The 72,089-nt window shown below is 44.5% G+C and overlaps 1 long non-coding RNA gene across 1 annotated transcript; it reads right to left on the bottom strand.

The window, feature by feature from the left end:
• Positions 1–22,904: 22,904 nt before the first annotated feature.
• Positions 22,905–53,459, bottom strand: LOC132888595 (uncharacterized). The gene is made up of 2 exons (XR_009654955.1): positions 53,026–53,459; positions 22,905–23,057 (listed from the first exon to the last, which is right to left on the bottom strand). It is a non-coding gene; the product is annotated as an uncharacterized LOC132888595 (long non-coding RNA).
• Positions 53,460–72,089: the final 18,630 nt, after the last annotated feature.

Here is a 72,089-nt window from a genome sequence, read left to right as displayed (position 1 = left end):
CAGTTTTAATATGTGCAGAAAGTGGTTTGGCATTTGTGGCAGTGAGGGCGTGGTCAAGCGCCGGTCTGTGACAGGAGGGCGGAGTCAGGGAAGGTAAGTGGCAGAATCACTACACCTGAGAGCAATTAACCTGTGTTTGTGTGTCTTCCCAGTGACCGCGCCCTATATCAGGAGGGAGAGCAAGAGCGGGAGGGGCTCATCCCTAAATCAGACGCCGGTTGTGTGTGTGTGTCTGTGTTAGTCACTGGATATTGTTAGACTGAAAAGTGTGGCAATAAAGCCTAGTTGTAAACCTGATCCCTGTCCTGCCGTCCTCTGTTGTTCCGGTGTGCGCCCCACGCACTGGAGGACGGCCCGGCGGAGGTCCACGTAGGCCAGCCGGCGGTCGGCGGGGAGCTGTAGTGCGGCCAGCTGTGCCTCTCCCGTTAGCAGGGGGAGGAGGCGCGCCGCGCGCTGCTCCATCGGCCACCCCGAGGCTTCGGCGACCTGTTCAAACAACGTGAGGAATGCCTCGGGGTCGTCCTGCGGGCCCATCTTGGTGACAGTGAGGGGAGACAGGCCCGCGGCCGGAGCGCTGGTGGACCCCGCTGACGCGAGGAGATGCCGGAACGCCTTGCGATCTTCCTGCTGGGCCAGCACCAGGGCTTCGAAGCGCCGCTCTTGTTCCTTTCGGAGTGTGACGAGCACCTGGTGCTGGCTTTGCTGAGCCATGGCGAGGGCGTGGACCAGGTCGGCGAACGGGGAGGATTCCATGGGGCTGCTGGGTTGGTGCTCCACTTTCCCGGGTTTCAGCACCACTTTGGTATGTTCCCTATGTGTGGGTGGAGCACAGAGGATGGCAGGACAGGGATCAGGTTTACAACTAGGCTTTATTGCCACACTTTTCAGTCTAACAATATCCAGTGACTAACACAGACACACACACACAACCGGCATCTGGTTTAGGGATGAGCCCCTCCCGCTCTCGCTCTCCCTCCTGATATAGGGCGCGGTCACTGGGAAGACACACAAACACAGGTTAATTGCTCTCAGGTGTAGTGATTCTGCCACTTACCTTCCCTGACTCCGCCCTCCTGTCACAGACCGGCGCTTGACCACGCCCCCGCTGCCACAGCATTGTTTTGCTGAAAGAAGGAAGGCCTTCCCTGAAAAAGATTTTGTCTGGATGGCAGCATATTGCTCTGAAACGTGTACATATCATTCAGCATTAACAATGCCTTCCCAGGTGTACAAGCTACCCACGTCATGTGCACTAATGCACCCTCATACCATCACAGATGCTGGTTTTTGAACTGTGCACTGATAACAAGCTGGATGATCCCTCTCCTCTTTAGCCTGGAAGATGTGGTGTTCATGATTTCTAAAAAGAATTTCTGCTTTTGATTCATCAGACCTTGGGACAATTTTCCACTTCACCTTAGTCCATTGTGAAAGAACTCAGGCCCAGAGAAGGTGGTGGTGTTTCTGGATATTGTTTATATATGGTTTTAACTTGCATTCATGGATGCAGTAATGAACTGTTTTCACAGACAATGGTTTTCTGAAGTGTTCCTGAGCCCATACAATGATTTCACTACAAACACGTGTCTGCTTTTAATGCAGTGTTGCCTGAGGCCCTAAAGATCACAGGCATCCAGTGTCAGTTTTCAGCCTTGTCTCTTGCATACAGAGATTTCTGCAGGTTCTCTGAATCTTTTACTGATATTATGTACCAAAGAGGATGTGATCCCCAAATTCTTTGCTACTTTACATTGAGGAGAATTATTCTTAAATTGTTATACTGTTTGCCCACACAGTATTTCACAGAGTGGTGAACCACTTCCCCATCTTTGCTTCTGAGAGACTCAGCCTCTCTGGGATGCTCTTTTTATACCGAATCATGTTAATGACCTGTTGCCAATTAACCAAATTAGCTTTTTTAGCATTACACAACTTTATTCTTTTACTACCCCTGTCCCAACTTTTCTGAAACATGTTGCTGACATCAAATTAAAAATGAGCATATATTTTTCAAAAAACAATAAAATTTCTCAGTTTCAACATTTGATATAACAATAATAATAATAATAATAATAATAATAATAAGTTACATTTATATAGCACCTTTCAAAAAACCCAAGGACACTTTACAATTATAGACAAGGAAAGAAAAAATAAATAAAAATATAATAAAAAGTAAAAAGTCCACCAAGTAGGGGTCAGGATGTAATTCCCGTGGTGTAGCAGCCACAGTCCCACCAAAAGGTGCACGAAAACAAGTCCCACATCTCCAGCACTGCTGCCGTGACGCCGTCAGCAACATCGCTCGAACACCACGCTGTGGATCCACAAAGCGAGCAGAGAAGCTCTGCCACGCAGAGCGCTGGTGTGTCCCAAACCGCCTGTACAGCCGCTGTGACACCACCGAGTAACATCGCTCGGAACATCACGCCAAGCGTTAAAGCACAGAGCGCTGGACAACCACGATGTAAATTGAGCAACAGGCTCACTGCAGTCCACAGCTGGGAGCGCAGGCATCACCCACAGCGAACCAAGGCCTGGAGGGAACCAACACCCCAAACTGGGTCCGGAGCTACACCACAATTGGCGGACAAAACACTCAAACAAACACCAAACTACACAAACACACAGGAAAGAAAAAAAAATAGAAAAAGAAATAAAATAAGAGCTCCGGTGAGAAGTGGCAGCCAGAACGCGCACGACGTACTCTCAACCGGAAACGAAAAAAAAATGTCCTTGATATGTTGTCCTTGTACTATTTTCAATGAAATGTAGGGTTTCCGTGGTTTGCAAATCTTCACATTCTGATTTTATTTTTGTTTTACACAGTGTTCCAATTGCAAAATAATAATAATAATAATAATAATAATAATAATAATAATAATAATAATATCATCAAATAACAAGAGTGTGATTGCTTGCTCAATCAATAATTAGTTAAAAGTATAACCATGCCTTTCCTTTTTGTACTCTCAGGGATTTCTGCTCAAATTTTTTTTTTATGTCTGATGTCATTAAAGCAAAGTTGACATATTTGTCATATACTCTTGAAATATTTTTTTAATGAAATATTCTGAGTACATATCACAGGTCTGCTCATCCTGACTGAAAAACACTGAATATTATTTCATGTAGTGATTAATGTGCTGGCATTTCACATTGGTAAATGGTACTGACTACCACCAATTCTTAATATGAATGAACAGTTCTACAGAATGAAAGCTGGGAATACAAATTCTCCTCCAACACCATACCAACAGTTAAAAAAATGGCTTTCTTAAATACAGCCTTATTATCAAAATATTAGACTTGGGATAATGTTCAAATGTAAATATTAAACAAGGTAAATCAGAGTCTCATGCCAAGCCCTTTTGTTCAGAAGCACTGAAAAAGCAGTCACTCTGAAACAATGAGAAAAATTAGTATGCAGCAATCCTGGAGTGCTGTGTCGCCTCACAGTGACAAATGCTCCCCTCCTGCTGTGAGGGTTAGTGCAGGCGATCCTTCTCACACACTGGCAGCATGGCACACTACTCTGTAAACAGAATAACTCATATTAACAATGTCACATTGTCATTGTCACAAAGATGTTTCAGAGAAAAGTATAAATTCCAGGTATAAATTTAAAATGCATAAATGTATCTGTAACAATCAAGCCAGTAGTTTTTGTGAATAAATAAATAAATAAATAAATAAATAAAAAAATTTTTCACAAAAAAAAAAAAAAAATATATATATATATATATATATATATATATATATATATATATATATATATATATATATATATATATAAAATGTCTTTTGTTATAAGTTTTTAAATGATACATGGGCAATTTTTGAAATTATAGACAAGGTTGCAGGCTCATGGTGATGAATGCTGGCCTCCTGCTGTGAGGGTCACCAGAGAAGATCCTTCTCACACACTGGCAGCATGTCAAACTTCCAGAGCTACTCATTTGTGTGTCCTCTGGGTATAAGGAGCCCCCATTAGCATGAAAAGTAGCCATCTTGGAAGAGCAAGGAAAAGGATAGCAGGACAGGATGGAGGGCGTGATTAATTTGAGGACTACCTGGCATGTGAATGAGATAGGAACTTGCTGGATAGCTGATGTATGGCAATTGTATGGTAATTACATGCTGTACATGTAATTATGAGGCAGCCTTTAGGAGTTGGCGACAGAATGTAGTCACTTCTTATACAGGTATTGTCTTCTAATCTCCCAGCCTCAGGATAGCAGGGCTGCTTAAACACAAAACCTTTAAATTTAAGCAAGGGCTAAAGTGTGACCTCTGATATAGGATGAAAATAATATCGCAAGTTTTAAAACAAAATAATAAATGTTAAATAATTATTGTATGTTCAGCATCATTTGCTAGTAAAAGGTAACACTCACAGAAAGCTTCAGTATGAATTAAATCTTTGTCTCTTTTACATAGGAAAAATTATATTATATTTCTTTGTAATTATGACCCATTAAGGTGTTTTCCCACAATACTATTTAAAGCAATTCCCAAAACACCCTAGGAATACATGAGGTGTTAAATTTACCAGAAGACATAAGCCCCTTTAACATACAAAATCTGTTCATGGATCAGGTGAAAACAACAGAGGATAGATTAAAAAAAATTAATTCCCACTCAGTCTTCCATAATTGGAAAGTAACGGGTATCATCTATTCCGACCTGACTGTATTTAACTGGATGCTACAGCGCATGAATCTCTGCGAGTCATGTAAAACATGCAAGACTCGATATGACACATAATTCATTCCAGTTTCCAGCCATATCTGCCCATGTTTTCTTTCCTTGTTGCTTTACATTTGCTACTGTTTGCTTTACAGTGTATGAGTATCTAGATTATGTAGGTGTCAGTAATTCCATCATAATATTACTGCACCATTTACTTCCAGTGTTTCCCACACATAGGCTGCATCTAAATTAGCCTGGGAAATCCCATGCTGCTTTGCACAATCGTTCCGATCTGAAAAGACAGCATGGTCTAAAGGCTCGCCTGAGTTAGGGAGCCAGTCAGAGAGTGGGGAGGGGTGGAAAGACAGTGACGCGTACTACTCGACAAACGGAAGCTTGTAGTTTATTTGGGACTGTTTACGGATCACATTTAACATGGCGGCGAGCGATACGAACCAAACTTTCGATCAAGCTTTAGACACTGTTCTGAATAGTTTAGAGCGAAAGTTTGTTTTAAAAAAAGAACAGCGTTTGGTGTTACAGTCTTTCTTCGCCTCTTCGTCTTCTTCGTTGCTCTAACTACGTCACCGGGTACAACTGCCATGATTGGCCATGGGCTACGTATACGCCAAATGATAGACATTCGCAACGTCCAATAAATGGCCGTTGACAATCGTAAACCACACCTCCCCTACGAGAAATTCAGTAGGCGGATTCCAGACCATATTTCACTTGTGATATGGTCTGGTGTTAACCAGACTACATCCAAATAATCATACTGCCTTATTCTATAATATGCAGAAAGTAGTATAATACACAGTGTGTCCAAATACTCAGTTGGCATTTAATACTAGTCATATGGTACCCAGATGATCTACTACATCTATAGTATGCAAACATACCCGAATGTATAGTAACGGTCAGCTAATAGGTACTTAACCAACATTACTGCATACTGATTATTTGGATTCAGCCATAGACTTTACTTGGGCACACTTGATTTTAATTTGGCAACCCATTTTAGCAAATAACCACAAGCTGGCCTAGTGGTTAGTGTGTCTGCCTCTCGACTGGGAGATCATGAGTTCTACTCGCAGTCAGGTTATACCAAGGACCATCATAAAAATGGAACCTGCTGCCATCTGGTGAGGCATGCTGCAATACAGATGTGAGTAGGGAGTCAAACTCTTGTGGTCACCAAAGGACTAGCCACCCACAGTAACCCTAGCTATGTAATAGATGAGAGGTCGAGGGCTATAAAAACAGAGATTGGTGCCACCCAATGCACCTTAAGGGCCTGGTTAGTACTTTGATGGGAGACTGCCTGGGAAGACCAGGTCCTAGTATAGGAGGAACTTTGACTTTTTTTAGCAAATGAGTATAAAGAACAAGAATGTTCTATGAGCAATGGATAAATAAGAATTAACATAATGTAGTATATCTCTAAAAGGAACTGTGTCATGCTGGAATGATGGTTGGCTAAATAGCCAACCATATGAACGGAGAGCTATGCACATTGTGTTATTGTCAATGTTATCATGACAACATGGAGTGCTTGAGTCCAGTCAGCACATTCAGGTTTGTAATAGCGTCCCCCCCCCAGCTTATTGAACTGATTATTTAAAGGACATAAGTCATCCATGTACATTTGACCATTGTATTTTTGCATCAGTAAAAGAAATGTACTGTTGTTTTTATTATTAGACATTGCAGATACAAAATCTCATCTCATTCATTATCTCTAGCTGCTTTATCCTGTTCTACAGGGTCGCAGGCAAGCTGGAGCCTATCCCAGCTGACTACGGGCGAAAGGCGGGGTACACCCTGGACAAGTCGCCAGGTCATCACAGGGCTGACACATAGACACAGACAACCATTCACACTCACATTCACACGTATGGTCAATTTAGAGCCACCTTCTTTGGACTTTAGAGTGACCATCTTTGGACTGTGGGAGAAACCGGAGCACCCGGAGGAAACCCATGCGGACACGGGGAGAACATGCAAACTCTGCACAGAAAGGCCCTCACCGGCCACGGGGCTCGAACCCGGACCTTCTTGCTGTGAGGTGACAGCGCTAACCACTACACCACCGTGCCGCCCCAGATACAAAATGTAAAAGCAAATTTTCCTCCCTTCTTTGTCAGTCAAAAAAAAAAAATCATAAATGAGTGGAGCAGATTCCAATCCATGTGAGCGGAGGAGGTTCTGATCCAATCCAAAATCATGTCGAAGACCATTTTTGTGGCAGCAACGTCACAACCGGTCACAGCAGTTTAATCCAATGGTTCCACTGGATTAAAACCCACTGCAGCTATAGTGAAAGATTACCGTTAATATTACCAGGCCACCAGGGGATAGATTAAAGGAACAGTCCACCGTACTTCCATAATGAAATATGCTCTTATCTGAATTGAGACAAGCTGCTCTGTACCTCTCCGAGCTTTGCGCGACCTCCCAGTCAGTCAGACGCAGTCAGACGCACTGTCACTCCTGTTAGCAATGTAGCCAGGCTCAGTATGGCCAATGGTATTTTTTGGGGCTGTAGTTAGATGCGACCAAACTCTTCCGCATTTTTCCTGTTTACATAGGTTTATATGACCAGTGACATGAAACAAGTTCAGTTACACAAATTGAAACGTAGCAATTTTCTATGCTATGGAAAGTCCGCACTATAATGACAGGCGTACTAACACCTGCGCGCTTCGGCAGCGCATTGATACGGAGCTCAGATATCAATGCACTGTCGAAGCGCACAGAAGGTGTTAGTACGCCTGTCATTAGAGTGCAGACTTTCCATAGCATAGAAAATCGCTACATTTCAATTTGTGTAACTGAACTTGTTTCATGTCACTGGTCATATAAACCTATGTAAACAGGAAAAACGCGGAAGAGTTTGGTCGCATCTAACTACAGCCCCCCAAAATACCATTGGCCATACTGAGCCTAGCTACATTGCTAACAGGAGTGACAGTGCATCTGACTGCGTCTGACTGACTGGGAGGTCGCGCAAAGCTCAGAGAGTTATGGAGCAGCTCGTCTCAATTCAGATAAGAGCATATTTCATTATGGAAGTACGGTGGACTGTTCCTTTAATGTTTTGACCATTTTGCTCCCATTCCGACCCAACACCATTACAGCATACAATAACAGTGATAAACAAATGGTTTTTAATGTGTGTGAATGGTGTATTAGATGCACTCTCTCTCTCATACACACACACACAAACACTGAAGATGGCAGGCTGACAGCCATCTTCTCCCTATCTGCAAGTGCTCCTTGCTGCATAGTAGCCGTGGTGCTGAAAAGACAACACCCCTCTCACCATGCCGAAAGCAAGCAGCAGTGGTTCAGCACCATGGCCAGAAAACACCGTCGCACTTGAAGGGAAGAACAGCCAAACACAATGTGGCTGGCAGATATGAGTTACAGTGCATGCATTCACCCTCCAGGAGCTCACGGTGGAGTATATCAGGACTGTGCACAGCATAGCAAGTGGGTATGATCCCCTGAACACTCATTCTAATGACCTGTGTTTTGTGTGCCAGATACCAGTTTAGACAACGCACTCACATGCTGGAAGGATAGGAAACCTGCCTCCTCACAGTAAGGACAAACACTCCTCACCTCTTGGGACTTTCCTCACCCTCCTCCCCTCACCTAGATCACCATTTACATACCACCTGGTTCACTCTGCTACAAAAGGGAAAAAACAATAAGACCTGTTTTGCACTTCATGCCTGTTGTCCATGTGTCTGTGTCATCCCCTGCCACTAGGGGTGCTACACTGGTGGAGAAAGCAGACAAGTTACAGACCCTGGCACTCTGGCCATGGAGCCCATGGGGAGGCATCTCCTGGACATTGGTGTGCAGTGGGAGCAGATGATCCATGAGTTGGCCCACAGCTTCCAGACTGTTACTCAAGAGCTTCTGAGCTTAAGACAAATGCCAGCTGTAGCCATGGTCCCCCTACCTGACCCAGCCCATAAAGCCTAGTGCCTGCTTACCAAACTCAATGTGGACAATGATGTCAATGCATTCCTGGGGACGTTCAAGAGGGTCGCCAAAAGGGAAGGCCGGCAATCACAAGAGTGGCCTCATATCCTCACCCCACTCCTTACAGACAAAGCACAGGCCTACCATGTCCTCCCACTGGTTGAGTCTGAGGACTATAATGTGCTCAAAGATGAGATACTGGCCCACTGCGGGCTTTCTCCACTCGAGCCGCCTCTGAGTTTCACCATTGCAGCTACAGGCTGGGTCAGGAGCCCTGGACAAACATGGACAGTCTCCTGTGGATAACTTGGAGCTGGCACCAAGCTGACCAGCTAACCCCTACAGAGATCATAGAGCTGGTTGCTCTTGACCACTTTCTGCATGGCCTCCCAGATACAGAGTGGAGAACCATGGGGATGAAAGCAGCTTGGACCCCCAGAGACATGGTCACTGCACTGGAGTGCACATTTTTCACCCTGGAGATGGGGAGGAGAGAGAAAAGGACCTCCTTCCAGCACGAACCCTGCTACCTCAGCAGCCAGAACCTTGGTATATCTCGGAGGGCACAGCCATCACCTCAGGACAAGCTGATGCTCACAGAGCCGGAGCAACGTGTGATAACCCCCAGCTGCAGGCTCTTCTGATCACACTCCAGCTGAATGGCATTCTTGTGCCTGTGCTCCTGGATTTAGGGAGTGCCATCACCCTGGCTCATCCCTTGGCCCTGACCAGGACCTCTCATCCCTGTGGAAGCCCGGCCATCACCTGTGTGAATGGGGATGTGAGAGAGTTCCCCACTGCAGAAGTCCAGATAGGGGGCCGAAAACGTGAGTGGTCGACAATGGTTAGTCTAATCTCCGATCTCCCTGTGTCTCTCCTCATAGGTAGAGACTGGCCAGGGTTTTCTGCCTCCATGGCTGACCCAGGATGGAGGAAGAGAAAGAAGAGCTTCAGAAGATCACAGCAACAGCCACAGCGCACCTTGCCAACCACTCCTGGAACCACATTCCTAGCCGAATGAGACAGCACCTGTGGAAGCCTCCCTACTTCCTAACCCACTCTCTGCTTTATCTTGACAGGCCATCAGGGTGGGAAACTTTGGGAGAGACCAAAAGGAGAATGACCTGCTGAAGCGCTATTGGGGCCAGTTGCTACAGGTCCATGAGGAGAGCCTGCACCCCAACCAGGAGTTGCCCATGGCCTACTTTCTAGAGGAAAGGGGATGACTGTACTATTGTTGCAATCACCAGGGTGAGCCCTGTGACCTCCTCATGTTCCCCAGGGTAAAAATCAACTCCATCATGCACCTGTCCCATGCCCACCCACTAGGCGGCCACCAAAGCACACTGGAGAAGATCCGGGACCAGTTTCACTGGCCCAGAATGGTGTCCAAGGTGCAAAACTTTTGCCAGCAGTTCCATCAGTGCCAGCAGACCTTCCCTCACAGGCCAGCCCCATTGATTACCCTTCCCATCATTGGGGTCCCTTTTGAACGGGTGGGCATGGATCTCATAGGCCCACTGCCAAAGTCCACCTATGGGCACAAGTAAATCCTGGTGAGCATTGACTATGCCACATGATATCCACAGGCTGTCCCTTTCTGCAAAGGTATGTTGAAAAATAGCACCAGAGAGCTGATGCTCCTGTTCAGCTTAGTCAGGATCCCCAAGGACCTGCTTATGGACAAAGGGACCCCTTCATTTCCAGCCTCATGACAGACCTGTGTTGACTGCTGCAGGTCAGACATCTCAAAGTGTCAGTCTACCATGCACAAACCAAAGGTCTCATGGAGAGATTCAACCAGACCCTCAAACATATGTTGAAAAGAGTGGTAGATGAAATGGCTGGAACTGGGACACACTCCTCCCCATGTCCTCTTTTCCATGCAGGAGACTCCCAAGGCCTCCACAACATTCACACACTGAGCTCCTCTTTGGTTGATGGCCTAGGGGCCTACTGGACACTGTCAGGGAAGCCAAGGAAGCCTGGGAGGAGCAGCCATTCCCATTCTGCTCCCTCAGTGACTATATCCAGGAGATATAAAAGCTAATTGAGAGGATGACTCCCATCATACAGGAGCACAGGTGGCCCAAAGGGAACAGCAAAGGATCTACAACTCTCAGGCCCAGCCTCGAGAGTTCCAGCATATCAACCTTGTGCTCCTGCTCCTCCCAAGCATGAGTTGCAAGTTCCTCACTTGCTGGCAAGGCCCCTATGTGGACCACTAGAGACTAGGTCCTGTGAACTACCACCTGCAGCAGCCAGTTAAGAGCCCTCAGCCAACTATTGCACATGAAACTGTTGAACCAGTGCCGACACTCTCAGCCATCTCTGCACCCCCCCCGCTCCCCTGCAGGTCCCACTGGACCAGAGCAGGTTCACAAAGGTGAGGATTTGACACCTGTCCAGCTATAAGAGCTGAGGGAACTGGAGAATCAGTTTATGGACATGTTCTCTGTAGAGCCTGGGTGGACTCGTCTCCTGCAACATGACATCAAGGCCCCACCAGGAATAGTCATCCAACAGCGGCCCTACTGAGTTTCAGAGGCCAAGCTACAGAAATGGACATAGTCTGACTGCTTCAAGACTATGAGGGCAACATTGAGGAATTCACCAGCACCTGATCTAGCCCCATTATTGTACAGTGGTGCTTGAAAGTTTGTGAAGCCTTTAGAATTTTCTATATTTCTGCATAAATATGGCCTAAAACATCATCAGATTTTCACACAAGTCCTGAAAGTAGATAAAGAGAACCCAGTTAAACAAATGAAAAAAAATCTTATACTTGGTCATTTATTTATTGAGGAAAATGATCCAATATTACATATCTGTGAGTGGCAAAAGTATGTGAACCTTTGCTTTCAGTATCTGGTGTGACCCCCTTGTGCAGCAATAACTGCAACTAAATGTTTCCAGTAACTGTTGATCAGTCCTGCACACTGGCTTGGAGGAATTTTAGCCCATTCATCCATACAGAATAGCTTCAGCTCTGGGATGTTGGTGGGTTTCCTCACATTAACTGCTCACTTCAGGTCCTTCCACAACATTTTGATTGGATTAAAGTCAGGACTTTGACTTGGCCATTCCAAAACATTAACTTTATTCCTCTTTAACCATTCTTTGGTAGAACGACTCGTGTGCTTAGGGTCGTTGTCTTGCTGCATGACCCACCTTCTCTTGAGATTCAGTTCATGGACAGATGTCCTGACATTTTCCTTTATAATTTGCTGGTATTATTCAGAATTCATTGTTCCATCAATGATGACAAGCCATCCTGGCCCAGATGCAGCAAAACAGGCCAAAACCATGATACTGCCACCACCATGTTTCACAGATGGGATAAGGTTCTGATGGTGGAATGCAGTGTTTTCCTTTATCCAGATATAACACTTCTCATTTAAACCAAAAAGTTCTATTTTGGTCTCATCCATCCACAAAACATTTTTCCAATAGCCTTCTGGCTTGTCTACATGATCTTTAGCAAACTGCAAATGAGCAGCAATGTTGTTTTTGGAGAGTAGTGGCTTTCTCCTTGCAACCCTGCCATGCACACCATTGTTGTTCAGTGTTCTCCTGATGGTGGACTCATGAACATTAACATGAGCTAATGTGAGAGAGGCCTTCAGTTGCTTAGAAGTTACCCTGGGGTCCTTTGTGACCTCGCTGACTATTACATGCCTTGCTCTTGGAGTGACCTTTGCTGGACAACCACTCCTGGGGAGGGTAACAATTGTCTTGAATTTCCTCCATTTGTACACAATCTGTCTGACTGTGGATTGGTAGAGTCCAAACTCTTTAGAGATGGTTTTGTAACCTTTTCCAGCCTGATGAGCATCAACAATGCTTTTTCTGAGGTCCTCAGAAATATCCTTTGTTCGTGCCATGATACACTTCCACAAATGTGTTGTGAAGATCAGACTTTGATAGATCCCTGTTCTTTAAATAAAACAGGGTGCTGTCACACACCTGATTGTCATCCCATTGATTTGAAAACACCTGACTTTAATTTCACCTTCAAATTAACTGCTAATCCTAGAGGTTCACATACTTTTGCCACTCACAGATATGTAATATTGGATCATTTTCCTCAATAAATAAATGACCAAGTATACTATTTTTTGTCTCATTTGTTTGACTGGGTTCTCTTTATCTACTTTTAGGACTTGTGTGAAAATCTGATGATGTTTTAGGTCATATTTATGCAGAAATATAGAAAATTCTAAAGGGTTCACAAACTTTCAAGCACCACTGTAGTACCCAAGCCCCATGGAAGCCTGTAATGACTTCTGGAGGCCGATCAAGGTGTCAGGGACCCAAGCTTATCAACCTCCTCATGGTGGGTCCCGGTAACTGATCAAGACCCAGCATCTGATTGAGATCAGGCTAATGACAAGCAATTTGAGATGACAGCAACTTGAGACGATAGCAGTACCAACTTGACCAAGGCACTGCCCCATTGACATGCTCCTTAAAGGATCACAGTCCAATGCTAACCTGGAACATGTGCCCTCCTCAGCGCAGGCATCAGCTGATGTCATATGGGCTGGCATAACTGTGTGCCAACTAAATGTGGAAGGTCTCACTAAGGCCAAGACCAACATCATTGAGCACCTCATACAGACACACAAAGTCACTGCTATCCTCCTCCAAGAGACCCACACCACTGACAGCTCCTTACTAAGGATCCCCAGCTTTGACCTGGCTGCACACACCAAGAGTGACATCCATGGCATTGCCACCTTCATAAAAAATACAGCTAATTGGCATGCTATCACCATCTCCCCACCAGACTCCATCATGGAATGGGCAGTGACATGCATTGAAAGTGTCACTGTAGTTAATGTCTCCAAGTCACCCACATCCCGGTTTCAGGCAGATTCCATCCCCAACTTTGGGGCATCCTGCATCTATGCAGGAGATTTCAACAGCCACAGCACAACATGGGGATGGCCAACCTAGATGGAACTGCCCTTGAGGACTGGGCCTCAGCATGCGGTGTCCATCTTTTATTCGACTGCAAGGAGCCGGACAGTTTTCATTCAGTCAGATGGAACACAACAACAAATCCTGACCTGGCATTTGTCAACCTGAATGGTCCTTCTCTCCACTGTGTAGTCTTTGACTGCTTCCCAAAGTCTCAACATCGACCATCACTGATCACCCCTCATAACCCAAGTGAGACAATTGCCACCAAACCAGTCAAAAGGTGGAACTTCCACAAGGCTTACTGGGACCTATTCAAAGGCCTTACAGACACAGAGGCAAGCAACCTACCAGAGCCAACCTCCACAAACCTAGACCAACCCTACACAGCCTTCTGCAACCTCCTAGTCAGGGCAGCAAAGAACTCCATCCCACATGGCTTTTGTCGTCGCTAAATCCCCTCCTGGGACAAGGAATGTGATACCATCTACAATGAGTTCCTGAAAGCAGAACCTGGGGTAGAGGCTAACACAAAAGCATCTGACTTAACAGTCTGTCTAGACAGGAAACGACATGAGCGATGGGAGGAAACAGTCCAAGACATCGACTTTACCCACCCCAGTAGGATAGTGTGGAAGACACTCAACCATCTCACTGGTAGAAACTCCAAAGCACAGAAATCCCCTGTCTCAGCCAACTCCATCGCTGATCAACTTCTTGAGAACAGTTGTTTCAAGAACATCGATAAGGAACACACCCGTTCTGTCAAACAAGAGATTACTGAACTGTGGCATGCTTCCAGTGTCAACAGCTTGTTATCAGCCCCCTTTATGCCAGAAGAGCTCACATCTGCCATGAGCCAACTGAAGAATGGGAAGGCCCAGGGACCTGACAACATCCCCCCAGAGTTCCTGATACACTGTGGCCCACATTGTTTGGAATGGCTCCTAGCATTCCATTCATGCTGCCTCACCAACCAATCCATACCAAAGATCTGGCAAAAGACTAACATCATCACCCTTCCCAAACCAATCAAGCTAGTGGATGAGCCAAAGAGCTACCACCCCATCTCACTCCTCTGTGTACCCTTCAAACTCCTGGAACAGCTTCTCCTAGCCTGACTGGAACCAGTTGTTGAGCCCCAACTGCCAGATGAAAAAGCAGGCTTCCAGCAGGACCGCAACACAGTTCACCAGATTGTGAAGCTGACTAATGACATTGAAGGCAGCTTCAAGAAAGGCCACAAGGCAGGTGCAATCTTGGTAGACCTCACTGCTGCCTATGACACTGGATGGCATCAGAGCCTAACACTGAGACTGTATGGTATCTAGTTAAGTTCATCTGCAACATCCTAGTCAACAGAAGCTTTGTCCTTAAGACTAGTGATGGACAGACCAATAGGCCATGGCACCTCAGAAATGGAGTCCCCAAGGATCAGTGCTCTCCCCAATGCTGTTCAACTTGTACATCAGCGACTTACCCTGCAGAACATCTCAACAATATGGCTATGCAAATGACTTAGCCTTACTTTATGCTGACAGCAACTGGCCCAAGGTAGAGGAGACACTCTCAACAGATATGGTGCAACCTACAACATATCTCAAGAGATGGAGACTGAAGCTGAGCACTGCCAAAACCACCTCAACTGCCTTCCACCTAAACACCAAGGAGGCCAACTGCCTGCTCCAGATCAATCTTAACCCTCTGGGGTCGAGAGCATGGGCGATTGCTCTAAGACAGCAAGGGAGGCTCAGCCTCCTCTAAAAATGCTCTTATGATTTTAATGTGTGCGTGAGTTTCTCCACCTCGTGACAGTGCAATGCAGCGCAGCCTCAGTGCACTTCAATGGCATTTGGGAGCTCTGCACTTTTCAATCTCAAAATGCAAGATGGTTATTGGACAAATACTGCGAAAACGCCCGCCCACGGAGTCTCACGGACTCCCAGCCTCAGTGGACTTCAATGGCATTTGGGAGCTATGCGCTTTTCAATATCAAAATGCAAGACGATTATTCGACAAATACTGTGAAAATGCCCGCCTACGGACTCCGAGCCTCACATGGGAGGGACATGGCAAAGCTTTCCGCGAGGAGACTGGTGATTGGTGAAAGCGGCCAGATATTTTCTTTGATTGACAGCTCGTTTCAACTATAGACAGGCAGCGGTGAATTTCAGTTCAGTCGCATGCGGAATCGGAAGTGCTGTGGTGTATTGTAAGAGATCAGCTTACATTTTGATTTCATTCATTACATACAGTTTCTACCAGCTTTTTTAGTTTGTATATATTTTCATTGTATATAAAGTGTAAATATAGTGTTGTCAAGTTTGCTATCTTAATTCCAGAAATTTCGTTTATTTGAGTGACTGAACTTGAACTTGAGGGGGCTAGTCAGCTAGCAAGAAAGCTGTGCACGGATGCCAAGTATTGCTGATTTAATTTTGGCAAAGCCATTTGCCAGTCTTCCTTTCGAGGAAAAAAATTAAAATTAAAGAGCAGGGTAGACCAACGCCTCAAATTGACTTGGTGAAAAAGGTAGGGAATAATACTCGTTCCTTTCAGCTCTCCTGGTATGAGAAAGTGAATTGGCTAACAGCAAGTGACCCACATCAACAACAGTAAATAGGCTACTTTAGTAATATGTCATGGATGGACCAAAAATATAGAATCTATTTAAAATGTTTATGCTGAGTATATTATATTGGAATATATATTTTTCTGGATATGAATTAAACACAGCTACAATTTGGGAAACATTTTTAAACAAAAACACAGCCAAGAACATTTCACACTACAGACCTGGATTAAAAGTGAAGAGTTATCAAAATTGTCAATAAAACATTTCTCAGTCAAAATAAGTAAAATATAGGGAAAGTGTCATTGAATAAAATGTGTGGCACCCAGCTCTACTGCTGAGGTTCCTGACAAAGAGCTGCTTTCAATCATGATCAATTTTTAAACAACATGCCACAATTTTAAAATATAAAATGTTAAAATATACCCCTCCCCCCCAACACCACCATCATGTATATTGGACAGTAGGCTAATGGGCCAAAAGAACCTGTTATTTCACAGTTTGTGACGCTGCCAACAATCAGCCAGATCAGAGGCAAGAGTATGGGCAAAATTGATGTGTTTTTTTTCTTTTAAAATCTGGAAATGTTGTAACCCACCAGCCTCCCCTGTTTGAAAGACTACCAGCCGCCACTGGTCGAGAGCTTTGCTGGCGAAGCACAACAAGTTCAGAACGAGTAGATCACGTATTTAGATAAATATCTTTGCAAGTTCTTTATCATACAAGCATGATAAACATATTGACAAACTTTATACTTTACACTTTCCAATGTGCCCACTGCTAAATAATATTATAGTTTTTAAATTACCTAAATGAAATTGTGGCAGCGGGGGCGTGGTCAAGCGCCGGTCTGTGACAGGAGGGCGGAGTTGGGAAAGGTAAGTGGCAGAATCGCTTCACCTGAGTGTGATTAATCTATGTTTTGTGTGTGTTCTCCCCAGTAAACCGGGCTATTTAAGGAGGGAGAGCGAGAGCAGAGGAGCTCTCTCCACAACCAGACAACTGGAATGTGTGTGCGTGCGTGTGTGGCTGAGAGAGAAACCTATTTCCACTGAAAAGTGAGAATAAAAGAGTTTTTTGCGAACTCAGTCTCTGTCCTGCCGTCCTCTGTGCTCCACCCACATCTCGTGAACCTTACAGAGATGAAACATAAAACTTGTCACCTTACTGAGTCACACCAAAAGTCGGAGTGCTGAGCGCGCACATACACATTTATAAAAGACTATTCACATGATAACAGCATGATAATCACTTTCACTCTTTCAGTTTTGATTGGTTTCTCTTTTGTGGTGGGAACACCCACTGTAAACAGGATAAAATCTGTCAGACATAGTTCAGGCTATTTGGAAGTAAAACTTGTTGCAGGATGGCATATGCTCATTATCACCCATTTTCTTGCCATGCAGCCACCCTCCTTAGCACACCTTTCAACATCCTACAAGCATGGAGAGGCACCTGGCAACAGACTGCATACCTTGCCCAACTCAGTGTCATCCTGAATATTGCACTACCCCCAGGTGGCAATCTCCCAAGGAAGAGTGGGTCACCTTGAACCGGATATGAACCAGGGTAGGCCGTTTCAATGCCAACATACACCAATGGGGTCTGCACCCATCTGCAGCCTGCCCTGCAGGTCACCTGAGCAGACCATAAAGCACATCCTCAGTGAATGCCCCACCCTTGGCCTGCCCACTGATGTCAACCTCACGATCCCTAAGCAGTCCATGGTGAACCGGCTGCAGCACCTTTCTTATATCTAATACAGCTGTCTTCTCATACACAAGAAGAAGAAGAAGAAAAACAACGTTTCAGAGTTTGACAGCTACCCCTTGCCAGTGGATGACCTTATAGAGCACCTAGGGAGGGTCAGATTCATCTCCACACTCAACCTGACAAAAGGTTACTGGCAGGTGGCCCTCTCCAGAGAGGTGCAGCCCAAGACAACCTTTAGCACCTATTCTGGACATTGGTAATACTGGGTCCTTCCCTTTGGGATCCACAAAATGCCTGCAACATTCCAAAGGTTAATGGACTTCATCTTAAGGCCTCATCTTCCCTACACAGTAGCCTACCTGGACAACATGGTCATCCACTTCACCAGCTGGCAAGATCACCTTCACCACCTTAGGGAAGTGCTGGGCAGACTCTGCAACATGGGACTGATGGCAAATCCCAAGAAATGCCACCTGGGGCTAACTGAGGCACAGTACCTGTGCATTGGCTGGGGGCTCCTGAAGCCCCAAGAAAAGAAAACCGAAGTCATCTGCCTTTATCCCTGGCCAACCTCCGTGAAACAGGTATGTGCTTTTTTGGGGGCTGGCCGCCTATTACCAGCGTTTTGTGCCTGACTTTGCCTCTATAGTTTCCCACCTCTCAGATCTTACCAGGAAGGGGGAGCCCGAGAAGGTCTGTTGGACACCTGTGGCTGAGGCAGCATTCCAGGCCCTCAAAACTGCTCTCACGAGCTCCACAGTCTCATGGATCCCTGATTTCCAGCGCCCCTTCCTGGTACACCTGGATGCATCAGAAATGGGACTAGGAGCCATGCTGTCAGAGGACTTCGAAGGAGAGGAGCACCCTATTGTCCACATTAGCCAGAAGCTGACTCCTACCAAGAAAAGATATATGGTAGTGGAGTAAGAAGCCTTGACCATCAAATGGGCCATGGAGAAGCTCCATTACTATTTAGCAGGCAGACAGTTCACCTTAGTCATGGACCATGCCCCACTCCAATGGATGGCCAATGAATAGAACTCTAATAATAAAATTACCAACTGATTTCTCTCCCTCCAGGGCTACTTGTTCCAGGTAGAATACTGGGCAGGAGCCTGCAATGGCAAAGCACATGGCCTCTCCCAACAGCATGTGCTCTGGGTCCAGCCTTCTCCAATGGGTAGCTCAGAACTGTGTGTGGAGGGGGGATGTAAATATTGCAGCCTGACAGCCGTCTTCTCCCTATCTGCAGGCACTCCTCACTGCATAACAGCTGTAGTGCCGATAAGACAGCACTCCACTCACCATACTGAAAGCAAGCAGCAGCAGTTCTGCACCATGGGCAGAAAATAGTATCGCTCACACACACAAAGGAAGGAGAGGGCAAACACAGTGTAGCTGGCAGATACTAATTATGGCATGCACATTCACCCTCCAGGAGCTCACAGTGGAGTAGATAAAGGCTGCGTGTGGCATAGCGAGTGAGTATGAGCTCCTGAATGCTCATTCTAATGACCTGTTTTCTGTGTGCCAGATACCAGTTCACATGACACTCTCACATGCTGGAAGGATGGGAAAGCTGCCTCCTCACAGTCAGGACAAAGCTCCTCACCTCCTGGGACCTTCCTCACCCACCTCCCCTCATCTGGATCACCACTTATATCCTTATATACTGCTCACTCCACTGCAAAATGAAAAAATAAAAAAAACAGCCTGTTTTGCACTTCATGCCTGTTGTCTGTGTGTCTTTTTCACTCCCTGCCACTAGGGGTGCTACAACACACCAAGATAACTTGCATAAACAAAGATGACAAGATGAGATTACGACCATGTTCCTAAAATCCTCCCTGGATTTCTACTTCTTTTATTAATTGACTACTACTACTACTACTACTACTAATAATAATAATAATAATAATAATAACAACAACAGCAATTAGAAAAAAACTCATTAATACATCATTCGGTAGATTATGTGTATGTTATTGTTAGTGAGGGGGGAGAGAGTTAGGGGAGCTTAATGATTTCCATATGAAAATTGAGGACTGAAAAATGAAATAGGTTTCGCAGCACAAAAATCTAAACCTTTATGCCCTTGTGAAAAAAAAGAGCACAAGCACTGGCTAGTACTATATAACAGAGACATGAGTGAAAATATGAGATTTTGGCAGATAGACGAGTGAAAAACTGCAGAGCGTTAAATGAGCCTGTTACCATGACCCCTCTCTTCACACACACATGCACATATAGGCAGGCAGGTTTAAACAAACATGTCCATACATTGAAGAAGGCTTTGTTCACATCTCCCACATATCTGAAGAGTCTCATATTTTTGGGCCATAGCATGTGTAACAACTTAGACATACAAATAAGAAATGTGAAATATGATGCAGTGGGTAAAGGTCACTGAAATTGCCTTCATCATATGGATTGTAGTAATCATGGTTTGTTATCATGGTGGTAATGTCTGCTCTGGCAGTGAAAATTTGTCCATTGTCTTGATGTGCTTAGACAAACACTGAACTCCCCATTTATCTCTCAGCTGTTATCAACATTTCACTGAGTTAAATGAACAAGGGCATAAAAGGTTAGAGCTTTTCTGTCATTTTTCTGGCTAGTTCAGCCATGTCTCCTTGCAGGAATAGAGCTCTATACTTCTTGCACCTCTACAGATTGATAATTGAAGTACAAAGGAAGCAAAACTAACAGAATTGTTGCACTCATAGCTTGGAGAAAGAGCCCTTTGGCATCAGGTCACCCTGCTCACATTGGCTCAATAGAAAAGAATGTGTGAAACACACACACACACACACACACACACACACACACACCTAAACAAGAATTGATGCACTGAAATTAACCAATCTTGCAGTCTAAATATAAGTATGGTTTATCTAAATAGCACAGCAGAATAATGCTGGCAGTCTTTATAGACAAACTCCTCGAGTAAGCCTGCCACGAGTTAGTCAGCGGCTGCATGGTCGTGGAACCATTGTCACCATTTTCATTTGGAGGATAAAGGCCAATTTATGCTGACAACCCAGTCCTCGCAGATAGTGTTTGCGTAGCCCCCCCACCTTCGCAGACGCTCTGCGCACACCTCCCAAAAATTGTGACCACCGCAGAAGCCTCGCAGACAGCGTCGCAGACAAGAGGGCTCTGATTGGTCCACTCTACATCCGCTGTACACGCACTTCCGCTTCCCTACTTTCCCGGTTTGTTTTGTTTTCACGACCGCCATTTTTAAAAACACGAGCGAAGATGGAGCAGCATGAAGAGCGGTTGATTGAGGAAGTACGTACATGTATACGACTCCAGTTCTAGTCATTATAAAAAAAAAGTTCTAGTCATTATAAGTAACCGGAGGATAAACACTCCACTAACCACACCCACCAACTACTCCTAGCGGCTTCGCGCCCCCTTGCGTTGTGGTGGTGAATAACATCGCGCACGCCTATAACTCCCCGCTCAACAATAAATTACAACTGTCTGCGAAAAGCTATCTGCGAAAGCCTTGTCGCAAGAGCATGCAGAGGCCTTAAGGATGGAGTAACACAAATTAACAGGATGCAGGTAACTCCCTCTGCAGACCAGAAGTACACAGAAGCACTGTGAAAGTCTGCTGAGAATCTTGCCCTTATTTGGCTATTATCAGAGTGCCTAATACTGAACTAGTGCTTGTATCAGTGCTTGTATGAAAAGCGTGTGACTGTATTGTGGATTCCTCTTGATGTTTATCTGCTTAGTTTATAAAAATAACAGCAGATTCATTTTAAATAAAGGACAAAATAGAAGGGAAGGTAAAGGAGCATGTTAAATGTCAGAGTAAAGTGTATTTGGTGTGGGGTTAAAACTAAAGTGTGGAAATCCCCAAAAAATAGCTTTAAAAAGTTTTTGCTTGGAGCTAAACTTCTGAACAAAAGCAAACAAATAAAGGTGATTTACTTACTTATAAAGTAATTAGTAGTAGTGTTGGTATTGTAGTACTAACACATGAAGAAGTGTGCTATAGGTTGAGTAAGTGAAGACAGTCATGACAGATAAAGGCAATGCCACTGTATTGACATTTCCATGCTTCCATAGACCTGCTGTGGCATACCAAACAACACAATTACCCATTCATTTATTCTGGCAGCAAGTGTGCAAGGTATCTTAAACATGCACAGCTAAAACACAGATTTAAGGTGTTTGGTGATTTTTTTTTTCGCTGTGAAGCTTTCTCAGCCTATGCTGTATTAAAAACTTGTTTGCTAATGATTTATGGTTGTGGGGTGTGGAAAGAAAGGGTGCTAGAGGAAGGGTGTGTGCACTTTCTCCTTCTGTGCTGTGAAGCAGGTTGCTAAAACAGGAAGATGGTGTGTCCTCACTGCTGACACAACAAGCGGCAGGTCTGTCTACAGTTAACGCATGGCAGATTCACTTGCCCGCACCAGGCTGCATGTGTCACTCTCTCTCTCTCTCTCTCTCTCTCTCACACACACACACACACACACACACACACACACACACAGAGTATATAAAATAGGCCAGACTTACTATTTATATACCTTCTCCCTAGAGGAAGCAATTGGGTTCTGTATGTTTTCAGGCAATCTCAGAGCAGCCTTTCTAGACTGTGAGAATCCCTACATATATATCTGTGGTTCTCTAAATGAGGTCCAGAGATCCCCAGCAGTTCACAATTATTATTATTATTATTATTATTATTATTATTATTAATGTTTATTTATTTTTTAAACATCCCCAAAATAAATATGATGCTATGTATGTGCATAACATATGAAAATTTGAATTATGTTCAGAAAAGAAATCTGCAATAATGAGGGCTAATATGCTTTTTAAAAGTAACAAATGTTTTCTATATGTCAAAAATATTTTCTAGATATTTAATAGTTCCTATATATCAAATAAAATATAAACACTGATTACTAATAATAACACACACACACACACACACACACACACACACACACACACACACACAGTGAGAGACAGACATAGATGCAGGTGCAGTTCAGTTCTTTTACTGAGATAGGTCAAACAAATCCAAATTGGTGATCAAAGTTTAAGGTCAGGGACTGGTCTTGGTTGGGTGAGCTGCAAGCAAGAATCAGAAGTGTGATCAGAATTCCAGGTCAGAGACAGGCACCGGTTGTGCGAGCTGCAAAAAACAATCAGAAACATGAATCAAACTCAAGACCAGGAAACTAAGCACAGCTTGTGAACCAAGATAACAATATAGAAAAAGCAAACTTAGTACGGTTAGTCTGTCGTTGCCAAGTGATTGCTTTGCAACGTGTGTGTATGTGGAGATTCCTTTTAAAGTCTCTGAAATAGTGTGGTATGAGGGGCGGGTGTGTCCAATTAATATGTGGGTGAGCTTGAGAGTGTGAGAGTTCATGATGAATGCTGGGAACTGGAGTTTTTGTTGGCCGTGTTTGTACATTGTGCTCATGGTAATTGGAGTCTGCCACCAACTCTGGTGTGGATGAAGCACATACAATTTTCAATATGAATTCATCATCTCGTCATCTATTTTTTTTTTAAAGAAAATTGGTTGATAAGTTATTATAAGCATCTTGAACAATATGCCATAGTTCTTTTCTCTCACATGTTTTTGTAAGTCCCACACAGCACCAACAATGCTTTTATCCAGAAAGAAGTATTATCACTACTTAATAAAGTAGTAATAATAACAATCAGAATCAGAAATACTTTAATAATCCAGAGTAAACATTGAGTACAGTAAAAAGCATCATTATTGCATAATATCCTTCTTTTATTAATGGTAACATTTTCCTTTTTTGGAGAATGCATATTGGACAACAAAAATTTGATATTTTCTCTGACTTGAAGGAAATTAATGATATATGTTGTCAGTAAACCCGCTGGAGACAAGCAGACTACAAACATGGACATACCAAGCCTTGTTATTCTCTGACTGCCTTTCTGCCTGTTTGACCTTTGCTAGTGTTTTCTCATTTCCTCGATTTCTGTTTTGCCCACATTACTCTGCCGATTGCCAGATCCTAGCTTGTTCTTTGACTATGATTCCTGTCTCTCGTTTTGGCTTGGTTTGCTATTCTAAAGCTGTCTTCTGCCACACATACATTCATAAGTGCCTGCGTACTCACAGGATACTTCACTAGCATGGATGTAGCGGAGGATCACCAACAGACGGCTCTCAACCCACAGTGGCAACTGCTAGGAGAACATCAACAGATGCTCACCGATCTGAACACCAGGATGACGCAGCTAACAACTGTTATGTTGCAGGCCCTCCTAGCATGCATTGAATCTCCTCCTCACTCAGCGTTGCAACTCCCCGCACCAGAAAAGTTCAATGGCGACCCTGCCACATGTAAGGGTTTCTTGTTACAATGCTCATTGTATTTCGCCACCATGCCGGATATTCTGGAAGAACACAAAATTGCTAAATTTCTGTCTCTCCTCACTGACAAAGCACTCTGCTAGGCTACAGCTGGCTGGGATAAAGGTGGAAAGTCAACAGGGTCATATGAACAGTTCCTCTCCCTATTCAAGAAAGTATTCGATCATGAGCCTGAGGGAATTGAAGTTGGGGAAAGCCTTCTCACCAGCTCACAGGGCACCAGAAGCATCGCCAAGTTTGCCCTGGATTTCAGGACTCTTGCAGCCTCCAGTGGATGGAATGACCCAGCACTCAAAGCGGTCTTTTGCCAGGGACTGCGCCCTGAAATACTCACCAAGCTGGCATGTAGGGATAAGAACCTCTCATTGGATGCCCTGATTGAACTGGCCATATGTCTAGACCAGCTGTTGAAGCACCGGCCCTCGCTCCTCATGGAGAAGAAGCCAATGTCACCTCCCGAGGACCACGCACCCATGGAGCTGTCACACACATGGTTGTCCCGCGCTGAGCTTGCCAGAAGGCGCAAGGAGGGTTTGTGCTTCTACTGTGGGAGCGCCGGTCATGACATCCAACACTGCCCAGTTTGACTTGCCTGGGGAACCTCAATCGAGAGACCTGTTCCAGCCTAAAGTCCAGTGAGAAAACTTAACTCTAAATCCTTCAAAATCCCAGTGTTACTGAAGATGGCGGCTTCCACTCATGTCCTACCCGCCTTCATAGATTCAGGAGCAGAGGGGAACTTCATCAGCAAAGCCCTCGTGCAAAAGCTCAACTTGCCAGTCACCTCTCTGCAAAGTACACTTAGCATCTGGACTATCTATGGCGGACCCATAGGTGACGGCCTAGTCACATCACGGACACAGCCATTGTAGATACAAGTGGGGACCCTACATCACGAACTAATCTCTTTGTACATCACGACCACTGACCATCATGATATCATCCTTGGCTACCCCTGGTTACAACTGCATGACCCCTCATCTCATGGCAGAAAAAGGAGATACTCCAGTGGTCACCTACATGCTTTCAGAGCTGCCTCTCTTGTCCCCAACTCATCGTTTCCTCCATCTCAGTTGAGAGCCCACTCCCCGATGCCATGGACAGCGTTCCAGAATGCTACCAAGATCTTTCTGAGATCTTCAGCAAGGAGAAGGCCTGCGGACTACCACCGCATAGGCCCTGCGACTGCGCCATTGAGCTGTTGCCAGGCATGGCACCACCACGAGGTCACATCTACCCCCTTTCCCAGAAAAAACATGCTGCCATGGAAGAGTACATCCAGGAGGCTCTCAAACAAGGTTACAGCCAGCTGTCGAAATCTCCTGCCTTGGCTAGCTTCTTCTTTGTGGAGAAATAAGGAGGTGGACTTCAGCCCTGCATAGACTATAGAGAGCGTAATGAAGTCACTGTTAAATATCCGTATCCTCTCCCTCTGGTTCCAGCAGCTCTGGAGCAACTCAGATCGGCCAAGGTGTTTTCCAAGCTGGATCTTCGAAGTGCCTACAACCTGATCTGGATTAAACAAAGTGACAAGTGGAAGACCACCTTCAGCACAACCACTGGTCACTTCAAATACTGGGTCATGCCATATGACCTATCTTCAGCTCCCAGTGTGTTCCAAAGTTTCATCAATGACGTGCTGTGGGACATGCTGGGAAAATACATCATTGCCTACATAGATGACATCTTGATCTATTCCTCAGATTTCCCCAGTCATCAGGGCAATGTCAGAACTGTCATCAAACGGTTGCTGGAGAACCACATCTACGTCAAAGCCGAAAAAAGCGAATTCCACCAAGACAAGATCTCCTTCCTGGGCTACATCATTAGCTTGGAAGGGGTCAGCATGGACTCAACCAAAGTCTCGGCCGTTACCTTGTGGCTCCAACCTAAGTCAGTCAAGGACCTCCAGAGATTTCTATGTTTTGCCAACTTCTACTGCCATTTCATCAGGAACTTCAGCACCTTGGCCGCTCCATTGACCACTCTCCTGAAAAAGGGTCCCAAGTGCTTCTGATGGAATCCTCAGGCAGAAGAAGCCTTCAACAAGCTGAAAATTGCCTTCACATCGGCTCCAATTCTCCAGCATCCAGACCCCACGAAACCATTCGTTGTGGAGGTAGACGCCTCCGACACAGGAGTAGGAGCCATCTTTGGGGAAAAGCCGAAACTACACCCAGTGGCTTTTTCTCCAAGAAGCTAACCCCTGCTGAGAGGAATTATGATGTGGGCAATCGCCAGCTGCTAGAAATCAAACTAGCCTTGGAGAAATGGCGACACTAATTGGAGGGAGCAACTCATCTTTTCTTCATCCTAATTGACCATAAGAACCTAGAGTATTTCAAGAAGGCCAAGAGGTTGAATCCACGTCAGACCAGGTGGGCGCTGTTCTTCATCTGTTTTAATTTCTCTATCTCCTTCCGACCAGGGTTCAAGAACACCAAGGTGGATGCTCTGTCCCAGGCTGTAGAACCATCTCTCAAAGACACAGAACCTCAACCCATCATCCCAACACAGCACTTCTTACAATCCATCATGTGGGATCTGGACAGTGAAATCCATAAGTCTCAACCACAATCTGTACCTAATCATATCCCATCTGGTCTTCTCTTTGTGCCAGCACATCTATGCAGCAAACTCATCAGCTGGGCACGCTCCTCTCCTGCTGCTGGTCATCCCAACAGTCAACGTACCTACCAGATGCTGAAGAACAGGTACTGGTGAGACAACATGCGGACCGAAATCAACCAGTTCGACTCTTCCTGTTCCTCAAGCTCCTCCAGCTGGCAAACTCATGCCTCTACCTGTCCTGCAGTGACCCTGGTCACACTTGGTGATCAACTTCATCACAGACCTTCCTTCATCACAAAACAATACCACAATCATGGTCACCATTGACAGGTTCTTGAAAGCTTTGAGGCTCATCCCTCTTCCGGGTATCCCTACGGCCACCCAAATGGCTGAACTTCTTTTCCAACAAGTATTCAGATACTACGGCATCCCTGAAGACATCATCAGCAACCGAGGCCCACAATTCATCTCCAAGTTCTGGTTCTGCTTCATGGAGAGGTTGGGGGTGTCCGTTAGCCTCACATCTGGCTACCACCCCCAGTCCAATGGGCAGGGTGAACTCAGGAAATCGCCTGCTTCCTGCAAATCTACTGCATGCACAACCAGGGGGACTGGACACATTTCCTGCCATGGGCTGAGTATGAGTAGAACTCCCTAAAGCATTCTGCGACTCAGCTAACACCTTTCCAGTGCATACTCGGCTACCAACCACCCTTGTTCCCCTGGGACGACACACCCAATTAGGTAAATGCAGTAGATGAGTGGTTCCAGCGCAGCCAAACCATTTGGGAAGAGGTCCATCAGCGGCTAGAGGTTGTTTGTGCCAAGTACAAGGCATATGCCAATTGACACAAAGGAAAGACTCCCACCTATCTTCCCGGTGATCGAGTATGGGTGGTGACTAAGAACCTATGAGAGACACATGCCTGTAAGAAACTACAACCATGCTACATCGGACCCTTCAAGTTGTTACGGCACATCAACAATGTCTCATATCGTCTAGAACTTTCACCGCACAGCAGAGTCTCTCCTACTTTCCATATCTCTAATCTCAAACCCGTCATCCCAGGTCCGCTCTCCAACAATACACCCACTCAAGATCACCCTTCTCTGAATCTCGACAGGGAACCCATCTACTAGGTCAACAAAATCCTCGACTCCAGGCGAAGAGGTGGCCAGATCGAGTACCTGGTAGACTGGGAAGGGTATGGGTGCGAAGAACAAAGTTGGGTCAAGTTCAAGGACATCCTTGACCCTCTGCTCAAGCAAGACTTCCACACCCAACACCCCAGCAAGCCAGCACCCAGAGGTCAAGGATGCCCCCGAAAGAGTATAGCTCCCGGAGGTAGCTCCTCAGGGGGGGCTCTGTCAGTAAACCTGTTGGAGACGAGCAGAATACAAACATGGACAGCTCAGACTACAACTCCCAGCACACACAGCGCCCTCTATCTCCCGCCTTCTGACTCTCAGCTGACATTCATTTCCTCATCACCTGTCTCAGCATTTAAACCCCAGTCACAGAAGCACACATTGTGAAGTATCGTTCTGTTTTTTTTCCATACATACCAAGCCTTGTTATTCTCTGACTGCCTTTCTGTCTGTTTGACCTTTGCTAGTGTTTTCTCGGTTCCTTGATTTCTGTTTTGCCCACGTTACTCTGTTTGCCGATTGTCCAACCCTAGCTTGTTCTTTGACTATGATTCCTGTCTCTCGTTTTGGCTTGGTTTGCTATTCTAAAGCTGTCTTCCACCACACATATGTCCATAAGTGCCTATGTACTCACATATGTATTTTAAAATGGATATATGGATATATGGTCTGTGAAGGATACATGTCTTTAAAACAAATTGCATAACCTTCCCCCAGGTTAAGAGTCTGGGTGTCATCCTTGATGGCATTCTATCATTCCAGTCCCAAATAAATAATGTCACTCGGTCAGCTTAATTTCATCTACGTAATATCTCATGCCTGTGCCAGTTCCCCCACACCCAACAGTACCGCTATCCTGGTTACATCCCGCCTTGACTATTGTAACTTTCTTCTTTTTGGTTTACCTGACAAGTCCATCCATAATCTGCAATGGGTTCAAAACTCGGCCACCAGAATTATTTCCAGAATCCCCTCCTTCAGTCATATCACACCTGTCCTGTAGCAACTCCATTGGCTTCCTATCAAATTTCGCATCATCTATAAAATCTTACTTTTTACCTTCAAGGCAATCAACACCCTCACCCCCCAGTACCTTACTGAGCTCCTCCACATCAACATACATAGCCATACTCTCGGGTCCTCCTCCTCCATCCAACTCATCCTCCTACCTGCTCGCTTGTCCACCATGGGGTCGAGAGCCTTCAGCCACTCAGCCCCCCACCTTTGGAACTCCCTGCCACAGGACATACAACACTCTGATTCCATCATCTCCTTCAAATCTCACCTCAAAACCCACCTTTTCCAACAAGCATATTCCCTTTAATCTGGGTCTGGAATGACCCCACCATTGCACTTTATTTCTGTTTTATTATGTTTTGCACTATTTTGATTATGTTTTTCATTTTATCGATTGCTTTTATTATTGTATTTGTATGGTGACCTTGAATGTCCTGAAAGGCGCCTATAAATAAAATGTATTATTATTATTATTATTCTCATTATCTCTAGCCACTTTATCCTGTTCTACAGGGTCGCAGGCAAGCTGGAGCCTATAACAGCTGACTACGGGCAAAAGGCGGGGTACACCCTGGACAAGTCACCAGGTCATCACAGGGCTGACACATAGACACAGACAACCATTCACACTCACATTCACACCTACGGTCAATTTAGAGTCACCAGTTAACCTAACCTGCATGTCTTTGGACTGTGGGGGAAACCGGAGCACCCGGAGGAAACCCACGTGGACACGGGGAGAACATGCAAACTCCACACAGAAAGGTCCTCACCGGCCATGGGGCTCGAACCCGGACCTTCTTGCTGTGAGGCGACAGCGCTAACCACTACACACAATGCCGCCCCTCTATTATTATTATTATTATAAATGAATTTAGCACTTTAGGAATTTAGACTTTTGCACAGTACTGTATGCTGCTCCACATAAGCAGTATACAGTACTGTGCAAAAGTCTAAATTCCTGTACTGTATTTTGCACAGTACCCCATGCTGCTCCACACAAGCTCTCAGACTGACAGATCACTCTTAATCGGTTTGATGTATTACTCTCAATTCCATAATATTGATATTGTGCAAAAAGACACTCATTAATTAGTGAGACAGAGCACATGTACAGTAAATGCTACTTCATCCAAAAATGTAGCAAGAAATAAAATTTCTGTATTTTGATTGAAGTAATTTTTTTAAAATAAATGTAGTCCTTATGATGGCAAAACTATTTCATATGCTGCGCATGAATTTGCCACCAGTCCAATTGGGCTGGAGCATATTGTATACTGCCTCCTGTGGGTTCACCACCCACAGAGGTAGCAGTAGGGGTTTGGTGCAGTGTGGATTGGGTGGCAGTCGAAGGCAGGGGCCTCGACGACCTGATCCCCGGACACAGCGGCTGGCTGTTGGGACATGGAATGTCACTTCGCTGGGGGGGAAGGAGCCTGAGCTTGTGCGGGAGGTTGAGAGGTACCGGCTAGAGATAGTCGGGCTCACCTCCACGCACAGCTTGGGCTCTGGAACCCAGCTCCTCGAGAGGGGCTGGACTTTCCACTTCTCTGGAGTCGCCCGTGGTGAGCGGTGGCGGGCTGGTGTGGGCTTGCTTATAGCTCCCCAGCTCAGCCACCATGTGTTGGAGTTTACCCCAGTGAATGAGAGGGTCGCCTCTCTGCGCCTTCGGATTGGGGAGAGGGCTCTTGCTGTTGTTTGTGCCTACGGGCCAAATAGCAGTATAGAGTATCCGGCCTTCTTGGAGTCCCTGGGAGAGGTACTGAGGGGTGCTCAGACTGGGGACTCCATTGTGCTACTGGGGGACTTCAATGCTCACGTGGGCGACGACAGTGACACCTGGAGGGGCGTGGTTGGGAGGAACGGCCTCCCCGATCTGAACCCGAGTGGTGTTTTGTTATTGGACTTCTGTGCTAGTCACGGTTTGTCCATAACGAACACCATGTTCGAGCATAGGGGTGTCCATAAGTGCACGTGGCACCAGGACACCTTAGGTCGGAGGTCGATGATCGACTTTGTAGTCGTTTCATCTGATCTCCGGCCCTATGTCTTGGACACTCGGGTGAAGAGAGGGGCTGAGCTGTCAACTGATCACCACCTGGTGGTGAGTTGGATCCGCTGGCGGAGGAGGAAGCTGGACAGACCTGGCAGGCCCAAACGTATGGTGAGGGTCTGCTGGGAACATCTGGCCAAGCACTCTGTTGGGGAGGTCTTTAACTCCCACCTCCGGGAGAGCTTTTCCCAGCTTCCGAGGGAGGTGGGGGACATTGAGTCTGAGTGGACCATGTTCTCTACCTCCATTGTGGACGCAGCTGTTCGGAGCTGTGGCCGCAAGGTCTCCGGTGCCTGTCGTGGCGGCAATCCCTGAACCCGGTGGTGGACACTGGAAGTAAGGGATGCCGTCAAGCTGAAGAAGGAGTCCTATCGGGCCATGTTGACCTCCAGGACTCCTGAGGCAGCTGACGGGTATCGGCAGGCCAGGCGTGCTGCAGCTCGGGCAGTTGCAGAGGCAAAAACTCGGAACTGGGAGGAGTTCGGGGAGGCCATGGAGAAGGACTATCGGTCGGCCTCGAAGAAATTCTGGCAAACCGTCTGGCGCCTCAGGAGGGGGAAGCAGTACTCTGCCAACACTGTTTACAGTGCGGGTGGGGAGCTGTTGACCTCGACTGGGGACATTGTCGGGCGGTGGAAGGAATACTTTGAGGATCTCCTCAATCCCACCGTCATGTCTTCCACTGAGGAGACTGAGGCTGATGACTCAGAGGTGGACTCGTCCATTACCCAAGCCGAAGTCACTGAGGTGGTTTGCAAGCTCCTCGGTGGCAAGGCACCGGGGGTGGATGAGATCCGCCCTGAGTATCTCAAGTCTCTGGATGTTGTGGGGCTGTCTTGGATGACACGCCTCTGCAACATCGCGTGGCGGTCGGGGACAGTGCCTCTGGAGTGGCAGACTGGGGTGGTGGTCCCTCTTTTTAAGAAAGGGGACCGGAGAGTGTGCTCCAATTATAGGGGAATCACACTTCTCAGCCTCCCAGGGAAAGTTTACTCCAGGGTACTGGAGAGGAGAATTCGACCAATAGTCGAACCTCGGATCCAGGAGGAACAATGCGGTTTTCGTCCTGGTCGCGGAACACTGGACCAGCTCTATACCCTTCATAGGGTGCTCGAGGGTTCATGGGAGTTTGCTCAACCAGTCCACATGTGCTTTGTGGATCTGGAGAAGGCATTCGACCGTGTCCCCCATGGTATTCTGTGGGGGGTGCTTCGGGAGTATGGGGTTCGGGGCTCTTTGCTAAGGGCTGTCCGGTCCCTGTACGAACGGAGCAGGAGTCTGGTTCACATTGCCGGCAGTAAGTCAGACCTGTTCCCAGTGCATGTTGGACTCCGGCAGGGCTGCCCCTTGTCACCGGTTCTGTTCATAATTTTTATGGACAGAATTTCTAGGCGCAGCCAGGGGCCGGAAGGAATCCTGTTTGGGAACCACAGGATTTCATCTCTGCTTTTTGCGGATGATGTTGTCCTGTTGGCTTCTTCAAACCAGGACCTTCAGCATGCACTGGGGCGGTTTGCAGTCGAGTGTGAAGCGGCTGGGATGAGAATCATCACCTCCAAGTCCGAGGCCATGGTTCTCGACCGGAAAAGGGTGGCTTGCCCTCTCCAGGTTGGTGGAGAAGTCCTGCCTCAAGTGGAGGAGTTTAAGTATCTCGGGATCTTGTTCACGAGTGAGGGAAGGATGGAGCGTGAGATCGAGAGGCAGATCGGTGCAGCCTCCGCAGTGATGCGGTCGCTTTACCGGTCCGTCGTGGTGAAGAAGGAGCTGAGCCAAAAGGCGAAGCTCTCAATTTACCGGTCGATCTACATTCCGACTCTCACCTATGGTCATGAGCTTTGGGTAATGACAGAAAGAACAAGATCGCGGATACAAGCGGCTGAAATGAGTTTCCTTTGCAGGGTGGCTGGGCGCTCCCTTAGAGATAGGGTGAGAAGCACAGTCACTTGGGAGGAGCTCGGAGTAGAGCTGCTGCTCCTCCACATCGAGAGGAACCAGCTGAGGTGGCTCGGGCATCTTTTTCGGATGCCTCCTGGACGCCTCCCTGGGGAGGTGTTCCAGGCATGTCCCCCCGGGAGGAGGCCCCGGGGAAGACCCAGGACACGCTGGAGGGACTATGTCTCTCGGCTGGCCTGGGAACGCCTCGGTGTTCTTCCCGAGGAGCTGGTCAAGGTGTCTGGGGAAAGGGAAGTTTGGGCTTCCATGCTTAGACTGCTGCCTCCGCGACCCGGTCCCAGATAAGCGGAAGAAGACGAGACGAGACGAGACATACTGTATACCGGTGAGTGTCCAAGGGGATATGTATCTCATGTTGGTGGATTCCAGCTGTAATCAGACTTCAATCCACCAAAGCCTGGTGCAAGGTGAGGCATTGGGGAGAGCACAAGTGGTGAAGCTTTTGTGTGTATACAGGGATGTTCACAATTATCCATTAGTGTCCATCCACATTCTATTTCGGGGAGAAAAACATAAAGGCAGTGGTTAATCCACATCTGACCCACCCACTGATTTTGGGGACTGATTGGCCAGGGTTCAGAGGATTAATGGAGCATATAGTAGGGGTGGGCCCTTCAATAATATGCCACGGGGAGATCCCAGTGTGATATTGACTGGGGAAGCTGTCACAGAGCCGTCTACTTCAGCACCACATCAGGGCGATGCAAGGAGTGAGGAGCAGCTTGCCCCTCCTCCCTCTCTCAGGGATTCCCTTGAGGATTTCCCATTAGAGCAGTCATGAGACAAGACTCTGCATCATGCATTTGACCAAGTGAAAGTAATCAGTGGTCAAACTCTCCAGCCAAATGCGGCACCCACCTTCCTATATTGGAGATGCAAAGCTTGGAGATGATCTATAGGGAACGTTCACTGGGTAAAATAGACACAATTTTAGCAGATAAACACCCTCTATTTTATAAATTTGAATTATTGCCATCAGGCAATAGATTCCGTTACCCTGCTCTCTCCAAGAATAGGACCAAGCAGTCATTCATTCCACAAGCCATTAGCCTTTTTAATAAACAAAATCCCAGATCTTAATTTTGATTTTAATTTTAATTGTGCAGGAACTGTTCAGCGGGCCTGAGCAGGGAAGCCACATTTTATCACATTTTATCTTATTGAGTGTATATTTTTAACTTCTAACGTTTTTATTGTTTTTAAGGATGTATTTATTTTCTCCTTGCTGTTTGCACATTTCTCCAGTATATACTTTTATCTAGGACACTGTAGGTGCATTTGGGTAATTGAGTGATCAATCTCATTAAATCTGAAGGTTAATAATTAAAGTTGAATCAGTCTCATATTATCATTAAATCACTCATGGAATCAGTCTCATTAATTAATACCATTAATTTTGGTGCTTAATAATAAATTACCAAACAGCTAAATTATGGTATATTCCAAATTATTATGATCACTTACCATATTACATAAATCATATGCACCTTTTAGAATTCTTTGGAGATTGGGGACTTCAAAGATATTGGAACACAAATAAACACACAGTTTCAATAATAAATGAATTCATTATAACAAAGATAAAATGGATAATGGCAGTTGAAATATATACAAACAGTGAGATGTGTGTGTGTGTGTGTGTGAGATGTGTGTGTGAAAGGCCCTATGGCCTGAGCAGAAGGCTAGCGTGGGATGCTAGCTAGGTATGTTCGTGTGTGTCCACGTGGTGTAGGGATCACCATGTGGGATTTGAGGAGAACAAAGGAATTAGCCTTGTGTGGCTAAGCTAAGACAAAGGGAAGCTAGCTAAGGTGTGTTTGTGTGTGGGGAGAGAGAGAGGCCTTGTGTGTGGCCTACAAAAAGGATTAGCTCTGGTAGCTAACTCTACGTGTGTTTGTGGGGGAGGAGTTAACCACGTGGTACCCAGCAAACACAAAACGTTTATAAAACCTTTCATTTGGGTTGCATTAAGGTTAGGTTTTATTAAACGTTTATGAAACGTTGGTGAAAATTTAATAAAGTCATATTTGCTGACCCGTGGCACATTTTTTATCATCTCTTGGTATTTTTAGATATTAAGATGTCATAATGATTGTATTACAATTATCAAAATAATCAGTAAATGAGTAACATTTTATTGACGTTTTATAAACGTTCTCTTTAAAACGTTTCATTCACAACATTTATGAAACGTTTATAAAACGTTATACATATTCGGAGACTTCTGGCTAAAACAGATAATATTAAAATTTCTACAATTAATTGTGTGATTATAAACACTACATGATGACTTTTTAAAAAGTATCAAAAAACATGGGAATAATTTTATGGAAAATAAGTGGTTGTATAAAAGTTTAATAAACGTTGAAAAAAAACCTTCGATCTAGCTAAATATTTTTAGATGTAGATCTAGATAGATAGATAAATCATTAAATGTGTGGCTCTAGTCTCGTAATTATCAAGTATGGTTTGAATATTTTGGATAGACGACCATTCGTCGTTTTATATTTGCTAAAATACATGCCCTTTTGGCCCTGGCATTTTGTTCGCTGGTTCCCTGCACCTGCGCGACCTACGTCTTTGCGCAGGCGCAGGGACCGGAAGTAGCGCCATTTTGAGCGTGTTGCTGTTGGGACAAGATCGAGAAGGCCGGGTCCACTTAGAAGTTATCTTAGAAAATCTCCTTCATCGAAGGCTCGCAGTCTACTTTTCAAGGGTAATGTATTCAATAAATGTGTATAGCGTTTCATGTAATTGTTAATTTTGTGCTTAAGTGAGTGTGTATAGTAGTACCGTTATATAAAATATATTTGGTATTTTAAATATCTATAAACTGACATGTAAAGATTAGGTGCATTAATCTTTGAAATCATGTTTTTATAGGTAATAATATCCAAATTCAATGCTTTTTGTCAATCTGTTAAAAATTGAAGAATGATATGTGGAATATTTCTATTGGAAACTCTTTTCGAAATGACAATTATCTCCAATCATTTTTTAGGGCAAAAAGGACACCAATCCTGCAGCTGCAGAGGAAGACCAGGGGGATGAATGAGGAAAGCCTCAACTTATGAACTAATTTAGACGGATATAGACTTTATGGACTAAAGCCATTTAACATATTGGCCAAACAACTTATTTGATTTAATTTGCTTTTTTATTTCAACTTTTAACTGATTTTGCGCATTTGCTATGATTACGTTAACTTTAATGTTTTGGTTCTTAGTAGCAAGGCTTCTTTAATAAATTTAGATAAATTTTTAATACTAGTATCTTTATCATTTTTGCTGTTCATGAGGGCTTTATATGTAAATGTGAATATTGTCTATGTAAAAAACCTCTGCTCTCAAATCGGTTTTGTTGAACTTGCAAAGAGGAATGAAATAAACTTAAGTGCAATAACAAAAATGTGTTGTTATATTATAAGTTTAACAGGTATTAACATGTTTCTAATAACGTTTCTAAAACATTAAAGAAACGTTTTACGATTGTTTTTAAATGGTTTTAAGAAACGTTTATACAATGTTTTAAAAAACGTTTCTGAAACGTTTCCAGAATGTTGTATGATGGTTTCCAGAATGTTTCCATAACATTTTTTCAAACGTTTATAAAACGAAAAAATTGTCCACAAATTTTCGTTTTATAAACGTTATTTTGTAACGTTTCTGAAACGTTAGCCAAATGTTTATACAACGTTATATAAACGTTTTTGTGTTTGCTGGGTAAGGCCTATGGCCTAGCAAAAGAAATAAGCTAGCGTGGGATGCTAACTGAGGTGTATTTGTGAGGCCAGGTGAGGCCTGTGACCACATGTTTGTGTGTGTGTCAGGCCTGGTTCCACGTGTTCGTGTAGGCCTAGATTAAACCTCGTGTGGCTAAGCTAAGACAAAGGGATGCTAGCTAAGGTGTGTTTGTGAATGGGGGAGGACCGCCACGTGTTTCTAAGACAATACACTTAGCTTTGGATGCTAATGGGACAAAAGAAATTAGCCGTAGGCTAATTTCACTAGCTTATAACAGTACTGAATCCACTGAAACCTTGATAAGGTCAAAATGTGTGATAAGGAAATTAAAGTGTTAGTCAGGAATAAAGAGAAGCATGCACAGCCTATCTATTCAACCATTGAGAGATTAAAACAAACAATTCAACACGCTACATGTCTACAGTGTGACAAATAAAACATTCCTGAGTTCAAATTCACACTATTTCAATAAAAGCTAATTCCTAAGACTAGGTTTTGCCCAAAATGCCAAGTCTTACTTAGTATCCTGCCTCTAGCAAGATTATGAAGAGATGTTCCGAGACTTTTGGAGTTTCGCCATTGTGGAGCATGTGAGTCACTTCCGTGAGGCGCAGAGAACTTCTTGATCCGATGCGTGGTTGCTTGTGATGAAAAGAAAGTCTCTGATCAAATAATGTGCACAGCTTTTGAGTTAAAAGGATTCAATTGCTTCTTAACTTTAAAATAACTGCCTGGTCTGCAGTAGTACGTGCTTATAAGGAACAAATGAAAACTGGTTGTAACTCGAGCTGAGTTTAAAATCGCGCGATTCTGGATTTTTACCGTGGCCAAAGGTAAACAAAGAAAAGCGCGAAACTCTGATTCTTGCAAGAAAGAAAAGACGTCTTATCTGGGTTTGCCCGGCGGAGCGAGCGATTCTCCTTGTGTCCGTGTTGAGATCACGGCGCCAAAAGAGGAGGGGCTAGGAGTTTCCGGGTGGTTTATGCCTTCCTGGAGGATGTGACATAGATGATCCCGCCCACGCGTGACGTAGGTCAATGTGGAAGTGGGCTGATGGGAAATGTAGTTTCTTAAAGAGATGGTGTACTGTACCTACAACACTTTAGTGCTATTTATTTCCCCTCCCTACTGTACCTGCACAGCCAGCGTTTTTGCACAACCAGTGCATTTTGGCCATTATGCACTTATGCCAGAGAAGTAGAAACTGTGAGTGGGACTGTTGAATAGTTTGTCCTGTCCTGTCTAATGTTCAATGTCTTTTTTGTTAATATCTGGGTAAATGTGTAATGTAAATGTGTTAGACTTTGTTCCTTCATGTCATAGGCAAATACAACATGCCTGGTGTACCTCAATTGCTGACTAAAATTTCCCCATGGGGACAATAAAGTTTCTAACTAACTTTTCTAACTAACTATTTCACTATTATTAAGGATAGGCTGTATTGAGTGATGCAGGGCACTCAAACCAGTGAACAGTTAACACAATTGTTAATCCCTAAGAGCTGTAGGGAACTTGTGTTCCATACGGCTCACTTTAATCCCATGGCCAGACACTTAGGGCAGGATAAAACACTAGCCCGAATAATGACCCAGTTCTATTGGCCAGGGATTTGTAGGGACATTCGTCAGTGGTATGTGGTGTTCCGCAAATGCCGATTAGTAAATCCTGCAGCCACTCCAAAAGTGCCTTTGCGCCCACTCCCCCTAATTGAGATCCCCTTCAAGAGAATTGGTATGTATCTTGTCAGGCCATTAGATCAGTCAGCATGAGGATATCACTTTATTTTAGTTCTGGTGGACTATGCAACATGATATCCAGAAGTGATGCCTCTCCATAATACCTCTGCACACAGTATTATGGAAGCGCTCTTCCGTGTTATCTCCCAGGCTGGGAATGGTTAGAGAAGCAGCTTTGGGGCCAAAAGTTTGCTGGTTCAATTCCATAGACCAGCAGGACTGGCTGAAGTGCTCTTGAGCAAGGCACCTAACCCCCAACTGCTCCAGCAAAAGTGGTGGCATACCTTGTGTCTGATTAGCCAAAGAAAAACTGATGAGATTATCAGTTTAGGTGGTGCCCAGCCACAACTAAAAACTAAATTCATATGAAAATAAATAAGCACAGCTCTGAAAACTCACTGAGGTATAGATCCCTACATAGCCAACATCATCAAAAATTGCACATGCACCTTGGCAACAGAAGTGGTGTTGTTCTCCAGCCATTCTGACTGACACAGATGAGGTAGCAAACATTTAAAATAGAATAAAAACTGTTTCCGGAATCAAAATGTCTGGTTGTTGCATATACAGTTGTCAGAATTGATATTCCACCGGCAGACTCAAGTTTTACAGGATTCTGACAGGATCACAACTGTTTCAGAGCAACCGGCTGCAAGCGATTAAACGTGTTGACTGGAATGAGGACACAATCAAAAATGCTTGTGTCTGCAGCACCCACTTTATATTATCAGGGTGCAGGTACTTACTGATGCAAGCGCAGAGGAAGGTGGGTGCATTGTAAAATGTAAACAAATCCAAATCGGCAGGTAGAAGTCATAGTCAGGGATGTATCAGAGGGCAGACGGGGAAATGGAGTTGGGAAATAAACATAAACAAAGTCTAAGCATTAGAAGTCAGTCAGGAAATCAGAAGGCTTGGTATGATCAGGTATGGAGACACAGAATGATACTTCATGAGGTGTGTTTGTGACTGCTGAGCTTATATAGGGAAGTAGTGCTTCAATAATTGGAGACAGGTGCTCTCGTTAGTATTCTGGAGATGAGGGGTGCTGTGTCTCTTGGGAGTTGTAGTCTGGAGCACTCATGTTTGGAGGTTGCTATGAAACTCAGGTTTTCAGCACTGTTACTGACAGAACCCCCCCCCAAGGTGCCCCCTATGGGAGCAAACTTCTTTCAAGGATGGCCCCTCTTTCTCGGAGCTGGTTTATCTGGATGCTCCTTGTGGAATTCTTGCAATAGGAGTGGGTTCAAGATGTCCCTGGAGTTGACCCAGCTACGTTCCTCCAGGCCATACCACTCCCAGTCCACCAAGTATTCCAGCTGTTCCTGTCTGCACCGAGAGTTGAGGATCTTATGAACCTGGTACATGGGGTCTCCTTCTAGTTCCAGGGAGGGATATTCCTGGGTAGGAATGTTGGAGGCTAGGGGACTGTGGCAGTGGGGGCATGGCCAAGCAGCAGTCTGTGAATGGAGGGCGGGGTCGGGGAAGGTAAGTGGCTAAGTCATTCCACCTGCTGTCAATTAATGTGTGTGTGTATATGTGTGTGTGTGTCACTGTTTGCTACAGGGACGGAGCATAAAAGGAGAGAGAGAACAGAGAAAGGGAGCTCTCTCCCCAACCAGAATGCATGTGTGTGTGTGTGTGTGTGTGTGTGTGTGTGTGTGTGTGTGTGTGAGTGAGTGAGAGAATGAATGAGTGAGTGAGTGATAATAGGAAGCTGAAAAGCTCAATAAAGTTTTTGGATAAACATCAACTCTTGCCTGCCATGCTTCTGTGCTCCACCCACATCAGGAAGTGTTACAGTGGTGCTGAAACCTGGGAGCACAGAAGAGAACCACCCCATGGAGTCCCCGCCATTCGAAGAGCTCATCCTTGACCTCGCTACCACCCAGCAGAACCAGCATCAAGCGCTGATCGCCCTCCGAAAGGAGCAGGAGCAACGCCTCGAAGCCTTGATGCTGGCCCAGCAGGAAGATCGCCAGGCGTTCTGGCACCGGCTCGCATCAGCAGGGGCGTCGACCACCGCTGCCGCCACCCTCACAAAGATAGGACAGCAGGACGATCCGGAAGCGTTCCTCACTCTTTTCGAGCAAGCAGCCGAGGCGTGGGGGTGGCTGCTGGAGCAGCGCGCAGGGCACTTTCTCCCGCTCCTGACTGGTGAGGCACAGCTCGCAGTGCAGCAGCTCCCTGCTGACAGCTGGCTGGTCTACGCTGACCTAACGAAAGCCATCCTGCAGCGGCTTGGCCGCTCCCCGGAGCAACATCGCCAGTGCTTCTGGATGCTGGCATTGGAGGAAGTTGGCCGGCCGTTTGCATTCGGCCAGCAACTCCGGGACGCCTGCCCGCAGTGGCTGAGGATGGAAAACCACGACGCCGACGAGATCATCGATCTGGTGGCACTGGAGCAGTTTGTTTTTCGACTTCCGGAAGGAATGGCGGAATGGGTCCAGTGTCATCAGCCGGCATTGCTGGAGCGAGCCATCAAGCTGGCGGAGAACCATCTGGAGGCGGCTCCAATGGCAGGCAGACGAGGCATCTCCCCTTGCTTCTCTTCTCTATTTTCTACCCCTGTCTCTTGCCCCCCTCCCCACCCCGTTCCCCTGCCACGGAGGCAGTGGCTGGCTCCTCCCCAGATGGCCCGTCGCACCCGTGGTGTCCTCCCCGTCCCTCTCCTGTGTCTGTGTTGTCTCCCCCTCAGGTGACTGACACCCATAACACCAGTGCAGAGGGAAAGCCTGGGCTGGTGTGCTGGCGCGGCGGGGAATCGGAGCATCTCCAAGGTCAGAGCTCCGCAAGGGAGGTGGATGCTGTAATCCGGATCCCTGACGTGCCATAAACCACCCCCGATTGGGCCAGAATGTATCACATACTGGTGAGTATCCAAGGGGCTACATATCACACTTTGGCGGATTCCAGTTGCAATCAGGCCTCAATTCACCAACGCCTGGTGCAAGGTGAGGCATTGGGGGGAGCACAAGCACTGAAAGTGTTGTGTGTGCATGGGGATGTTCATCATTACCCTCTAGTGTCTGTCCAAATTCTATTCCGGGGCCAAATGCATAGAATAAAGGTGGCGGTTAGTCCCCGTCTCACCCACTCATTGATTTTGGGTACTGATTGGCCGGGATTTAAAAACCTAATGGAATATTTAACACACAGTGGGTCCTGCACTAGTAGGTCACAGGAAGGTCCCAGTGTGGCGTTGACTGGAGAAGCTGTCGCAGAGCCGTCTACATCAACACCGCGACAGAGTGAGGAGCAGCCCGCTCCTCCTCCCTGTCTCGGGGATTCCCTTGGGGATTTCCCGTTAGAGCAGTCGCAAGACGAGACTCTGCGGCATGCGTTTGACCAAGTGAGAGTAATCGATGGTCAAACTTTTCAGCCAAGTGCAGCACCGACCTTCCCCTATTTTGCCATTATTAAAGATAAATTGTACCAAGTGACACAGGACACTCAAACCAAGGAACAAATAACCCAGTTGTTAATCCCAAAGAGCCGTAAGGAACTCATGTTCCATGCAGCTCACTTTAATCCCATGGCTGGACACTTGGGGCAAGATAAAACACTAGCCTGAATAATGGCCCGATTCTATTGGCCAGGGATTCGTGGGGATGTCGATCGATGGTCCGCGGCATGCCATGAATGCCAATTAGTAAATCCCGTGGCCACTCCAAAAGCGCCTTTGCGCCCTCTTCCTCTAATTGAGACCCCATTTGAGTGAATTGGGATTGAGCTAGTCGGGCCATTAGATCGGTCAGCACGGGGATATTGCTTTATTTTAGTTCTAGTGGACTATGCAATGCGATATCCGGAAGCAGTGCCTCTCGGCAATATCTCAGCACGCAGTATTGTGGAAGTGCTCTTCTGCTTTATCTCCCGGGTCAGGATTCCGAAAGAAATCGTGACAGACCAAGGCACTTCGTTTATGTCACGCACACTGCGCGAGCTGTATGGTTACTGGGGATTAAGTCTATCCGCACCGGTGTTTATCACCCACAAACGGATGGCTTAGTAGAGTGATTTAACCAGACACTCAAAAACATAATCCGTAAATTCAAAAGTGAAGATGTGCATAATTGGGATAAGTGGCTAGAGCCCCTGTTGTTCGCAGTATGAGAGGTCCCGCAAGCCTCCACAGGGTTTTCTCCCTTTGAATTATTATATTGGCGTAAGCAGCGTGGCATTCTGGACGTGCTACGGGAAAATTGGGAGGAGGGACCTTCACCAAGTAAAAATGAAATCCAGTACATTCTTGACCTGCACGCAAAACTCCACACCCTCACGTACCTAACCCAGGAGAATTTACGGCAGGCACAAGAACGTCAAAGCCGGCTGTATGACAGGGGCACGCACCTTAGAGAGTTCATGCCGGGAGACAAAGTGCTCATATTATTGCCCACATCAAGTTCTAAATTAGTCGCCAAGTGGCAAGGACCCTTTGAGGTCACACGGCGAGTCGGGGACATCGACTATGAGGTGAAGCGAACGGATGGGGTGGGGCACGGCAAATCTACAACCTTACCCTTTTAAAATGCTGGAATGAGGGGGGTCCCCGTGGCATTGGTGTCAGTAATCCCAGAGAAGGAGGAGCTGGGGCTGGAGGTAAAAAAGATAACATCTCGGACCACTCAGGTTCCTTGTGGAGACCACCTCTCACTGGCCCAACTCACAGAGGTAGCAAAGTTGCAGAAGGAATTTTCCGACGTGTTCTCGCCCCTTCCTGGCCGTACCCACCTCATAGAACACCACACCAAAACGACCCTGGGGGTGGTAGTGCATAGCCGCCCTTACCGCTTGCCCGAACACAAGAAAAAGGTGGTTCGGGACGAACTCAAGGCCATGCTCAAAATGGGCATAGTCGAGGAGTCCCACAGTGACTGGAGCAGCCCAGTGGTCCTGGTTCCCAAGACCGACGGGTTGGTCCGGTTCTGTGTGGACTATAGAAAGGTCAACACTGTGTCTAAATTTGATGCATACCCAATGCCTCGCATTGATGAGTTGCTTGATCGGTTAGGCGCTGCTCGCTTTTATTCGACACTGGATCTAACAAAGGGATATTGGCAGATCCCCTTGACTCCTCTATCCCGAGAGAAAATGGCCTTTTCCACACCGTTTGGATTACACCAATTTGTCCCACTCCCTTTTGGGTTGTTTGGGGCGCCCGCTACGTTCCAGCGGCTTATGGACAGGGTCCTCCACCCTCACGCTGCCTACGCGGCCGCCTATCTAGATGACATTGTAATCTTCAGTAATGATTGGCCGTGGCACTTGGAACACTTGAGGGCTGTCCTAAAGTCGCTGAGGCGAGCGGGCCTCACAGCTAACCCAAAAAAGTGTGCGATTGGGCGGGTGGAAGTATGGTATCTGGGGTTCCACTTGGGCCATGGGCAGGTGCGTCCCCAAATTAACAAGACCGCAGCAATTGCGGCCTGCCTGAGGCCCAAGACCAAAAAGGGAGGTGAGACGGTTCTTGGGGCTGGCTGGCTATTATCATAGGTTTCTACCTAATTATTCAGACCTCACCAGCCCGCTAACTGATCTCACTAAAAAGGGGGCTCCAGATCTGGTCGAGTGGACAGAGCAGTGCCAACAGGCCTTCTCTGAGGTAAAAGCTGCACTGTGTGGGGGTCCACTTTTACACTCCCCTGACTTTTCTCTCCCATTTATTTTGCAGACTGATGCATCGGACAGAGAGCTGGGGGCTGTTTTGTCCCAGGAGGTGGAGGGCGAGGAACGCCCCATGCTGTACATCAGCTGAAAACTCTCGATGCATGAAAGCAGGTACAGCACAATCAAGAAGGAGTGTCTCGCCATCAAGTGGGCGGTCCTCGCCCTCTGATACTACCTGCTGGGTTGCCCTTTCACTCTCTGTTCGGACCACGCGCCCCTCCAGTGGCTCCACCGCATAAAGGATGCCAATGCGCTGATCACCCGTTGGTATCTTGCCCTCCAGCCATTTAAGTTCGAGGTGATCCACAGGCTGGGGGCACAGATTGTGGTGGCGGACTTCCTGTCCCATCAGGGGGGGAGTCAGCTTCAGGCCGGATGGCTCCCCGGCCTGAGTCGGGCAGTGGGGGTATGTGGCAGTGGGGGTGTGGCCAAGCAGCAGTCTGTGAATGGAGGGTGGGATCGGGGAAGGTAAGTGGCTAATTCATTCCACCTACTGTCAATTAATGTGTGTGTGTGTTACTGTTTGTTACAGGGATGGAGCATAAAAGGAGAGAGAGAGCAGAGAAAGGGAGCTCTCTCCCCAACCACAATGCATATGTGTGTGTGTGTGTGTGTGTGTGTGTGTGTGAGTGAGTGAGTGAGTGAGTGAGTGAGTGAGTGAGTGAATGAATGAGTGAGTGATAAAAGGAAGCTGAAAAGATCAATAAAGTTTTTGGATAAACATCAACTCTCGCCTGCCATGCTTCTGTGCTCCACCCACATCAGGAAGTGTTACAGGGACCTTGGATGGTGGGCTTTAGGCATGACACATGGAATGTGGGGCCATTTTGCAGTGCAGTGGGAACTCCAGCTTGTGCGAGACCTCACTGACACTGTCCATTACCTTGAATGGGCCTATGTAACAAGCTTGGAGTTTTTGGCAGGTATTCGGCTCTCATAAATCCTTCGTGGAAGCCCATACTCAATCTCATGGTGCATATCCTGGGGACTTAGCCCATACTCTGGAAATGAATTGGGGACCTCAGTCACTGATGATATCTTCTGGGATGCCATAGTATCTGTAAATGTGGTTGAATATGAGTTCTGCAGTTTCAAATACTGTGGGTAAGCCGGGCAGTGGGAGAAGTTTGAGGGCTTTAGAGAATTGGTCTATGACTACCAGGATGACTGTGTTGCCTTGGGATTGGGGTAGGTCAGTGAGAAAGTCAATTGCTATATGTGACCAGGGTCATTGGGGCACTGGGAGCGGACAAAGTTTTGCGGCCAGTGGAACTCGTGGAACTTTAGCTTGGGCACAAGCAGAGCAGGAGGAGATAAAATGGTTTACGTCTGAGGTCATGTTCTCCCACCAATATTTGTTTCTGAAGAGTCAGTATGTACGGTGGATACTGGGATGTCCCATGGCTGGAGAGGAATGGGCCCAAGTGATAAATTTTCCCTGAAATTGTGGCAGCACATAAATAAGTCCAGGAGAACAGTTTTCAGGTGGGCTAGGAGGTTGAGACTGTGTTATTTCCTTATTGAGATCCCAAGACACAGCTTGCACAGAACAGTCAGAGGGCAAGATGGGAGTGGGTTATGAAGGATGGTTTGAAGTGGTGTGAATTCTGGAAAGTGTGTCAGTTTTAGTATTCCTAGAACCAGGATGGTAGGAGATTGTGAATCTAAAATGGATGAAGAATAAAGCCCATCTGGCTTGGTGGGGGTTCAGGCGTTTTGCAGTCTTCAGGTACTCTAGGTTCTTATGGTCTGTGAGGATGGTGAATGGGTGCGTGGTGCCCTCTAACTGGTCTCGCCACTCATCTAATGCCAGCTTGATGGCCAGGAGTTCTCTATTGCCAATGTCATAATTTTGCTCAGTAGGGGTTAACTTCTTGGAATAAATGGCTATTGGGTGCAATTTGAGTTTTTTCCCCTAGACTCTGCGAAAGGACTCCTCCTAATCCTGTCTCTGAAGCATCGACCACTACTATGGATGGCTTTGTAGGGTCTGGATGCTGAAGGATGGGTGCTGTGGTGAATGCAGACTCGAGCTGATTGAAGACCTCCTTGGCTGCTGTGTTCCATTGGAGACAGTGTGGTCCCTTCTTAACCCCTTTGGCCATAATGTGTACATGGTGGTGTAAGTGGATAGCACTGTCGTCTCACAGCAAGAAGGTTCTGGGTTCAAGCCCAGTGGCTGACGGGGGTCTTTCTGTGTGGAGTTTGCATGTTCTGTCTGTGTGGGTTTCCTCTGGGTGCTCCGGTTTCCCCCACAGTTCAAAGACATGCAGTTAGGCTAACATTGGACAGCCTTGGGCTGAAGTGCCCAAGAGTGGCGGCGTGCACGTATGCAGCGGCTTTGCTTTCCTATGATGAACTAAATTTCATTGTACATTTGTGCAGTGACAATAAAGGTATTCTATCTTCTGTCTATCAATTGTACACATGAAGTTCCGTCGCATTTTTCCTTGTCTCTGAAGGGGTTAAGCAAAGTGATGAGAAGAGCAGCAATCAAGCTGAACCCACAAATGAAGCAATGAAAAAAATTTGCAAACCCCAGGAAGCGTTGTAGCTCCTTCATGGAGGTGGGAGTGGGCCAGGATGTGACTGCCAAGACTTTACTCTAGTCCATGCTTACACCCTCTGCGCTAATGATATAGCCTAGGAAGGAAATCTGGTTGACTTGGAACTCACATTTCTCAGCTTTGATGAACAAGTGATTCTCTAATAATTGGGTTAGTACTGACCTTATATGGTTGTGATGGGAAGCTTCATCAGGGGAATAGATCAGCAGTGTTCTCTCCAGGATTAAAATAAAGCCTTAACTTTTGGGTGGCCACAGGCCACCCTGCATGGGCGTAGGGTGGAGAGTATGTAAGCACATGGGGGGAAGTATGAGGGGAGGGGGTTTCACCCCTCTCATGGGGGGGGGGTCCAGAGAGCCCCTCCCAGAAAATTTTGAAAAAAGAGAGCCCATTTCGTGGCACCTGGTGACTTTTAGGAGCATTTTATGATGGTACTGACACTGTCACTTTTTACTGTTAACATGGTTGAAAAGGTTGCTACAAGTGAAGGTCTGTGATGTTGTGGCTTGTAACATGGAGTTGACATGAGCAATAAATAAAGTTATCATCTGACAACAATGTATTATGTAATAATGCTGTTTTATTACCTGAACCACTGCCAGAACACCACTGACCAAAAGTTTAAATGAGTTCTATTGCAGTAAAAAAAAACAAAACTTGCAGACTGCATTTACTGCACAAATGCCCTTTATACTTAGGCCTACTTCATACTTTGGATAAAATTCTTATTGTCCGTTACACATTGATCAACCTGTGTGACTCAGTTGTGGCTTTTGAATAGAGAATAAATGAAGAGGGGACTGAACATTAACCATTTATTGAAATTATTATTACAAGGGTGATTATACAGTAATTACTATATGACTATAGCTACAACTGGAATGTGCTGATTCTGTTAATGTTTGTAATTGTTGTACCATCCACTATTTGATAAAATTAAATCTTACAATATTATTTGAAAGTTTAAAGCAAGATATTTTGTTATTTTACAAAAAGTAACACTTCAGATATTGTTTTAACAATATAAGTATATAAGTTAAATAATATAAGTATCAATGTGTAAATGACATAGTGCAAATAGCTGTGTAACTAGATGTCCTTCGGACTGTTGAGGCATGGAGGGCCGGGAATACCATCTAGCTCACAGTTCAGGTAGGAGTCCTTTGAGAGTTAATGCTTTGGCTTTCACAACATTCCGTTCCCAAAAGCTGATGTCAGGAAAAAGTCTTTACACAAAGAAGGTTTTCTTGCTTTTGTAGTTTTTTAACTGTTCTTCCGTGTCAGGACTCTTTAGGAAAAAGAAGGTATATTCCAACATGTAACTAATGCTAACACTAGACCACAAATCTGCACCATCACTCCAGTTATTAAAAAGAATTTTGTATGGATCATAACCACTAATAAACTCTAATTTCCACATATATCTATCCTTCACTTCTTTCTGATTAAGATTATCCAAGTAATCCAATAGTAAAGCTTTTTTAGCTGTACTTTTCTTCGGGCAACAGATGCCGGACATTTTTGCTTGGCTTCAGTATGTGAACAGTATGTAAACAAAGTTCGCTTGTCCCCCAGGCATAGGGTAATGATGGTTGCTAAGGTAAATGTGATGTCAGTGCAAGGTGCTCAGCCACACACTGAAGCATCATGGTATCAGTGCAGCAGCAAAGTGATTGAGGGCATTTGTTATGATTGGAGATTTCCCAGGGGTATTTCCAGTCTGTCTGAGTGCATCATGGCAGCAGACCAGCCCAAAATACTGATTTTCCTTCAAAATATGCCCCAAACATCACAAGGTAGAAATCTAACGTGATTTTTCAGCGAGTGTTGGAGCAAAAAAATAACATGTCAGCAAATTTAAAGCGTGTTTTGGAATGAAATTAAAGTGTCAGCCCTGACACGCAAAACGCTCTGGGGAGAACACTGGATCAGGATGTCTTTGATGTATGCTATTATGAACCTCCCCAGCACGTCTCAGAGTATGCAATTTGAGGCCCTGGAATATACTTGGCATGCAAGAAAGGCCATATGGCATGACCAAATATTCAAAGTGCCCAGATGTGGTACTAAATACACGTCTTCCATTCACCACCTTCTCGAATCCTGACCAGGTTGTATGCACTTTGTAGATCAAGCTTGGAGAAGATTCTTGCTGCTCTGAACTGGTCCAATGTGGATGGCACCAAAGGAAGTGAATAGGGATATTTCACCATGATTTGGTTCAACCTTCTATAATCAATGCATGGGCAAAGCCTTCCTCCCTTCTTCTCCACGAAAAAGAAGCCGGCTGATGCTGGGGATGTCGAAGATCTAATGTAACCCTGTTTCAAGGTTTCCTGAAAATACTCCTCCATGGCCACTTGCTCCATGATGGACAAAGGGTATATGTGGCTGCGAGGAAGGGTAGTTCCTGGGAGTAGGTTGATGGCACAATTGTAGAGTTGGTGAGGAGGCAAGCCACTCGCTTTCCCTTTACTAAACACTTCCTTGAGCTTGAGATAACATGAAAGAATGTTGTGAAAGGAGTGAGGCAACAGACTCTCCACCAAGGTGAATGATACTGAGATCTGTGGAAGTTTGAGGCAGTTCTGGAAACATGATTGAGACCATTGAAGTATCTCTCCTTTCTGCTACGAGATGAGAGGGTCATGTATCTGAAGCCACGGGAACCCCATGATAAGATCATGATTGGCAGTATGGGTGACTAACAGGGTAATGTGTTCTAAATGAAGTGCTCCCACCTGAATTTCGAGGGGTGATGTGCATGTGATTACCAGCCTGTCACCAATAAGGACCCTCATCTATGGCTTTGAGCTTTATTGGTCGCTGACTTTTTTCTGTGGGTACATGCTACTTCTAGATGATTGTGCTACTGATGAAGTTCCCCTCTGCCGCCGAGTCTATGATGGCAGAGTGTAGGTACACAGTCCGTCTAAGAACTACAACAGCCCGTCTCTTTAAGAAACTACATTTCCCATCAGCCCACTTCTGCGTTGACCTGCGTCACGCCGGGGCGGGATCACCAACGTCACATCCTCCATGAAAGCATAAAAGACCTGGAAACGCTCAGCTCGCTTTCTCTCTTGTCCGGATTCCAAGCCATCCGGACGCACAAAGAGATACGCTTCGCCGGGCAAACCAAATAAGACGTCTTTTTCTTTTCTTTCTTGCAAGATCCACCATTCAGCGCGATTTCTTTGTTTACCACTGGCCACGGTAAAAATCCAGAATCGCGCGATTTTAAACTCAGTGAGTTACAACCGGTTTCATTCATTAAGTACGTACGACTGCAGATCAAAGCTGTTAATTTATAATTAGGAGCGACCAGAATTCCTCCTGATTGAAGCGCTGTGCACATTGTTTAATCAGAGTTTTTTTCTTCCCACGAGCCATGAAGCTCCGGATCAAGAATTCTCTGCTTTCTGCAGACGTGCTCCACGGGCCTCTGTGAAACTCAACTTCTCCACGTAATTTCCTGTGCTTCACGAAGATCTTCACAACGGTGGAAAACTCCAAAACTCTCGGGACATCTTCTCATAATCTCGCGTAGAAGCAGGATACGGAAGTAAGACTTGGCATTTTTGGGCATAATTAAAGCTAGTCTTAGGAATTTGCTTTTATTGAAATAGTGTGAATTTAAACCCAGGTTTATTTGTTACACTGTTAAACACGCAGCGTGTTGTTTTATTTTGTTCTATGTTCTCTCAATTGTTTAATAGATAGGCTGTGCATGCTTCTCTTTACTCCTACTAACATATTTAGTTCTCTTATTATACATCTTGACCGCATCAAGATTTCAGTGGATTCAGTATTGTTATAAGCTAGTTAAATTAGCCTACGGCTACTTCTTTGTTCCATTAGCCTCCAGGGCTAATTGTATTTGTCTCAAGGGATCACAAGGCCTCCACCACGTGGAGTTAGCTACACAGGCTAATCTAGGCCTACACAAACACGTGGCCACTCACAATTCCTTTAGCTAGCTCCCCTTTGTCTTAGCTTAGCCACACGAGGCTAATCTAGGCCTACACAAACACGTGGCCACTCACAAATTCCTTTAGCTAGCTCCCCTTTGTCTTAGCTTAGCCACACAAGGTTAATCTAGGCCTACCCGAACACATGGTCAACTCCTCCCCCACAAACACACGTGGAGTTAGCTACAAAGCTAACCCTCTTGTAGGCCACACCCACACAAGGCCTCTCATACACACACACCCACACACACACACACCTCACTGTTTGTATATATTTCAATCTGCTATTATCCATTTTTATTTTTGTTATAATAAATTCATTTATTATTGAAACTGTGTGTTTTATTTGTGTTCCAATATCTTTGAGGTCCCCAATCTCCCAAAAAATTCAGAAAGGTGCATATAAGTTATGTAATACAGTAAGTTGTCATAATAATTTGGAATATACCATAATTTGGCTGTTTGGTAATTTATTATTAAGCACCAAAATTAACGGTATGATTCACTTTAAATGATTCACTTTAAGTGATTCACTTCGAATGATTCACTGGAATGATTCACTTTGAATGATTCACTTTAAATGATTCACTTTAAATGATTCAATTTAAACGATTCAAATGAGACTGATTCAATTTAATTATTAACCTTCAAATTTAATGAGACTGATTTAATGAGATTGATCACTCAATTACCCAAATGCACCTACAAGAGATAACATGCATCAAGTCTGGCAGTCTTAGCAGAACAGGCATCTTAAGTGAATGTGATTTAATCACCATTTCATGACTCACTGTGCTGGATGGACTGGTTTCTGAACAGGCCTGACTCACTCTCCTTAGGGTAGGTGGATAAACTGGGCACTCGGCTATTAGATGGCAGGACTCACCACAGTAGAAGCATAATCCCTCATGGTGCCTTCTGTCTCTTTCGGAGCATTGGAGATGAGTATGCAAAACCTCCTTTGGGAGTTGGGGAAGCTGATGTAATAGCGGGCATTGGGGAAGGCTTCAATGAGCATCTGCTCCTCAGAAGGTGGTCTAAATGAATAGTGAAGTCGATTAGGGAGTCTAGCAAGAGATGTTCATCATGGCATGCCAGTTCAGCATTTCCAGGTGCAGGCCTTGACATAAGGCTGTTTTAACTGCAGGCTCGTTCCAGTCACTGCCAATGGCTAACGTGCGAAATTCCAATGTGTACTCCGCTAGTCTCCTGTCTCCCTATTTGATAGTCAATAAACTTTTGCCGACCTTGACTCCCTCAGTTTGGTGATCAAAAACTCGCTTAAACAGTTAAATTAATCTGTCATAAGAGGTGGTGTGTTCACCCCCATGCTCCCAAACAGCACTAGCCCATTGCAAAGCTTTGCCTGTTATGAGACTGAAGAATTGGGCGATCTTCTGTTCTTCAGTCATTCCCATGAGAGCAGAGAAGTACAGGGAGCATTGGAGAAGAAACCCCTTGCATTCAGACCCTTCCCCTGAATACTTTTTGGGCCGTAGAATCATCTGGGCAGCACCAGTGGAAGACGAGGGGCATGTCAGGATGACCTGCGATACAACAACAGCGAGTTGCAGCATTTGGGTGTTGATATTGCTGATCATCTGCTGATGCTCTCCTAACTGCCACCTCTGAGTGTTGAGTGTGGTTTGCTTTGCTTCCTTTGCTGCATCCATCGTGGGCAAAGTATCCTGTCAGGGTGCAGGCACTTACTGATGCAAGCACAGAGGAAGGTTGATGTGTTGTAAACTGTAAACAAATCCAAATCAGCAGGCAGAAGTCGTAGTCAGGGTCGGGCGATCAACAAACAGGATATCAGAGGGCAGACAAGGAAATGGAGTTGGGAAATAAATGTAAACAAAAGTCTAAGCATTAGAAGTCAGTCAGGAAATCAGAAGGCTTGGTATAATCAGGTACGGAGACAGAACGATACTTTGCGAGGTGTGTTTGTGACTACTGAGCTTATATAGGGAAGTAATGCTTCAATAATTGGAGACAGGTGCCTTTGTTAGTATTCCGGACATGAGGGGTGCAGTGGCTCTTTGGAGTTGTAGTCCGGAACGGCCATGTTTGGAGGTTGCTCTGAACTCAGGTTTTCAGTGCTGTTACTGACATATATCAGGTCAGATTATCTATCTAATTACAGGGGCAAGACATACAATTATGATATGGTAAGGAGAGTAATAGCCCAAGTTAAATTTGAATGGACAGTAACACAGAAGCATAATTCATGTTTGCATAACAACTATATCAGAAGAGCTCTGCACTATGTTAGCTACAAGTCCATAGCACCAAATAATAGGCTACTTACCCTGCCATACAGGTGCAATTCACTGTGAGGACGTACTGTAGTTTTCTCATTTGTTGATTATAAGCATCCAATGACTTTTAGGCTCGTAATTTCTCTCTGGTGTACATGCTCAGTTTCTCAATCAAATACGTATATATATCTGGCCACTGCATATTCAGCCACTTGCTAACATCTTCAATCCACTTAATAATAGCATACAGATATGGAAGTCCGTCACCATTTGTTAAAGTCAACATGTTGAGGTAACATTCGTGATCTTTTGTTGTTAATCCCCTTGCATAGCTTGACAAGCTGTTGATCTCTGCCATACTTCTGTTGCCAAAATGCGCTTGCATATGTACTACGTCATTATTGTGTACAAACTGTGAACAGGTCTATTACTGAGATGTTTATTTACCAGAAACAATCAAAATATAACATTTAAAAAACTTAAATAAAAATGCTTACTTTTCTTTTTTACATAAAATGCACTTGTTGGGATGGCAGCCATTATGAAAGGACAGAAATAGGAAGTTGGCAAGGTCACATCCCCTCACATGTGATGTCATTTTAAAGGCCCAGTTGTCCTCTTTGTAAAACAACAGGACTTAATAATGTGAAATGCACAGTATGAGAGAGATGAGCAAAAACAGTGTCTACTACAGTGGACAAAAGTGAATTGCTGGGTCTCAGAAAGATACACAGAGATTTTTCCCCTCCATCTGCCACTCTTGCCGTTGAGCTATGCGCTTTGAGGGTGTGCTACAATTGTGCTCAGAACTTTACATAGACCGACATGAATGTCATCATGAACATGAATGTGACAGCAATATTGGACTTTCAATGAACTGTACTTTTTCTGTCACAGAATGATTGTGCAACATATATCTTTAATAATAATAATAATAATAATAATAATAATAATAAAGAATTTGGTGCACAAGTTTTGGGTTTTCTGAAATCAACACAGGATTGAAATTACAGTGGTGCTTGAAAGTTTGTGAAGCCTTTAGAATTTTCTATATTTCTGCATAAATATGACCTAGAACATCATCAGATTTTCTTTTTTATTCTTTCTAGTCTTCGTTTATTGATGTAGGAAAATACTTTAGTAATGTTTGTCTGATTAGCTGGGTCATAGTTACACAATGTAATTCCTAAATTACACAATGTAATTCCACAACAAAAGTCCTAAAAGTAAATAAAGAGAACCCAGTTAAGCAAATGAGACAAAAATATTATACTTGGTCATTTATTTATTGAGGAAAATGATCCAATATTACATATCTGTGAGTGGCAAAAGTATGTGAACCTTTACTTTCAGTATCTGGTGTGACCCCCTTGTGCAGCAATAACTGCAACTAAATGTTTCCAGTAACTGTTGATCAGTCCTGCACACTGGCTTGGAGGAATTTTAGCCCATTCCTCCATACAGAACAGCTTCAACTCTGGGATGTTGGTGGGTTTCCTCACATGAACTGCTCACTTCAGGTCCTTCCACAACATTTCAATTGGATTAAGGTCAGGACTTTGACTTGGCCATTCCAAAACATTAACTTTATTCTTTTTTAACCATTCTTTGGTAGAACGACTTGTGTGCTTAGGGTTGTTGTCTTGCTGCATGACCCACCTTCTCTTGAGATTCAGTTCATGGACAGATGTCCTGACATTTTCCTTTAGAATTCGCTGGTATAATTCAGAATTCATTGTTCCATCAATGATGTCAAGCCGTCCTGGCCCAGATGCAGCAAAACAGGCCCAAACCATGATACTACCACCACCATGTTTCACAGATGGGATAAAGTTTTTATGCTGGAATGCAGTGTTTTCCTTTCTCCAAATGTAATGCTTCTCATTTAAACCAAAAAGTTCTATTTTGGTCTCATCCGTCCACAAAACATTTTTCCAATAGCCTTCTGGCTTGTCCACGTGATCTTTAGCAAACTGCAGATGAGTAGCAATGTTCTTTTTGGAGAGCAGTGGCTTTCTCCTTGCAACCCTGCCATGCACATCATTCAGTGCGTTTACATGCACATAGAGAAAATCGAATTTCTGCCATAGCTCAACTGAAATTGAAGTTCTAAATGCCATGGAAACACCTTAGCTCGGCTGAAATCGAACCGAACTGGATTTCTCGTAATCGAGCTACGTGACCTAGATTATGCGATTGTAGCCGAGCTACTTAGTGCATGTAAACCCTATCGAGCTACGTAGTCGAGCTACTTACTTCAGCACTGCCCCTTCCGGAAGTGACGAGACCACAAGCGGGAAACACAACCGCCTCGGTCGGCATGACAACAGTAGTAGACACGTGCACTTCTGGAGCAGTGAGGAGATAGAGTTCATGCACATTCAGCTTAAGGAGTTGAATATATATCAGTGGCGGCTGGTAGTCTTTCAAACAGGGGAGGCTGGTCAGTTACGATATTTCCAGATTTTAAAAGAAAAAAGAAAAAACACATCAATTTTGCCCATACTCTTGCCTCTGATCTGGCTGATTGTTGGCAGGGTCACAAACTGTGAAATAACAGGTTCTTTTGGCCCATTAGCCTACTGTCCAATATACATGATGGTGGTGTTGGGGGGGGGTATATTTTAACATTTTATATTTTAAAATTGTGGCATGTTGTTTAAAAATTGATCATTATTGAAAGCAGCTCTTTGTCAGGAACCTCAGCAGTAACAGCAGAGTGTTCTGGAATAGGCACAAGCACTGACCTTGGGGAGCCAAACATAGAGCTGGGTGCCACACATTTCATTCAATGACACTTTCCCTATATTTTACTTATTTTGACTGAGAAATGTTTTATTGACAATTTTGATAACCCTTCACTTTTAATCCAGGTCTGTAGTGTGAAATGTTCTTGGCTGTATTTTTGTTTAAAAATGTTTTCCAAATTGTAGCTGTGTTTAATTCATATCCAGAAAAATATATATTCCAATATAATATACTCAGCATAAACATTTTAAATAGATTCTATATTTTTGGTCCATCCATGACATATTACTAAAGTAGCCTATTTACTGTTGTTGATGTGGGTCACTTGCTGTTAGCCAATTCACTTTCTCGTACCAGGAGAGCTGAAAGGAACAAGTATTATTCCCTACCTTTCTCACCAAGTCAATTTGAGGCGTTGGTCTACCCTGCTCTTTAATTTTAATTTTTTCCTCGAAAGGAAGACTGGCAAATGGCTTCGCCAAAATTAAATCAGCAATGCTTGGCATCCGTGCACAGCTTTCTTTCTAGCTGACTAGCCCCCTCAAGTTCAAGTTCAGTCACTCAAATAAACGAAATTTCTGGAAGTAAGATAGCAAACTTGATAACACTATATTTACACTTTATTTCCAATGAAAATATATACAAACTAAAAAAGCTGGTAGAAACCGTATGTAATGAATGAAATCGAAATGTAAGCTGATCTCTTACAATACACCACAGCACTTCCGAATCCGCATGGGACTGAACTGAAATTCACCGCTGCCTGTCTATATTTGAAACGAGCTGTCAATCAAAGAAAATATCCGTCTGCTTTCACCAATCACCAGTCTCCTCGCGGAAAGCTTTGCCATGTCCCTCCCACTGTGAGGCTGGGAGTCCGTGGGGCGGGCGTTTTCGCAATATTTGTCCAATAACCGTCTTGCATTTTGATATTGAAAAGTGCATAGCTCCCAAATGCCATTGAAGTCCACTGAGGCTGGGAGTCCGTGGGGCGGGCGTTTTCGCAGTATTTGTCCAATAATCGTCTTGCATTGTGATATTGAAAGCGTATAGTTTCCAAATGCCATTGAAGTCCACTGAGGCTGGGCTGCATCGCACTGTCACGAGGGGGAAAAACTCACGCACACATTAGGCGAACTGGGGAAAGTTATAACGGAATGATTTCGCACTGTAGTTGGGTTGAGCACATATATTTCTATGATTCTGGATCTGAAATAGCAATGTTATAAGGTCGGCTATAATATAAGCCTAGCGCAATTCATCCTACACGATGTTCATCATTTTTAGAGGAGGCTGAGCCTCCCTCGTTGTCTTAGAGCAATCGCCCGTGATATATATATATATATATATATATATATATATATATATATATATATATATATATATCGATGTTGCTGTCAGTGCTTAATTTGTGAAGTGGGAGGTCCCGGAACGCAGGAGGTGGGTGGGTCCGCCGACTCAAAAAAAAAAAGGCGGGGGGTGGTTTACTATAACTTTACGCACACATGCCTATTGGTATTTAAAAGCAGTGCCAGTGGGACTTCGTGGATAAGGCGCCATACCATAAATCCGGGGAACCGGGTTCGATTCCAACCTACGGTCGTTTTCTGAGCCCTCCCTGTTTTTCTCCTGCTCATTTCCTGTCTACACTGTCCTATCCAATAGACCCCTTCGCATGTTTGTAAACAAACTGACCGTTGCCAGGATGCGTGCGCAGCCTGGACTCAGAAACAATGGCGGTGCCCATAGACCGGCATTATGAGCTGTCAGATTATGCAAAACAATTGTCGTTACAAGATCGAGAATGCTACATAAATAAGTTAACTCTAACAAGTGGACATCGCCTACCGGATCCACATTTAATTAAAGAGTGGACAGACGATGTTAGTAAGTTCCCTGGTATACAATGGCCAGATATATACTCGTACCTTATTGACAAGACTTCAGTGTACACCCATGAAAAACTTCGTGCCTACAACAAGTCTTTAGACGCATATGATTATGTTATGTGCGGGCATGTACAGAACGTGTTTTACACTGAAATTGTTTTAATCAAATTATGCCAGTGATGTGATGGCAATGTGGCTTTAGCTACAACAGCAAATACCAACACTAAACAGCAATTTGCAGGAGGTAATGGCATGAAAGGAATGATAGTGTAAAGAGTGCAGCTAAGAGAAATCAGAGCTGCGTAAAAAGCGAGAGGCAGAGACCAGAAATGAAACTGAACAGGGCGGGAGCTAGGTTAGAGCAGTCAACGTAAGTTGGCATTTAGAGTGAGGGCACACAATTTTACCTTTCCATCCTTGCTTTAAAATTGTGATTTTCGGCATACACAAATAATGATGGCACAAAATCTGGACTGCTTGAGTCAAGCGAGACCTCTCCTACAAACAAAATTGCATACTAAGCTAAGTTAAAATGCTAACAATATTAATTACATTGTGTAACTATGACCCAGCTAATCAGACAAACATTACTAAAGTATTTTGCTACATCAATAAACGAAGACTAGAAAGAATAAAAAAGAAAGATTTAATAAATAGCCTGATCTTACCTGTGATGAAGTGGGCGCTGCATTTTTGATAGTGCTTTCATCCCAGTCTACACGTTTGATGGCTTGTAGCCATAGACGTTGGCGATTTTTTTGGAATGGGTGAGATCCTGCTAGAATTCTGAACATTTTAACCCCATCACTGCTACGATTCTGACACCCAAAAACACAACAACTAGGCATTTCTGAGTCTTTTTTGGGTCCAGGCTGCGCGCGCAATTTCCACTTTCGTATGAATGACGTTTACTGCGAAGGGGTCTATAAAGGTGGAAAAAGCCCAAAAAAGAGAATAATTTAAAAGCAGTGCCAGCAATCATAAGTGCAATCAATTCAAGTCATAGTTAAAAAATAAAGGGTTTACAAAACAAGTTGGAGAATTCATTTTAAAAATTTTAGTAAGCTTTCTTGTTTTTTTTGCCATTTTTTTCCACAGCGCAAGCTAATGGCTACAAAAAACCCGGTGTTCTATTGAGCTGAAGTGTACACCCCATGTCCCTCCCTCTTCCCCTTTCACATAGATTTTGTGGATGTCATAGGAGAGAAATCAACAACAGATATCAAAATCAAAACCGAACACTAAACAAAATTTTTATTTACTTCATCTCATCTCTGTTAAGACTGGGACTGTTTTGGCCTCTCGAGGCCGCTGTTATTTCCTGTTTTTTGTCTATGTTTGTTTTGGCCTCTAGAGGTTGCCACTGTGTCCTGTGTTTTGTGTTGGTGTTGATTGCCTGTTTTCATTAGTGTCACCTGTTTCCAATTAATTTTGTGTATTTATACCCCCTGAGTTCAGTCCTCTTGTCACGGAGTCTTTGTGCTGTTATGTTTAGCTCCAGTTACCTCTGTTCTGTGTTCCTTGCCGTTGTCTCTTTGGTTTTGCACTTTGCTTTTCTTTTTGGACTTTTTGGACTTTGTGTTTACTGTTTTTGATCTTCTGAGCGTTGGTATTTTGTCTTTTCTTTTCTAGTTTTTTGCTTTTGTATTTAACTTTGACCTTTTGGATATTTTATTTTTCCCTTCATCTTCTGAGCGTTTTTTGGATTATATTTTTGTTTGGACTGTAAATATTGTAAATAAACTTTTTGATACTTTTCAACTTCCGCCTCACGCCTCTGCATTTGAGTCATCCCCCTGGTGGCCTAGTGGGGGTTTGCTGGATTATCACACCAACGAACCAGGTTCGAATCCCAGCAAAACCCTAACAATCTCATGATCTCTAGCCGCTTTATCCTTCTACAGGGTTGCAGGCAAGCAGGAGCCTATCCCAGCTGACTACAGGCAAAAGGCGGGGTACACCCTGGACAAGTCGCCAGGTCATCACAGGGCTGACACATAGACACAGACAACCATTCACATTCACACCTACAGTCAATTTAGAGTCACCAGTTAACCTAACCTGCATGTCTTTGGACTGTGGGGGAAACCGGAGCACCCAGAGGAAACCCACACGGACATGGGGAGAACATGTAAACTCCGCACAGAAAGGCCCTTGCCGGCCACGGGGCTCAAACCCGGACCTTCTTGCTGTGAGGCGACAGCGCTAACCACTACACCACCGTGCCGCCCCTTTTATTTACTTATTTAATTTATTGTTTGATTTTTTTTCCCTTTGTGATGGTCACGGAGGTGATCTGATCCATTTAAATAGTTGCCGGAACACCGAATGAAATGAAAATAGCTGCTGGATCTGACAACGGAGGTTACGGATCTTGTTCCGTCATGTTCCGGCTCAAATTAAGCCCTGGTTGCTGTCCTCGTCATCGTTCTTCTTGTGAACACGGAACTGATAACTTTGTTTATACTCTTGAATAGCTCTTCTTCATGACGACAACCGGAAGTGTACCAACATGATGGGGCATGTAGCGCCACCTGTGGCTCGGGTGCACAATGTACCTCACACAATAGCTCGATTTCCTTGTGTGCATGTAGGATTGGATTTCTCTGGCACCCCTGCTGGGACCCTTAGCTTGATTACCGACAGTAGCTCGATTTGGATGTTCATGTAAACGCACTGATTGTTGTTCAGTGTTCTCCTGATGATGGACTCATGAACATTAACATTAGCCAATGTGAGAGAGGCCTTCAGTTGCTTAGAAGTTACCCTGGGGTCCTTTGTGACCTTGCCGACTATTACACACCTTGCTCTTGGAGTGATTTGCTGGTCAACCACTCCTGAGGAGGGTAACAATGGTCTTGAATTTCCTCCGTTTGGACACAATCTGTCTGACTGTGGATTGGTGGAGTCCAAACTCTTTAGAGATGGTTTTGTAACCTTTTCCAGCCTGATGAGCATCAACAACACTTTTTCTGAGGTCCTCAGAAATCTCCTTTGTTCGTGCCATGATACACTTCCACAAACATGTGTTGTGAAGATCAGACTTTGATAGATCCCTGTTTTTTAAAATAAAACAGCATGCTCACTCACACCTGATTGTCATCCCATTGATTGAAAATACCTGACTCTAATTTCACCTTCAAATTAACTGCTAATTCTAGCGGTTCACATACTTTTGCCACTCACAGATATGTAATATTGGATCATTTTCCTCAATAAATAAATGACCAAGTATAATATTTTTGTCTCGTTTGTTTAACTGGGTTCTCTTTATCTACTTTTAGGACTTGTGTGAAAATCTGATGATGTTTTAGGTCATATTTATGCAGAAATATAGAAAATTCTAAAGGATTCACAAACTTTCAAGCACCACTGTATGCATACCACACACCTAATATTTGGTTAAATGTCCCTTAGCAAGTTTCACCTTGAATAGATGCTTTTGGTAGCCACCAACATGGCTCTGGCAGAATTCTGTTTGGATATTTGATGACTCATCTTGGCAGAATTGGTATAGTTCAATTAAATTTGTTTGTTTTCTTGCACAGACCTGACAGTCCACATATTTTCAATAAGGTCAGGACTTGTTTTAAGCTTAAAGGGATCCTTAAACTGCCAATTGCCTAAAACTATACCGAGAACCAGTGGAATGCCATGATAGAGCAGTATAATTTAGATTCAACATCATTATCACATCATTCCTTTGGCTCTCGGCTTCACTTATTATGACTATTTGATGTGATATACGTGTATCCCTTTGTCAAAAACAGCTGAAGTGAGGTCAGAAGAGCGAATCCAACAGTGTTCACTGATTATTTTGTAATGCGGTAGTTTTTTAGAACTAAAAGCAGTGGGTGATATTCACCTGTAAAAAGCGGTAGACTACCACTTGAATCAGTGGAATTGGCAAGTATGCTGTACATTGGGGGAACTCTAGGAGAGAACCAGAGGTGGTGCATACAAGCTGCAGGAATTGGGTCAGACATTTTTTTTAATTAATCACACGTAAACATGGGGAAATTAAAAAAAAGACTCAGAATTGGTGAAATATTATTCATAAAAATACAAATATTTTTCATGCAAATTTAATTTTCCTTGGAGACAAAATAAAAATTTAAGAAACTGAAATGAAGTGCAGACAGCACTGTTGCCTCACAGTGAGCAGGTTCTAGGTTAGAACCTACCAGTCGACTGGGGCCTTTTTGTGTGGAGTTTGCATGCTCTCCTGGTGCCTGCAAGGATTTTCTCTGGTTTCCTCCCACAGTTCAAAGACATACAGGTAAAGTCCACTAGCTACTATAATATCCGAATAATTTGAAGTACTGGATTTCTGATTTTTATGTGCTTTAAGCCATAATCATCAAAATTAAAAAAAAAGGCTTGAAATATTTTACTTTATATGTAATAAATAGGTGGCATGGTGGTGTAGTGGTTAGCGCTGTCGCCTCACAGCAAGAACGTCCGGGTTCGAGCCCCGTGGCCGATAAGGGCCTTTCTGTGCGGAGTTTGCATGTTCTCCCCATGTCCACGTGGGTTTCCTCTGGGTGCTCCGGTTTCCCCCACAGTCCAAAGACATGCAGGTTAGGTTAACTGGTGACTCTAAATTGACCGCAGGCGTGAATGTGAGTGTGAATGGTTGTCTGTGTCTATGTGTCAGCCCTGTGATGACTTGGTGACTTGTCCAGGGTGTACCCCGCCTTTCGCCCGTAGTCAGCTGAGATAGGCTCCTGCTTGCCTGCAACCCTGTAGAAGGATAAAGCGGCTAGAGATAATGAGATGAGATTTAATAAATATATGAAAGTTTGCCTTTTTGAATTACATTATGAAAAATATAAACTTTTTCATGATATTCTAATTTTTTGAGTTGCACTAGTAGATTGGTGACCTGTTCAGGGTATACCCCGCAACCCACCCAAAGTCAGCTGGATTGGTTCAAGCTCACCCACAACCCTCAATAGGATTAGTGGAATAGATAATGGCTGGATGGATGAAACAAAGTGTTTATTATGCTCAGCAGATTACTTTTTTTTGGCAGATTATGTGGTTTAGACTAATGTTGCCTTTCTTACAGGCAGCACTATTTGTATTATTACTGTAATTAATTCAGTACAGGTATGTGCATTGTTTAAATCATTTTAAGAAGGAAACTGACATGTCTGCTGATTTTAGACTTACTTGCTGTGCTTGATAAGGATCATATGGGGCCCTTAAAGGGACATTAGAAAAAAAAATTAGAAAGTTTCTCTTGCACATGAGAAAGTATCTGGTGCATAAGGAAAACTACCTGAGAAGAGCCTGAACTCCATAAGTATGATTAACCATTTCTGACAGGAGAATTACCATACAGATGCATATGTGAGAAAGTGAAATGTACCAGAAGATATCATAAATCAACTAACAGACGACATGCACACCAGATACTTTCCCTTGCACACAAGAAACTTTATTTATTTATTTATAACACATATCCCTTTTGGGGTTCCATTGGATCATAACAGAAAACAGTCCTTGAAAAAAAAATCTCCCAGCCTTACTTGCCCAATGGGCAAGCAGCACCCAAAGCATACTTGCCTGAAAAACAATTCCACTTGCCCAGAGCTTTATTTTATTTTGGAGAGGACAGAATGCAGTTGATTTTTTTTAAATAGGTGAAGCAGCATAATTATCATAAATCCACAAAACCTTAATATCAATATATGCAGACACATTCAGAAAGAAAAGTTCTAGTAGCAGAGGAATGAATAATTTAGGGTACATTAAGCTGTGGAGAGTTTTGAATTAGTATAATAATAATGTTGGCGCTTTGTATCTGTTATCAAAGGAACATAGTCCTGTGCAAAATGTTACCGTGGAACCAGAGTGTAGTCATGAACCTACAGTTTGAGAGAGTTCTACACAAACACACTGAACTTTACAACAGGTGCACACATGTGAAATGGAAATAAATCGACTAAGGCAGGAAAAACTCTTTTGGATAAAATTGTTATTGTCCGTTACACACTGATCAACCTGTGTGACTCAGCTATGCCTTTGAATCGAGAATTAATGAAAAGGGAACTGAACATTAACCGTTTATTGAAATTATTATTATAAGAATGATTATAGTTACTATATGATTACAGCTACAACTGGAATGTGCTGATTCTGTTAGCATTCGTAATTATTGTATCATCCACTATTAGATAAAATTAAAATAAAATCTCACAATATTGTCTGAAAGTCTAGAGCAATATATTTTGTTATTTTACAAATAATTACACTTCAGATATTGTTTTAACAATAATTTGCATCACTGTTTAAATGATAGAGTGCAAATAGCTGTGTAACTAAATGTCCTTGGGGTTGTTGAGACATGGACGAGTGGGAATAAGATCTAGCCCACAGTTCAAGTCAAAGCCCTTTGAGAGTAAATGCTTTGAATTTCACAACATTCTGTTCCCAAAAGCTGATGTAGGGAAAAAGTCTTTACACAAAAAGTTTTCTTGCTTCTATAGTTTTTTAAAACTGTTCTTCCATGTCAGGACTTTTCGGGGAAAAGAAGGTATATTCCAACATGTAGCTAATGCTAACGCTAGGCCACAAATCTGCACCGCCACTCCAGTCATTTCGAGGAATTTTGTATGGCTCATAACCACTAATAAACTCTAATTTCCATGTATATCTATCCTTCACTTTCTGACTAAGATTGTCCAAGTAATCCGGTAGTAGAGCTTTTTTAGCTGTAGTTTTTTTCGGACAACAGCAACAGACGCCGGACATCTCCACTTGGCTTCAGTATGTAAACAGCCAATCAGTGGGTCCTGTATGTGTTTATGATTTTTATGTCATGATTTACAACCAATGGGAGACACCCTTTGTCAGCTGTCCACCAATCACAGGCTCCCGTGCCACAATGGCGGTATGTTGATAAATATTTAGAAAATAAAAATATCATTACAAAATATATGAAACCATCAAAAACAATTTAAAAATCATATATATACTGTAAGGAACATTATGCAGTGATATCGTTTATTATTAACTCCAGTCATGAAATAAAAGTTCTAAGTTTGACATGCTTCAACCACGCTGCTAGCACACGATGTCTTTGACCCTCATCGTCCTTGGACAATTGGTATAATTGCATCATTACGTGGGCCTCTCTGAGCCGAGCTTTTCCAGTACACCCGAACACATGCATACTTCGATGAATTATAACCAAAAACAAGGAAATTTGAATGATTTCCTCAAAAATATTTTTGTACTTTCATATATTGTGTCGATGAATAAAACTTTTTAATGCATTTCCCATGAAACGAGACAAGCTACTTTAGACTGGATCCCTGCTCTCTTAGCGCCTGTGTTGCTTAGGTTGCCAGCACTAACTTTTGTCATCCGATCGGACGATTACCATTAAAGTTTTACTCGTCCTTGCATAGACTTTAGTCGTCTGGGATGATTGGACATGAGGTTTTTCAAGCATTGGAAAAATCTACAAAATAAAATAAGTAAGTAAGTAAATAAATAAAAAGAACAATTATAACACTTTGAGTTAAGTGGACAAATATGCATTTTAAATTTTGAGACATGAAGGAAAATATTAAATGTAAAACTCTTAACTTAAAAAGCATGTTCATGTTTTCTTTTTTGTAATTAAAACATATCTTAGCAAAACACATAGTTGCTCTTGTAGATGGAGATACATATGGAAGCTTATGACAAGGAGGTAACTTGATAAATTGTTTTTCCTTCTCACATCGCGTTTGTTTCATCACCTGACAGAGCATTACTTTGTCTGTGCTATGAAAATGCAGCTACTGTAATTAAAAGGTGCCATGGCTGAGCTCTCTCTCTCTCTCTCTCTGGGCTGTGACACTAAACTGATTAGGGGTGATTTCATACCCTCCACCTTCTCAGGTCCTTACCTCTGAGAAATATGAACACACACTCCACGCACAGCTCCAACCATATGTCACATGCAAAGTGAAAAGTTTATTGCCTTTGAAACACATCCATAAGCACCCAGTCTAGCACATTAAGTATCCAGAACATGTTATAAATATGTATAAAATAGTAAATAAACATGTCTCCTTTTGCTCTGATAAATAATTTGAACTGACCCACTTAATTATATAGGGGTCTGTCTCAGAAACTGGGTACTGTGGGAGTACCCCACTAAATATACTCACAGTCAATAAACTATATGGTTTTGAATGGTGATGTTGGTTTTAATTTGAAATAAAATGATGAAAGAAATAATACAGATAAAACTAAATCTTTGATGTGAATACTCTATTCAGAATTTGGCAAAAATTCTGCAAATTTGTGGAAAAATGGTGGCTTGATCTGGGACATGATAAATGGTTGACTACATCGCATTCCCTTATAAAGGTTGTAGTCTACTGAAAAGTCTACAGTTATCACTAATTGTATTTTAAGTTGTAACTTTATACACCTAAGGATTAGTGCACTCACAGAATAATCATAACCATAATAAAACATCATGCAAAATATTTGATCACTGTTGTAACTCCATTTTCCACATACCCAAAACCAATACGATCGTGTGTTTTGATCTAAACGGAAAGCCTCAGGGTCAAGGTCACTGCGTCACCAAAAGTAGTAACTTAAAATCACTACACCATATAAAAATTTAGTTATAAATCTGCGATTTTGTTTTTTTTAAATGAAAGCTGAAAGTTAGGTATAGAATATGTTTCTTACAGAATATGTTACAATGGTAGCTGGTCTTGTATGAATTTCTGAGCTATAAAATGAGTTGTGGTCTATTTTTTACCATAGCGTGTTATTTAGTGTGCGGGGAAGGACACACATTAACTATTTGCATGTGTAGAATGGAATTTTCCACTCCAACAGTTAGAAGTTGATCGTGCTTCCATTTGCGGTCTTTCTGTTACACGAGTGATCTGTTCAGACGTTATCACTGAAAAGGTGAGTTTTGACAGTTTTATTTTGTTTTAGTCTTGCAGTATAAGGCAATAGAATGTTTCTTTTTCATCTTACTTTCATATTTCGTAGTGTTTGCATATTTTTGGCCAATATTTTGCAACCATGGTCAATTTAGATCGAACTTTTGATAGAATCTACAGCCAGTCATTTTACCCCGCCCCTGCCTTGCACTCCGTCTGGTGCGGTAATGATGTCCCGTTGCTCGCGTGCCGCAGCAGAGACCCACGCCACCTTCAGCCGGTACAGTCGCTGTTCTTTTACCACCACCATTATTCTCATCTTTCTGGTGTGTTCTTGATTTTCCATTGTGTCCTATTGTCCTATTTCGCCATATCAAATGCCCAAAATGTATCATATTATTCATATTTCAGTGAATAATCAATTCAGTCATCATAACTTGGCATTTTTAACCTAGGCAATCAAAAAGAGGAAATTTATTCAATATTTTCACCTCATCTGGGAAGGCGCATTTGAATTGTAATAAAAAAAATTTCCTCAGTGGAGGCCAGATAAAGCAAGATACTATCTTTATTCTTATTAAACATGACAAAAGAAACATTGAATGTTTGGTAAATGCAAAAAAAAAAAAAGTAAAATTAGAAAATGTATTTTTTGACCATAATGTCCCAATTGAGAGACCAGTTTCTGAGATGGACCCATATACACTCACCAGCTACTTCATTAGGGATACCCATACACCTGCTGTTTTATACTTACTTACTTACTTACTTACTTACTTACTTACTTACTTACTTACTTACTGCCTATTATGCCTGCTGGCATGTAGGGCAGTGACAAAGGATGATCACTTCTGTCTGTCCTGGGCCAGTTTCTGTACTGTGCCCCAAGTGTGGTTCAGGGTCTTCATTTCTGACTCCATCATGTGTCACCAGGTGTTCTTGGATTACCCTCTCTTACGCCATCCTTCTGGTGTCCAGTGAAAAGCAGTATGTGTGATGTTATCTTGCTCTCTTTGAAGAATGGATCGGATACATCTCCATCGGCTTTGCATGATAATGGTTTCCATGCTATCCTGATTACACTGGGCAAGTAGTTCTTGGTTAGAGATGGTTCTTGGACAGAAGATGCGTAGAATTCAACAGAGATTCTTGGTGTGGAATGCAGAGAGTTTGGAAATATCATTCTCAGTTATCCTCTAGCATTCTGAACCATATAGAAGTGTTGATAGGACACAGTTCTTATACAATCTTAACTTGGTATTGGTGCTATATTGTGGTGACCTCCATAGATTATTCAGCATTATGAAGGCATTTCTGGCTTTGATGATTTTGCTCTTAATATCACTACCTGCCCCTCCATCGTGCCTGACAATGCTGCCTAGGTAGGTGAATTCCTCTGTTGCTTGTAAGTCTATTCCATCTACAGTGAGTGGTGAAGGGTTTGAGATGTTGAGTGTCATGACTTCTGTTTTCTTTTGACTGATCTTCAATCCCACTTGCTTAGCAGATGTTCTAAGATGAGATGTTTTTTTCTTGCATGTGCTGGTGTGCTTGGGAAAGAAGGGCTAGATCATCTGCAAAGTCAAGGTCTTCCAGGGTGGTAAAAAGGCTCCACCTTCACCTCCACCCTCCTGGTTGATCATTAGTAGTGCATCGCATTACCCAGTCGATGGTCAGGTTGAAGAGTAATGCTGACATGACGTATTCCTGCCTGACTCCCATTTTAACTTCAAAAGTGTCATCATTGTTTCCCACTACGTAAGTGAAGTTGCTGTAGAAACTCTTAATGAGTAGAACTATCTGTTGAGGGATGCCATATACACAAAATATACACCAGAAGCTGTCTTGATGGATATTGTCAAAGGCTTTCTCAAAATCCACAAAGTTGATGTACAGCTATCTCTGCCATTCTGTGCGTTGCTCTAGAATATTGCACAAGGTGAATATTTGGTCAATACAATCTCTTCCTTTGTGAAAGCCCACCTGCTCTCTCCTTAACTGCTTATCAACTGCGTCAGAGATTCTCTGTATGATGATCTTTGTAAGAATCATGCTGCTTGGAATGGATAGTAGGGTGATCCTGTGCCAGTTGTTGCAATTACTAAGTGCTCCCTTCTTTGGTATATTCATAATGATGCCCTTGGCCCATTCATCTGGTCTCTTCTTTCCCTCCCAAATGGCTGTAAAAAGTGGGTGGAGAATCTTTGCTGCTAGCTCAGGATTAGTCTTCAATAGCTCTACATTTAGGCTGTCATGTCAGAGAGCCTTCCTGTTCTTGAGGGATTTTATGGCAGCAGTAATTTCTTCCTTCTCAGGTGGGGTGGTGATAACATCCAGGTCTTCCTTGGCTTCCTGTATTTCAGCTTCTATTGGTGGTGGTGGTGGTCTGTTAAGGATTTCACTGAAGTGTTCTTCCCATCAAGCATCTTGCTCTCTTTCTGATGTTAGTAGTCTCCCTGGCTTATCTTTAACAGGAACATCTGTAGTTCCTCTGTACTTGCCATATATGGTTCTGGTGATCCTGTATACTTTGCTTTGCTGTCCATTACTGGCTGTTTTCTCTGCCTCCTTTGTAAGGTTATCCATGTATGCTAGCTTGTCTGCTCTGGTCATTTTCTTGGTAATCCAATCAACTTCCCTATATTGTTGTGTGGCAGCGGGGGCATGGTCAACCATCGGTCTGTGAATGGAGGGCGGAATCAGGGAAGGTAAGTGGCAGAATCACTGCACCTGATGTGAGTTAACCTGTGTTTGTGTGTCTTCCCCAGTGACCGCGCCCTATAAAAGGAGAGAGAGAGCAGTGAAAGGGAGCTCTCTCCCGACCCGAATGCATGTGTGTGCATGTGTGAGAGAGTGAATGAGCTGAAAAGCCACATATATCGTTAAAAATAAAAGAGTTTCTGAGAACTCAGTTCTGGCCTGCCGTGCTTCTGTGCTCCACCCGCCTGCTCTGGTTCTACAGTGGTGCCGAAACCCAGGACGGAGCGCAGAAGGACACAGCCCCATGGAGTCCTCCCCCTTCAAGGACCTGGTCCATGCCCTCGCCTCGGCCCAACAGAGCCAGCACCAGGCACTGGTCACCCTCCGGAAGTAGCAAGAACAACGGTTCAAAGCCCTGGTGCTGGCACAGCAGGAAGATCGCCAGGCGTTCCAGCACCTGCTTGCGTTGGCAGGGTCCACCATCACCACAGCCGCAGACCCTCCCCCCATCACCCTAACGAAGATGGGTCCGCACGATGACCCCGAAGCCTTCCTCGCTCTTTTTGAGCAGGCAGCAGAGGTATGGGGTTGGCTGGAGGAACAGCGTGTGGCGCACCTCCTCCCCTGCTAATGGGCGAGGCACAGCTGGCCATGCTACAGCTCCCCGCCAACAGTTGGCTGGTCTACGCCGACCTCTGCAGGGCCGTCCTCCAACTTGTGGGGCGCACCCCGGAGCAGCAATGGCAGTGCTTCCGTGCGCTGCACCTGGAGGAGGTCGGCCGGCCATTTGCGTTTGGCCAGTAACTCCGGGACACCTGCCAGCAGTGGCTGAGGGGCAACAACCGCGACGCCGAGGGAATCATCGACCTGGTGGCGCTGGAAAAATTCATCGCCTGACTACCAGAAGGAAGAGCGGAGTGGGTCCAGTGCCATCGCCCGGTGTCACTGGATCAGGCCATCGAGCTGGTGGAGGACCATGTGGCGGCTGTTCCGATGGCAGGACAGCGTGTCTCCTCTTCTCCCCTCTCTTCTCTCTCTCTCCCCTTCTGTTTCTCGTTCTCACCCCATTCCCCCACCACAGAGGCAGGGGCTGGCTCCACCCCAGCCGACCAGCCGCACCCGTGGTGCCCTACCGTATCCTACTTCCTTGTTTGTGTCTTCCCCCCCTCAGGTGAGTGAGCTCCGAAACACCGGTGCAGAGGGAGAGCCTGGGCCGGTATGCTGGCGCTGCAGGGAGCCAGGGCACCTCCAGCATCAGTGCTCAGCGATGGAGGTGGGCGCAGTGGTCTGGATCCTCGACGCGCCACAGACCACCCTCGATTGGGCCAGAGCGTATCGCATACCGGTGAGTATCCAAGGGGATACATATCAGGCTTTGGTGGACTCCGGCTGTAATCAGACCTCAATCCACTAAAGCCTGGTGCAAGACGAGGCATTGGGGAGAGCACGATTGGTGAAGGTGTTGTGTGTGCACGGGGATGTTCACAACTACCCTTTAGTGTCAGTCCACATTCTATTTCGAAGGGAGAAATTTAGAGTAAAGGCGGTGGTTAATCCTCACCTTACCCACTCGATAATTTTGGGGACTGATTGGCTGGGATTTCGGGAATTAATGTCACATTTAGTGAAAAGTGGGGCCTGCCATAATTTAGTGGGGGGAGGTCCCCGTGTGGCATTGGTGGGAGCAGCTCTTACAGAGCTGTTTACATCATCACTGCATCAGAGTGAGGAGCAGCAGGCTCCTCCTCCCTCTCTCGGGGAATCCCTCGAGGATTTCCTGTTAGAGCAGTCACGAGACAAGACTCTGCGGCATGCATTTGACCAAGTGAGAGTAATTGATGGTCAAACACTCCAGCCAAACGCCACCCCGTCCTTCCCCTATTTCTCCATTATTAAGGATAGGTTATACTGAGTGATGCAGGACACTCAGACGAAGGAACTGATAACACAGCTTTTGATCCCAAAGAGCCGCCGGGAATTTATATTCCAGGCAACTCACTTTAATCCCATGGCCAGACACTTAGGGCAGGATAAGACACTAGCCCGAATAATGGCCCGGTTCTATTGGCCAGGGATTCGCGGCAATGTCCGTAGGTGGTGTACGGCGTGCCGTGAATGCCAGTTAGTAAATCCAGCGGCCATTCCAAAAGTGCCTTTGCGCCCTCTGCCATTAATCGAGACCCCGTTCGAAAGAATTGGGATGGATCTTGTCGGGCCATTAGATCGGTCAACACAAGGATATCGCTTTATTTTAGTTCTGGTGGACTATGCAACGCGATATCCAGAAGCAGTGCCTCTTCACAATATCTCAACATGCAGTATTGCGGAAGCACTTTTCCGCGTTATCTCCTGAGTCGGAATCCCCAAAGAGATTCTGACTGATCAAGGCACTACATTTATGGCACGCACACTATGCAAACTGTATGGATTACTGGGAATTAAGCCTATCCGCACCAGCATTTATCACCCACAAACTGATGGCTGAGTTGAACAGTTCAACCACACCCTCAAGAACATAATTCGAAAATTTGTAAGCAAGGATGCACGCAGCTGGGATAAATGGCTCGAGCCCCTGTTATTCGCAGTGCGAGAGGTCCCACAAGCCTCCATGGGGTTCTCCCCATTCTAATTATTATACGGGTGTAAGCCCCATGGCATTTTAGATGTGCTGCGTGAAAATTGGGAGGTGGGACCTTCAACAAGCAAAAATGAAATTCAATACGTTATTGACCTGCGCGCCAAACTCCACACCCTCACGCATGTAACCCAGGAGAATTTGCGGCAGGCCCAAGAATATCAAATCCGTCTGTACGACAGGGGCACGTGCCTTAGGGAGTTCACACCGGGAGATAAAGTACTTGTGTTGTT

This window comes from Neoarius graeffei, chromosome 7 (assembly GCF_027579695.1).
Source record: "Neoarius graeffei isolate fNeoGra1 chromosome 7, fNeoGra1.pri, whole genome shotgun sequence".
Taxonomy (NCBI): Eukaryota; Metazoa; Chordata; class Actinopteri; order Siluriformes; family Ariidae; genus Neoarius; species Neoarius graeffei.
Note: the sequence above shows the minus strand (reverse complement) of the source record. Positions and strands in the feature narration are given on the sequence as shown.